General features: G+C 37.5%; 5 protein-coding genes and 2 pseudogenes across 6 annotated transcripts; 2 read left to right on the top strand and 5 right to left on the bottom strand.

Annotated features, from left to right (window-relative positions):
* The first annotated feature begins 291 nt into the window (after window positions 1–291).
* On the top strand, window positions 292–1,127 carry LOC143630557 (BRCA1-associated RING domain protein 1-like). Its single transcript, XM_077099543.1, has 3 exons — window positions 292–613; window positions 686–786; window positions 884–1,127. The coding sequence occupies exons 1-3, from the start codon at window positions 524–526 to the stop codon at window positions 1,092–1,094; spliced, it is 402 nt and encodes a 133-aa protein (XP_076955658.1). The 5' UTR covers window positions 292–523; the 3' UTR covers window positions 1,095–1,127.
* Window positions 1,128–1,174: 47 nt separating this feature from the next.
* On the top strand, window positions 1,175–2,478 carry LOC143630585 (BRCA1-associated RING domain protein 1-like). The gene is made up of 5 exons (XM_077099561.1): window positions 1,175–1,206; window positions 1,322–1,412; window positions 1,502–1,667; window positions 1,921–2,039; window positions 2,119–2,478. The coding sequence occupies exons 1-5, from the start codon at window positions 1,175–1,177 to the stop codon at window positions 2,476–2,478; spliced, it is 768 nt and encodes a 255-aa protein (XP_076955676.1).
* Window positions 2,479–2,795: 317 nt separating this feature from the next.
* On the bottom strand, window positions 2,796–4,132 carry LOC143630586 (cyclin-B1-2-like). Its single transcript, XM_077099562.1, has 4 exons — window positions 3,998–4,132; window positions 3,827–3,927; window positions 3,035–3,132; window positions 2,796–2,960 (listed from the first exon to the last, which is right to left on the bottom strand). The coding sequence occupies exons 1-4, from the start codon at window positions 4,130–4,132 to the stop codon at window positions 2,860–2,862; spliced, it is 435 nt and encodes a 144-aa protein (XP_076955677.1). The 3' UTR covers window positions 2,796–2,859.
* Window positions 4,133–5,217: 1,085 nt separating this feature from the next.
* On the bottom strand, window positions 5,218–9,544 carry LOC143630587 (alpha-mannosidase 2-like; annotated as a pseudogene). The gene is made up of 5 exons (XR_013153201.1): window positions 9,539–9,544; window positions 8,852–9,157; window positions 8,512–8,661; window positions 8,282–8,314; window positions 5,218–8,063 (listed from the first exon to the last, which is right to left on the bottom strand). The product of XR_013153201.1 is annotated as an alpha-mannosidase 2-like (transcript).
* Window positions 9,545–12,001: 2,457 nt separating this feature from the next.
* LOC143630599 (paired amphipathic helix protein Sin3-like 2) lies at window positions 12,002–22,716 on the bottom strand. The gene is made up of 22 exons (XM_077099572.1): window positions 22,632–22,716; window positions 21,044–21,271; window positions 20,784–20,967; window positions 20,593–20,691; window positions 20,347–20,517; window positions 20,006–20,270; window positions 19,648–19,784; window positions 19,476–19,551; window positions 19,365–19,394; window positions 19,096–19,280; window positions 18,845–18,999; window positions 18,629–18,756; window positions 18,280–18,534; window positions 17,627–18,186; window positions 17,055–17,534; window positions 16,858–16,958; window positions 16,636–16,774; window positions 16,332–16,488; window positions 16,086–16,242; window positions 15,846–15,957; window positions 12,482–12,619; window positions 12,002–12,405 (listed from the first exon to the last, which is right to left on the bottom strand). Exons 1-22 carry the CDS (start codon window positions 22,703–22,705, stop codon window positions 12,385–12,387), a joined length of 3,852 nt encoding a protein of 1,283 aa, XP_076955687.1. The 5' UTR covers window positions 22,706–22,716; the 3' UTR covers window positions 12,002–12,384.
* Window positions 22,717–25,143: 2,427 nt separating this feature from the next.
* LOC143630588 (ABC transporter B family member 15-like) lies at window positions 25,144–27,146 on the bottom strand (annotated as a pseudogene).
* A 25,981-nt stretch (window positions 27,147–53,127) lies between these two features.
* Window positions 53,128–59,252, bottom strand: LOC143630600 (ABC transporter B family member 15-like). The gene is made up of 7 exons (XM_077099573.1): window positions 59,031–59,252; window positions 58,879–58,933; window positions 58,264–58,442; window positions 56,355–56,815; window positions 55,721–56,261; window positions 54,761–55,651; window positions 53,128–54,663 (listed from the first exon to the last, which is right to left on the bottom strand). Exons 1-7 carry the CDS (start codon window positions 59,250–59,252, stop codon window positions 53,287–53,289), a joined length of 3,726 nt encoding a protein of 1,241 aa, XP_076955688.1. The 3' UTR covers window positions 53,128–53,286.
* Window positions 59,253–72,089: the final 12,837 nt, after the last annotated feature.

The following is a 72,089-nucleotide window of genomic DNA, read 5'->3' on the forward strand; positions in this document are numbered from 1 at the left end:
TTTCGGTTATCGGTGGCCTACTAATGCTATATTGTTAATACTGTTCAAGAGAATATCGTCTTTGCTATTCGGATTCATGCTAGATACATGCACTCTATGTTTCTAAAGTATACTATTCATGTCTATATATCGTTTTTGGAGTCGGGGGTCTCCGTGGATGCAACCTCTCTATTCTCTGGGATAGAGGTATGGTTTGTCTACCTCTCACCCTCGCCAGACCTTACCAATAGCTTTGTTATGCGGTGGGGTTTTATTAGCTATGGTTGTCTGTTGTTTTCTTCTTTTTTTTTCCTGCAAGTCATGAACTTGATTTGAAATATTTCATGTATATGCTCTTTTGCTTGGATAATTTATTTTTGTTTTATTATTTTGTGTGCTTTTCATAATATTTCAACAAACCTGAAAAAATTTCCAGAATTCAGTTAAATATTTATCAAAGAGACAAGATGCTCCTGGTGTTAAAAGTCGAGCCATTGATCGAAAAAGGCAAAAGAAAACAATTGAAGAACTAAATGATGCAAATATGGAAATAAATGCTCCTCCTGGTGGGAAATCATCTGTTGTTTTGGATCAGGCTCCTTGCGCCTTTTGCCATTCTTCTAAGCAGTCAGAGGTGAGGTTTAAAACCAAACTTTCTTGTATTTCTTAAATCTCAGATTGTGTTTGTTTTATCAATTTTCTGTAGGGAACCGGATCATTCAAGGCCTATGCTCAAGGGAAAGAAGTAACTGGAAATGTGGATAACTTCTCTAAAGTCATACATGTTCATTTAAAATGTTTAGCCTGGTATGCTTTTAACTTTTGTCAGAGAACACATGTATGGATTACTGTAAAACTCTTTGGTGTGGGAACACTAGAAGTGATGATATTTTTATATTTACAGGACTCCTAGGATATATTTTGAGGATGATTTGATCCAAAACCTAGAATCAGAAATTTTAAGGGCAAACAAGCTAAAATGCAGTAGGTGTGGTAAAAAGGGAGCTGGTCTTGGCTGCAGTATGAAAGCATGTCAAAAGACTTACCATGTGCCTTGTGCATATGATATCCCTGATTGCAGATGGGATGTAAGCAGCTTTTTATGCACATTTTAAGATTCTGCTGTTCTAATTATATTCATCATGTTTTAATTTTGTACCATTTTAGGATGGTTTTTTAATACTGTGTCCAAATCATGCACATCACAAGTTTCCAAGTGAACAGAATGCAGAATCTGAGAAAAAAGACACTCAAAAAAGGCGTCATATGTAAATTTTATTTTATATATTATTTATATGAGCTCTTCTGAGCTTTGAATAATTTTATTTGTTGGTTTTTGTAGAATATCTAAACATCTGAATCTAAGCTCACCATTGTCGAATCTTGGGAAGGATTTGGTGTTTTGTGGTTCAGGTCTTTCTGCAGGTGACAAGGTCGGTTATGTTTGAGTTTATTTATACGTATGAGTTATGTTCATCAATGTTTTCAGGTATCTTTTCTAATAATTAACATTAAATTGCAGTTTACTCTTGTAAATTTTGCAAGTAGCAGCGGGGCAATAGTGTTCAAAAACTGGAGAGATAATGTCACTCATGTGATTGCTGGCACAGATTCAAATGGTGCATGCACACGAACACTAAATGTGTTAATGGCTATTTTGCATGGGAGATGGATTCTTACAACAGAATGTAAGGTTTCTGTCTAATGGGCTGTTTGGCAACCTTGTGTTGGCTTGAGAGGCCTAACCGATTAATAGGTAGCCTCTGAAACGGTCAGCATGTTTCTAAAACCTACCCATTAAGAGGCTCCATGAACCATTAGGAGGTGTCTTTTTAAGTGAACTAAACAGTAAACACACTCTACCTCTGACCGATTCAGAGGCTACCAAACAGCACCTAGCCTAATTAGCCCTAGATGTTATTGAAAACATGTTGTTTTCAGGGGTAAAAGCTTGTGTGGAAGCCGGACATCTTGTGAAAGAAGAACCATACGAAGTTGCTCTTGATAACCATGGGTCTCGTGGTGGCCCTAAAGCAGGGAGGCTAAGAGTTCAAAATAAAGTAAGATTAATAATAATTTAGTGGATAATTACTTAATTAGTTTATTATGTTTAGAGCTCCTGATGTGATGCAAGTGCAGGCCCCAAAACTTTTCAACAACTTGAATTTTTACTTTATTGAGGAATATGCACAAGCTTATAAAGCTGATCTTGTGAACTTGGTTACAACCGGTGGAGGCACAATTACTGAGACCAAGGATCAATTATTATCATCAAGAAGTAATGATGCTGATACAAAAGTAAATCTGAAGCAAGTTACCTTGGTTGTTTACAATGCTGACTTTTCATATAATTCTGAGTTTGAGGATGAAAGTTCCATTGAAGCTTCAAGATTAGAAGCAGCAGAGGACGTGGCTCAAGAATTCGGGTGTCGGGTTGTTCCACATATTTGGATTTTGGAGTCAATTGCTTGTGGTTTACTGGTTTACAACCTGCTATAATCTGTACCAAGGCCCTAACTATATGTAAGCCCTGAGGTGTTAAAATACCTAACTGCTGCAAGTTACTAGCAAGTGTACGGGTTTTGGTTTATATTCAGTGTTGCATATCAAATTCCTTGGGTTTATTATGTTACATAAAGTTTGGGTCAGGTACTTAATAAAAACAAAATTGACACAGCATAATCTGGTTTTTATTGGTTTTTGGTTTCTCACATACATGAGTAGAACTGGTTGTTACTTTGTTATAACTTGTAATAGGAAAACTTCTTCCACATTAACTGTTGGAAGTAGTTGGTCACGAATAGCAGATAAAAACATGTTCAACATACAACTAAAAATGGTTCATTATCCAAATAAAATCACAAATGTCTGCAACATTGATCACATGAAACTAGGATGAACAGGTCCTTTTGAGAGCCCAACACGAACCTCCATTCCATGATGCAAGTCGGGGGCGCGCATTGTTTCAGTGTCATGGACGCCTAAAACAATCATCAACACAAATTAATACCGATAAAAGACTAATGTAAACTTGAAAATAATTTGACTTTCATACCTTGAAGGTAATCTTCAACACCAAAATCTTCCAAAGCTCCCGTCAATGACTCAAATCCAAGCATCGAAGACGGTATCAGCCCTGGAGGCCTTTGAAATCTGAAAGCTCAAATGTTAGAAAGATTGATATCTCTCACAAGGAAATCAAATCATCCACAAAAACAAAATGGAGAACCGTTGGATCAATTACATAGTCTAAATTAACAGCGTTTAACTAGTCAAATCCTTCAATTTTGAAGAAACGACTAACATAAATGCTGAATCTTTCTTCACATCTTGTGAGTTAATCTAGAGGGACTTACTAAAAGCCCAAGTAAACTGTGCCAAGATAGCCCCCCCCGATGGGTTGTCCGTTCAGGAATTCAAATCTTCTATTTCACCCAACAAATTGTTCGCCAAAGCAAATCGCGTCTTGGTGGGGAAGATTTCCACCCCTCAATAAGGAAAATTCCGTTGGGGGGGGGGGGGGTGGAAACCTTCTCCATGTTTCACCTAGGTGACCAGTTCGTCGGGTGAAAACAAAGGCCTGAGTTCCTGGATAGGCAATCCATCTTGGGCTTATCTTGGAACAATTTACTTGGGCAACTACGCATGCTACCATAAGTTCAAATAAACTACTTCTCGAATTCATTACATTAATGCACTTGATTAACAATTTAGCAAAACCCTAGGCTTCTACATTAATTTTGAAATAATGAAAATGCATCAGCTATCAAGAGCATAATTAGGTGAAACTAACTGTTACTGGTATCGAAAAACAAAATCTAAATAATAAACAAATAAAAGAAAATACCTAGAAAGAATTTTTCGATCAAATTCCTGCTTCAAAGGAAAGGCGGATCCGTAAGTGCTGGCAAGTATTTTCCTCTTCATCTGTTCTTCTCTCACAACCGCCTGAACCAACACAAATATTATTATTAACCATAATAAGATATATTATTATTATTATTGAAATATTAGGTACCGATTGAAAGGCGGATTCGAGGGGATGAGATCCGACGATGTCACTCTTGACGCCTTGGAGACCAAACCGAAGCGCATCGTTCTTCAGGCCTCCGATCTCGTGTTCGATTGTTGTCTTTGATGCCGATGCTTCCATTCTTATTCTTATGCTGCTGTTCCGGTGCTCTGTAATCTAAATACACCCAAAGAAAACTTTGGAAGCAAGACAACTCATGTCTATAAATATATTGGGCCTTTCATATGGGCCTAAACGCCTGATACCCAACGGCCCACCTAGGTGAACAAGTGTACACATGTAGATGTTTTATATAAATGAAAAAATATATAAAAGTTAAATGTAAATATATAAATATTAGTAAATAAATAGTAAACGTGCCGAGCCCGAACCAAGCTCGAGTTTTAGAAATGAAGATCGAAACAAGTCAGGTTCGAGCTTGAACTCTGTGTAAGCTAAACGGGCTGAGCTTGGCTTGTTACATATGGATATAGATTGTTCAAAATAAATTGCATGTGATAATTCTTCGCCTGTACTAATTTCTTGCATATATTGCTCTAAGCCCAGTTTGAATAATGTACATTCCCTTTATAGTTATACCCTAATTTATAGACGATGTGACCAATAAAGTATCTATTCCAAGTAAAGAATCATGCAAGTTTTACTAAAAGTTATGTTTAGTTTTCTATTAAAGAGATCCAAAAACGAGTTGATCTGGCCAATCAGCCCATCCGTGGTTGCTTGGTTTATCGTTTTCATAAAAAAAAAAGGTTAGTTAACTGTTCGGCCCAAAAAGTTGATCTGCCCATCTCCGTGTGGTGCGACTGGTGGTAGGCGATTATAGATTCTAATTCCTGATTGTGTTGCCAACACAACACACCGCCTCGCGATACACAATATCCTTTTACAAACCTTCAATTCCAAAATCAATTGTTTTATCAAACTCCAATTGCTTGAAAAAAATTCATGAAAGAAACGCACCCTTTGATAACAAACAATTGGCAAAACTGCTACAAAACTACAAAAGTAATCTACTTGCATCCGTAAACCAGAAGATCATCTAACCTTCCAATTGATTATCATTCGGTATGGTATCATTTGAAGTGTACAAAACACAACATTCATAATTTTCTGTAATACATAAAACAAAATCAACTAGATAACAAAAGGCAAAACTGTCTATCAGTCTATTATCATACCTATCATTTCTCAAGCTACAATCCTTCCAATAAACTAACCATGACTCGGAACGTTTAACCTCGTCACCAAAAAGGATATGCTTACCTATATCATTCGAGCCGGGCCAGTTGGCCCTCATTTTGACAGCTATCATCAAGGCCAAATGAACTTAACTGGGATTAACGGGCCGTAAATCAAACTTATAAGCATGCAATTCCATAGGCGACAAAACAAGCCGTCCTTGAGAAACAACTGCAGCTTGGTCACTATACCCAAGCATCTCTGTATCATCATGCAAAAGATTTAAAGAGGTAGCTTTTGTCGCCTCTGAAACATGTTCGACAGATTCAAATTCTCATTATCTATCCTTAAACAATCCGATTTCCCTTTCCGACAGTAAGATGAATCCCAATGTCTCCTCTGCAAAATCAAAACCGTCCTCGGTTCTACAACATTCTGCTGCGTGTATTTTAATGGTCTCGGGACCTTTAAACTCACAACATGCAACTCACATGGCAATGGAGCTGTTAAGGGTGAGAAAGATCTGGGGGGCGGTTGAACCGATATTTCTTGTGATTTTTTAGCTATGAACGCATGCAACGGGTGATTCAAGTGGGCCCCGACACGATGGGAGAAAAGAGACGGGCTTAAGGGACCAGCATGTGAAACCGAGTCAACAACCGAAGATATGTTGGATTCTAATGTGATGTGGAAAACTACATTCATTGGATGGTTGTCCAACACTCCTTGGCCGAGCCCGCGCCCATCGTCGCGTGACAGACGTCGATCAAGCATGATCTCGAACCACCCGTTTTTCGGGCTAGCCACATCCAACGATTGCCTTGTGTGTACTGAAAAACGTGTTCCTTTAGATTCTTGCATAAATGCAAGTGATGGCATCGGGTAGTAATTTCCCTGAATCGGGATTTTATCATATGTTTCTCTACGGCTCGTCTGAAACCCGTTCAAATCCGAATAAAATATCCTCTTATTATCAATATCCATTTTATACCTAACAACCAATTCCTTGTCATTAAACTCATGCCCAATAAGCTCCACATGATACTCGTTTTCAATCAAAAACTCCTGAACCAACCCTTCACAGATGTAAACACGGGTACTGTGAAGAACGGGCGATTTGGCCCCACACGTTTTTGGGATCGAAAAAACTTCTTGCACAAGAAAACCCTCAGAAACCACAATGTCACTACCGGTTTCAGTAATTGGTGTGGCGTCACCACTAGGTTTAAAAAGGTAGGCCCCACTCTCGGGACTCGTGTACATAGCCAGCTCTATGTCAATAACATTCAAGGACCCGCTTTTGGTTTCGGTTACTTTCTGTAACAACCCGGTTTTGGAATCAAAAGTAAGCGATAGATACCGGTTTCTAATCTGAACTGAATCGTCTTCAAGTTTTGAGCAACTATACGGGGCAAAACACGAATTTTTACCGGTTGATGAAACTTTTAACTTTGCGGGTTTGGCTTTTTCACATCCTACAAAACCGTTAGCAATGTAATACGTCTGTAACCCCATAGCAGGAACCGAGGCTTTAAAAAACACCCGATGCCTTCCAGTAAACATCTTCATCTTATTATGTTGCAATTCTGGAGATATTTGACTTTTAACACAAGTTCAATTCGAGTCAAGAACAGTTACATCGGGTTCTCAACAATAAACATCACAATTTCGTTTCGTGTTTGCTCAAGCGAATTAAAAACCACCAACGATTGCACGGTTCCTTGATTAGCACTAATTGGTTGGTGCACCGGTTGCGCATCGTATCGGGACCGAACCTGAGCCGACGCAAACAGTGATGGGTTCTGATCATTCTTATCATGATGGATACCGAGCAATACTTCAATAGCTTTAGACATAAATATTTGAAGATCTTGTAAGGAAGTGTGCATACGCATCCCGTAGTCTTGAACCACGTGATCTTTAGAGGTCCCGGTTACACCATCATGGTGCTGAAACAGAGCCAGGTTCCTTCTTGCAGCAGTTAACTTATGGGTGAAACCAGCTGGTAACTTTTCACACTGGGCCCGTTGGCAGAACCCGAGTAAAAACACCATTGTTCAGTAGCCCGCAGAGTGTGCTCGAGTACACGGTCAACCGATTTGAAAAACGGGCGTGAAACATAATACCCGCTCCAGTAATCTTGCTGTCTATCTGCATAAGTAAAGAAATCTCCCGATAAAGACGGAAACCCAGGAACTTGTACTGACCCGATTTCACCAGGACGTGAATAGTTTATCTTTTCCGCTTCTTCTCTCATGGTCCGAAAGTAATCTTCTAAAGTTCCAAACTTTGCCTCGGTGTTCAATTCAGGAGTTGAATTTATATAATCGAATAACATTTGATAATTCCTAAACTGAGCTTCTGCTTCTTCAATGCTGATGTAACGGAAATCGTCTCCAAGTGGGACCAGAAGCGTGTTGGTCCGGTAAAGGGTTGACTTTTTCTTGTACTGGTCAAGAAGTTTAATGGCCCGTTCCTTAACATTTTCTTGAGTTGTTTCTTCAGGATGTTGTCCCCATGGGCAACGCTCATACATAAAACCGTACATTCTTGCAAAGTCAAACTGGCAACATACCGCGGGCTCAGGCCCACAAGTATGTGGAATATCATAAGAGTAAAATGGCATCATATGTACAAAGATATCGGTTGTTTCATAAGTATCCCAACTTTGTCTCCATATATATTCCAAATTTTTATGTAAAGCTAATTCTTTCTTTAACTCGTAATGAGTTCTCTGTATAAGCATGTTTTCGAATCCCATACGTTTAAGAAGATATGCCATGGTGGACGAATAACCAAGCGGGTCTATTGCCCATGAGTTTTTTGGGATCACACCAATTGTTTCATTTAACCACATGTTTCCCTCCATCACCTGAAGTAAAAAAAACCAAATATGAACTCAAAGCTTCATGAAAATACAAAATCGTAAAACTCATCTATGAAAAGATTATCACATGAAAAATGATTTGTGGATTATTCAGTTGTTAAACTAGACTAATTTTAAGCTACAGAAAAGGAGTCATTTGTATCATATAAGATGCTTCAAACAGCTAAACAAACTAGCTGGTACAAATCAGAACGAGTAAATACCTGTTCAATGATAGCAAAATAATGTGAATTGGCCTGCAAAAGACATTAAAAAAGTATAGTTAATATATATTTTTGTTTATCTTTAGGTCATGAATGATTTTAGTCAATATCGTGATCCATTGCTATTTCCTTGTAGAATAACAAAACAACGTGTGCTGATTCTTAATTTAACGCGAACAAAACAAACGAAAGCAAGAACCAAAAACCAATACAGAATCAAAGATAATTACCTCATCATTCATCACCCAACCACCTCCGACAATTTCCAACTGCCCATTCTGCAATAACTTAATCAAAGCTTCCTTTTTTGCATCGGGCGCATCCCTCCACCACCTCTCCAAATACGACATCTCTTCCCAAATAAACTTCCTCCTTTCATCCTAAATGTATCATAATAATTTCATAACAAACCAATCAATTCAAGCAACCAAACGCAATACGTGTTTAATACCATTTGCATTATTTAATACTTTTGAGGCCGTGGAGCTAACTAGTCAAGCCAACAGATCATGCATAGCATAGTAATGTTATTATTAATAATATGAAATAGAAATGAGCCAATAGGCACACCTTGGAAAGGGTATCAACAATGGTGTCCAGAATATGCCTGGACTGGCGATCATAATACTCCTCAACAGTAAGCTTCCACCCGGGATCATTATGCGAATGCGGCACCACAAACACCTTCAATTTCTCCTTATTCCACTCGTCTCCTGCGTACGAAACCCTCCACCCCTGCGTCCACGGCCCACCGTCCACATCCGTGAACTCAATCCCATCGTACAAACCCTTGGTCGTCAGATCAACACTGGCAGCTGGTTCCAACAACAAATTAGACCGGTTGGCCGATGCAATTCCGGTCCTCCGATGAACCGGCTTCCGGTTCGGGATGACGGGTGGATGGGGTTAGGGATGCCGTAGAGGTAGAAGATGAGTCCGATGAAGAAGAGGTTGGTCAGGGCCGGACGTTTGCGGGGTTTGCGAATAAGGACGTTAGAAGTGGAGAAGGCCATGGGATCGGAGATGGTGGTGACTCAGTCGGGTGGGTGGGTGTGTGTTTTGAGTCAGTCAAGACACGAGTATTTGTGCGTCGTCGTCTGTTGTGTGGTTGCTTATTATTATTATTATTATTATAAACTCAATTTATAATTTTTATTAAAAATACTTCAGCTGGACTTGTTCTTCTTTTTAAGTTTTAAGTTTTAACACACTTGTGTAAATTAAACCGGTTTGGATTATGGCGGGATTCTGAATTACCTGCATACTAACGTTTCGGAGTTCATTACGCCAAACCCCTTTAAAGCACAAATCTACATTTCTCCTACTTGCCCCTTTTTGTTGGCTCTTTCTTTGGGTTGTTGTGTAAGGTGTGAATAACGTCCACCGGAACGCCCATGCATTTTATTGTTAACTTGATGAATTAATTTGCTTTCCTATTGTAACAGGTCGCCCCATCTATCCTCCTAAGGAGAAGTTTGATTTCCAACCCCGGTTTAAACAGGAGGAGTGCTCACACCTCATAACAAGAAAAAGGAAAGGAATCATTTCCTTTCTTTCTTTTTTTTTTCTTTTCATTTTCACTTCTTTCATCTTTTTCTTCCCTTTTCGGCTTTTCTTTTCATCCAATTTGAAAAGAAAACAAACTCACCCATTTTTTACTACATATTTTCCGTATTTTTTATTGCCTTTCTTTTATTTTTCTTTCCTTTAATGAAACTTGGGAACACACGTTTCATTATTTCGTTTCCTTTATTTCCTTTAATAAAAACTCGACAACTCAACACTCCTTTCTTTCTTTTCATTTCCTTTAATGAGACTCGGAAACATGCTAGAAAGGAAAGAAAAGGAAAGCATTTACTTCCAATTCTTTCAAAATTAAATATCTTTTTTCCTTTTTTTCTTTAAGTAGAACTTAAGAACATATTTTCTTCCTTTTTTTTCTCATAAAAAAAACTCTACACGACCCACTATTTCTTTATCTCCCTTTCCTTTCTTTCTTTCATAGTTGAACTCGGAATGAAGATAGGGAATGGATTGTGAATGCTCCATCGATATGTAGACCATTGTTTTACTAATCGTACGGAGACCATCCAAACATGTTAACATATAATAGGTATTGATACAAATCTGTATTATTATATGTTAGACGCATTTAAATAAATAAAAATTAAAAAAACAAACACAAGAAGGTAAGAGAGAACACAGGAAATGTATTTGTATTTGTACTTGTACTTGTACGTATATGTACGGGCTCAAAATCATGTTTTGTACGCTTGCAAGTTGCATAAATTGTATCTTTTAGGATACATGAGTTATAGCCTATAATAAATTGAATGTAAACCAGGCTGTAAATACATGAGCTTTAGTTTTGAGTTTAAATTTAGCATGTAATTTAGAACAGACGTGACACGTAGTGGTAATTTTGGCATGCAAAATGTGTGGCACGTAGTTTATGAACATATGTATTAGTAGTCCGTGTTACATGATTTGAGTGGGTCATAATGCTCTTTTTAACAAAGCACATCTCTCTTCTAAGTATAATAAAATTCTTACAGTAATGGGATGTTTGGTAAACCTCAAAATGGAATCATAAAGAGGCTACATGTCTACCTATGAATCGGTCAGAGGTAAAGTGTGTTAGGTTGGACCTTTAAATGGTTCATGTAGTTTTTTAATGAAAGTTTCAGAAGCACGTTGAATCATTCAGATGTACCTCATCGATCAGAACTCTTTATGATTCAACACTAGATTGTTAAACAACCACTAAGGCAACAATCCTACGATCCTATGTAGTTAAAAGCGCCAAAGGCATGCATCCAGGGGAGAGACAAAACTGCCTTGAGTGCAACAAAGTCCAAAGACGCACCGAATCAGTAAAAAGCTAATAAACCAGCCAAAGTAGTTTCAAATTGTATTGACTCTGAACCAGTCAAGAACCAACTACAATGGCATCGACCGTAGATACGTGTCTCGTGTATGCACCTTTTAAGCCAATTAGCAATACTGAAGCCACACCCCATACCCTAACTATCCAAATTTCCGAAATCAGGTAAAACAATCTTTGGCTTAGTTTAACTAATTAAAATATCATTTAGGAATTCTTTGGTTGCGCAACAAACGCCATTAATATGCGAGTCTGCAATTCATAGTGACAACAATCTATTTCGGACCAAATTGATTCTGATTCAGTCTTTCCAAGGCGCAAACTATTCAGGTTTACAGAGGTACTAGTTGAAAGGAAATCCATACACAAACTACCCCTCATAGATGCACAGCAATATTCATTTATTTATTTAAAATATGGATGAGTTCAATTAAAGATAAACATAGCATTTGCCCCGAAATCATGACAAACAATATCTGTAAGAACGTAACTCAACGTTTGATGAACTGCTCAGCAGAGTATTCTTTGTTTTATCAAGATAAACCAAGCAAATGAGTACACGTCTCATTCGTTTATATTCCTGAGCATTCATTTAAAGCAAACTACTACATTTCTTTAACAAACAAGCGGAATAAGTTCATTTGTGTTCATCTACCTTTGTTCAGTTACATACAAACGAATAGACACAGACAAAGCCCTGTATGAGTTTTGCCTAAAGCCCTATCTAGATCAAAACTTTAGCCCGTCACCAAAACGATTAAAAATCCGTCGTAAAAAGACCAAAAAACATATGTTTTCTTTTCTGAGTAAACAGATTTAGCATATATAAAAAAAAAAGTTATTGCCATTAAATGCCAGAGCACCATTAATGTAAGCAGCATCTACAGTTGGAAGTAAGGTCTGTCTATACAAAGCCCACAACACCCTTTTTTCGAGAAGTGAGAGCTTCCTAATTCACAGACAACAAAAACCCTTCTTCCAACTTTGAAACAACATAACTCTGACATTAAAAATTCATCGGCTAGCCACAAAACATAAAAAAAGAAAAATAAATAGAAAAAAAAGGATCACAAAAGGCTAGTTTGTGTCGCAGCACAACAAAAACAAAAGCAATTAGATGAGCAAAAACCTCAGCTGTAACATGAAGCCTATTTACAAAACTGATGCTTCATATACCATTGTTTGTATTGTATCAACTTCACAAGCCACTTGTTCCTAGTTAACTTATGCCACCAAGATTCTACAAAAAAACAACCAATAATATGTTTAATTCTTGGTGTCTTGTTATTTTAGATATTTGAGCATATTAAACATACCTTCGGGTTCACAGACGCTTCTAAGAATTTGTGAAACCGTTGAACTTTTGCTTGCCGAAATGATGACTTTTTGCATACGGAGACCTTTTTTCCTTTTCTTCTCTTGAAGAAATCCTCTGTATCAAGGACGTAGGAGATCTGTAACCACTCAACTGATTAGAATGCAGTTAAGATAATAATACATGGAACAATTATTTCATGAGGATGCATTTCATCAAGCAAACAAAGCAAGTTCAAACAGAAGATTATAATCCGCTTGGCGAATAAAAGTATGGAATTTATAACATATGATTATGCACAATTAACTGTATATTTCTTACTCTCTTTGCAAATCAATCGTGTGATAATGGTAATTTATAACTTAAATGATGGTGTTGCAATAACTCAGTAACAGGAAAAGACAACACCGTACTCGTAGAGAACTGCAGTCGGTTTTAATAGTTAGGATTTAGTAGGGAACCGCGGTCGGTTTTAGTAGTGGGCCTAGGCCCATTTAGCTTCTATCAAATAAATTTGACTTGCTTCTAAAGCTGAGAAATAACCAGTTATTTTCAATAAATTTTCTTTAAAAAACCAAAAACAGATCACCCTGACATTCATGAAAGAAACCTATCTCATTTAAGAGGAAATTATAACTATCAAAATAAACTGAACTTATGACTAGATTTAGTTAGCAATTCATGCAATTAGTAGTGTTTCATAGCTGAATTCAAAAATTAACTACCAGTCCCACTGTAATATTTGGTCTCTCGCACCACCAATATTGCCCATTTTGTCCACAAGGTCACCCATCCTAATACTACTCCCACTTCAGCAAGCTTAACAGTGGAGTTCTCTCAATAATCTCTCATCCATAACCAATTAACCATTGTGCCCGCCCAAAACGCCTAGGTGATATACGGATATTAGGGGGGCGGGCATTCCTAATGAGCTCATCATCTATCTTGTCCACAACCGATGTGGGATTTGCCTAGGGTGTTGCAACCACACTCCCACTATTTGTCCCTATATATGTTCACCGCTGTTCAAAAATGGCGTGCAGGTACCATTGTCTAAAAAACTAGGCCCTACTGGTCAAGTTGGACTTCCACGAAACGTCACCTGCTAAACCTATAAAGCACCAAATATTTCCACATTGTTCTTCTACCACTATTCTTATATGTGATCATTCTTGGTTTCCTAAATTTCAAGACTGTTATGTTGTATGAGGACTTGATAAAGTATTTATGATATCATTATACAAAATATCTTTTATGGTATTATAACCTCAAGAGTAAATTTATCTTACATCAAATGTTTCTTTGTTTCTTACCTATTTTGGGTCGACAATCGATTAGGTATCACAAATTGTGATTCATAAGATATGGCTGTTCCTTCTTTAGTGCCAATTGATTGCTTCTTTGTTTTGTTTTTTTTTGTTTTCTTTCTAATTTGAAGAACGATTTGATTTTACAAATATCGTCATTCATAAGATAAGAAGGATTCTTCTATATCTTCCATTAATTAACAAGATTGCATAGCTTAGCATGGAAGTCGATTAAAATCAAGACATAGAATGCAAGAGTTAGATAACTACTAAAATTGAAACAAAGGTGTAAATGTGTAATCATGACCAGCCTAGTATAGCACTAAACCTATATTGAATTCAAGGAAGTTGGATTTCATAGTTAGATATAGACACTTATCAATAAGAAGTAACACTACATTAATCGTTGAATCAACATAAAACTATAAGGTCCTGTTCGTTTCAAGGATTTGGAAGGAATTCTAAGGAATGGAATTTTAAATCCCATGAATTGATATGTTCGTTTCATTAAATGAAAGAATCGGAATGGAAACTAAATCCCATCAAATCCCACATTTCATAGGATTTAAAATCCCGCCTATTTTATAAGGATTGTCATGGAAAATAAAGGATTGTTTTATTAACCCTAATCAGTCTAGGGGTGGCAAATGGTTGGGTTGGGTCGAAACGGGTCATGGGTCGGAACAGGTTAGGGTCAGAATAACTAAAAAAAGGGTTGTTTTGGTTCGGTCGGAAGGGGTAGGGTCAAAAGGTTCAGGTCAAAACAGGTTTCAAGTCGGTTTTTTTTTTGAAGAACAAGAGCAACGAAGGAAACGTTTTAGTTTTTTTACATTTTTCGTTTTCGATTTTGAGTTATGATTTTTTTATTAATTTTTTTGAATTTTTTTAGGGGTTTTTTATTAAAAACCCCTAAAAAAATTCAAAAAAATTAATAAAAAAATCATAACTCAAAATATAAATCGAAAACGAAAAATGTAAAAAAACTATAAAAAACCCCTAAAAAAATTCAAAAAAATTAATAAAAAAATCATAACTCAAAATATAAATCGAAAACAAAAAATGTAAAAAAACTAAAACGTTTCCTTCGTTGCCCTCGTTCTTAAAAAAAAAACCGAGAATGAAGAAGATTCCAATTCCAATACATATTAACCAACCAAACTGCCTCTCTATCCCTATGGGATAGAGGTAAGGCTGTCTACATCTTACCCTCCTCAGACCCTACCATAGCATTGCTATTGGTGGGATATACTGAGTACGATGATGATGATGATGATGATGATTAACCAACCAAACACATGAAAGGGATTCTCAAACATTCCATTCCATTCCAATTCCAATTCCAATTCCAATTCCAATTCCAATTCCAAATCCTTTAAAAAAGTCCGTGAAACAAATGGGCCCTAAAAGTAAATCCGAAACCAACATAATCCATGTTGAGATCAAACAAAGATAGTGAACCAAAGGGTTGTGACCATGTGGCGTGTGCAACATTGAACATTCATACAGCTAGGCGGGTATAACTTTAAAACGAGAAGCGAATTTATAAGCCCATAAACACTAATTCATAACAAGGTCGACCAGGGTCTGTCTTTAGGTAAAAAAATAAAGGTATTTTCCTATTTTGTGAAGATTTGCACATAATTGTTCTCTATCTGGTGAATCTTCTAGAAAATTTAAAAGAAATATACAATATCTCCAAAGATTCTATTATAATTTTAACAGGCAAGACACCGTGAAACAGCAATGAATGAAAATCCGGTTTTCAAAGCGTCAAAGAAACGCGTTGCAAAGTTTCTTGAAAGAATGACAGGGTTCATGAAGAAGGAAAAAAAGTAAAGTAGAGAAATCCACTTCATCAAATAATAGTTTTAAGCCCACGCATGAGATAAAAATCTCTTATTGGTGTTTCCATAATATAAATCATTACTTTGAGTAGTAACAACATATAGATAGACGATATATTTAAGGAAAAGGGTGAAAACAAGGAAACAGAGTATTTACATTTATGAGCTGCAAGACATCTTACACAAGCAACGGAAAAAAAAAACTAGCGAGTACCTTTGATGAGCTGCAGGACATCTTATACTCCAACCCATTGACCTCATGAATGCCTTCCATAGCAGCTGACATGGCAGAAGATTCATCCATGCCCAAGTATTGGCTTTTATTTCTACACATGAATAGAATATTGATGTAACTAGAAAACAAATTAATGTTTAAATCCTGACAAAACTGAAAATGGTCAGTTAGAAGTGTTAAACCATGTTCCATGATAAAAAGTTTACTTGTCTTTTATACCTCTGCAACATAATGCCAGATTCCTTTATTCCAGGCACAACAGAAAGAAAATCATTGTGCAGATAAGCTGCAAAATTAGGATCCACAGAAACTGCAACTTCAGTCTTTTCACTCCCATCATCCATTAGCTGGATAGTTAAACAAGATGGGGAGATGACTGCAAAACATAGAAAATAATAAACTAAAAACCCATTCATTTCAAATAAGGAAAAGAATTAACTGAAGACAAAGCAAGAAAAAGAAAGCTTACACACTGAAATCTGAATTTGTTTTCATCATGAAGGATATTATGTACATTCTCATAGTATACAGAATCAGCAAACTTCTCCGACTTTCGAGATTTTTCATACTCGTATAGTTGAAGTAGCTTGCTGTCCACCTCATCTCCTGCCATGTTTTGAAGCTGCATTTATAAAAGAGTTAATCAGAACCTTTCCCCAATAGATGGAAGAAATTTCATAAATCCTCAAAACTTACAAAATAGCATACACACATGTGCATACATAAATACATAGTGAGCACGCGCGCGCATATACATATGGGTGCATACCTGTTTCACAAGCTTATAAATTAGCTTATCCAAAGTAAATAGCACATAAGATTGATTTCCAAGAATGGTCCGACAATCATCTTCAAATTTAGCATTATCAGCAGATCCATCAAGTAGATTATACAAAGCACTCATAAATCTGCATAGTACAACAATAATATAGTGAGGAAAAATACTTGTTATAAAATTCTGAGTAATATATATATAGTGAAACTGAATTACCTGGAATATAAATCAGGTGGAGAAGTGTCCTTAGCAGCTCTCCACTTCGTTTCGCCAGATGCCGAATTAGTTCTAGCAAATAATAGTCTTTCATATAATACCTGACAAACATAAAACAGTATTTTTTAAAATATATAATAATACCATGAATTTAGAAATAAAACAGACTGAAAAAAAAAAGAGAAATGTGTTCTTACTTGATGAAGCCTAAAAAGCACATAAAAGGATTCGTTTCCATAGAATACGCAACAATCTTTTTTGCCACCGTCATGTAATGGAGAAGCCACGCGTTTTGCAAGTGGTTTTGCAGTAAGCAACAAATGATCTGAAGATAGCGATGAGGTGGCATCTCCACCACCAAAGTTTGCACCTTCTACACCCTCAGCCTCACCTTCACTTTCTGCCTTATCATCATGGTCTCCATCTTCTTCTTCGTGTTCTTCTCTTGACATATCATCAGCAGCAGACTCACTTCCTGACACATCATCACCACCTTCTGGAACATTTCCACTATCCTCATCATCAGCATCTGGGTAAATCTCTACATTATGCTTTGCTTTCGCATGTGATCCGTTATTATCTCCATACACACCATAATCAACATCATTGTCATCACCATTTGGTGATAACTCTCCCTCTTCTTTCTCAAATTTAGCAAAACTTTCATTTGCCACATGCTGTAAAACAGATAAGATGTATAAGATATTCAGATACGAGAGAATTGGAAAAGTGAAACGAGTGACAAAAGAAATTAAAAATAAAGTAAAACCTGTGATGACGGAACTTCATTTTTGTTTGACTTCACTTCAAGACCATCCTTATGAACATTATTTGGTTTAGAAAGAATGGTATCATTTACAACACCTGTGTTCTTAGATCCATCTTCTTTAGGCAAAGTACCACCATTTACCACCTTGCTTAAATCTACTCTTTTTGGTGAAATACTATCATCTCCTTGTTTAACAGTCAAGTTGCCATTATCGCTGACCGGACTTCCATCAATCCCACCTTCATTTTTGGTGGGACCACGTGTAGATGTCTCAACATCTTCAATGTTATCAGAATTATTGGGCCGAGAAGGTACACCAAGAAATGACTCCAAGAATGTAGTCCAAAGTTCCATCACGTTGTTTAGTTGTTCATCTGTTGCGCAAATCTCTTCACATGAAAATTTAATAACTTTAAATAAGTGTTCATGAATATCCTTGTCAGCAAACTCAAACTCAAGATTCGGCACAACAGAGTGTCGGTTTCCAGCAGCAATACTAAGGAGCACCTCATCATCCTTCTGATTCTTTTCTTTTATTTCTTTGATTTCTGCCACTAAGCCTAAACATACAGAAAGCAAAAAAAAAAGGATTTTAATAAGGAAAAAAAAAACCCACCAATCTTACAATAAGTAAATGCCAAACGTTCACTTACATTTCATGCTCAAATTCTTCGAATCTTGTTGCTTGAAATAGAAACTCCGGTGATCAAGTGATTTGTAATGATTCTTTGCATAAACATCAGCCCAAACCTTGTTAAAATCTGATCTACATTTTGACCATTCCTCCTGTTTCTGTTTTAGGCGAACTAATATTATAGGCAACGACATGGACGGGTTTTTGCGCAGTGTGTCCATCACTTCAAGACCATGATCGCCATATAAACGTTCAATGCATCGTAAATTCAAAGCTACAAGTATTGATAACCAGAAAAAAACAATATGAGAGCAAAAATACGTAACTGAACTGCAAGTATTCATAATAAAGATAAACAATTTAATTACCAGTGAAATGGTCTTCCATACGAATGGGGCCATCTGAACTAATAGAGCAGTTGTTAATGCTGTTTAGTAGTTCCTCCGCATGTTTAATAGTTGAACTCACAGACTCTAACAGCATGTCTAGCTCAAACCTAGAAAAACATGATTAAAAAATGCAGTTATTAGATTTAAGTCTATATGTGTTTCTTGATATTTAAGACTGTTAATATAATAAACAACCTGTCATCTTCACATCTAAAAAGGCTCTCTTCATACTGGTTTCTGCGCATATGCTTGAATGAATAATTCTCACTACCAGAAGTCACAGACACCCAAAGATCATTCAGCACTTGAGTACCAAGGTCTGATCTTTGACTTACTGATGGAATTGGGTACTACAGATGACAATATACCAAAAATATAAAGTGTCAAAACATTAAAGCAAGTTACTTTATAACAGTAAAAAAGGTCAAAGGACGTAATTGACTTACATCATCAGGAAGAAGTCTATAACTTGGAGTGCATCTTTGACAATCAGAGAGGTCAAGTTCTTGTATAGATTTCCCCCAATACTTCTCTTTGAACCTGTCCTTCTCTTTATTAGCTTCAATGTCCCGCCTACTTTCACGTTCTTTCTCTTCTGCTCTTGTAGACTTAGAAACATTCCATAAAGATTCTGCAATGAAGAAAATGTGAAAAAGCGAATTTAAATTGCATTACTTGGCAAAAAATAGAAAGCATAAGAAGTAGCGGCGCATACTTTTATCCATAACTCCAGCTAGGAACCCATCTGCAAACGGTATACATTAGTGAGAATGAAAATGAGTTCTCAAAAGAGAAAAAGTATAACAAAGAATAACCAAAAAGCCACCTATATTTTCGCAACGTTCTAAAAATGCATTGAACCCTTCCATAAGATCTGTGTGTTTCCCAAGTAAATCAGCTACCTGAAAAAATAAAATAAAAAAAATATATATCAGCTTTACATTGGCTAATCTAAAAAACAAAACAAGAAAAAAGTTAGCGCATGCTACTTAGCTTACCAAGCTCTGTAATTCCTTCCTTGTGATTATTTCTGTGCTGTATATATGAAGGCATTTCAAAAATGCTTGATAATCTTCTGAACTACTTAGCCTACTCTTCACATTCTCACAGAAAGTAAATTCATGGCTGTGCAGACCTATAAAGTACAAAAATGACATAACATCAGATAACTTTAAAGATAAAAATTGAATTCAATATGACTAAGTTGAGTACTTGAGTGTAAGCAACTTCCATAAAAACTCAAGAACCAAAATAACAGTATTGATAAATTTCAGGGTCACTCAGAAACATGCAACAACTCATAGAAAGAAAGCATATTTACGGGATCAGCAGCTGAAAAGACAAGGTTTTACTCACTTTTGATAGCATCTTTATCATCATACGTGGCTGAACCTGAATGTACTCCAAAATCTTCAACTTTACGTGCAGATTTTCGCTTTTCAAGACGATCCCTGTTGCTATCAAGATCAAGATCTTTATAATCCTGATCATTACTTCTCCTATCCTTTTCAGCACGCTTCCTGTGCTCCTTGTGAAGTTTCATCATTGTTTTATCGTCCATATCAGAACCATCAACGCCCAGGTCCCGTTCAGCATTTATCCTGTCTCTCTTGCCTCGTTGCTAATACAAAAGGATAATTAATCCATTTGAATAATAAAAGAAAAGCAAAATAAAGGTTAATAATTAGCCAAAATACCTTATCATGCTGGCCCGGTCTAGTGGAGACCACCATTGAACTCCGTTCATCATATCGCTGATATGATTGACGTAATGAAGCACAGTGTGCAGACGCAGCAGCCGAAGCATCTGGCAGAAATCTTGTGAAGTCATCAAGAAGATCGGGATGATCAACAAAAAGTGAAGCAACCTGAAGCAGTGAAATCAAATGTAACGTTATATAATATAATCAAAAACATTTTTATATATTTTTACAAATATTCACCTCGCTGTAAACTTCAGTAATACCCTTGTGTTCCTTTCTGTACATGTTCAAGATGTCCAAAAATGATTTGTAAACTTGATCATCGTTTTGAAAGCGTTTCTGCAACCAAAAAAGGTAGAACAATTATATTCATTTATATCAAAAGTTTAAAAATAATGTTGTTCTATCACCAGATAAGAAAATCAGGTCACCTTTATTTTGTTTACAAAACGTATAGCCTCATCAAACTCCACAGTTCTCTTTGGTGGAGCCTCGTCATCCTCAATGACAGTTATTTCATAACCCTTGGGCAAAAAAGTATTAAACCCAAAAATTAAATTATTGTGACCTTTAAACAACTCTTTCACCCTTGCTATAACACCAGCAGTATCAATTCTGCATCAGAAGTGTTCTCAATTAGGTCAAACTAAAGTCGATATAGCAGCAATCATTCCAACATAATATTAATTACCTTTGAGCTTTAAAATCTTTCATCACATCAAGAAACATGTCATATTTCTCTCGCTGGTCTTGAAACATGTTTTTGACCTCCTTCAAATAACTCAAAGCGTCATTGGTTGTCAGTGTCTGTGCACTGCTACCACCACTGACGCCACCACCACCAACTCCCCCGGCTACACCCGCCCCTGCCCTGCCTGCTGCTTCACCACCTCCTCCCAGGGCTTGCGGTTGGCCATATCTTCAATTTAAAGAACAAAAGTAAAACATTTAATAGTTCAATTTGATAAACGTGTTATAAATTATAAACTGCATATCCAATTGAGCAATATGGTGATTTAAATGTGTTCTAGAATCATTTTAATAGTGGGCCCTTGTGTAATTTCCCGGAGTTTGTTTCAAGTCAAGTGATATTTTACGCCATGCATATTTAGGGTTTTAATTCTCCTTTCCTAATAAGATCTGGTCAAGCTACCCGTTGGAAGCATAAATTAAAACAAATGATCTTTTCAATATATTTTTGCCTATTCCATCTAACCCTAAAAGGCAGCAAAAAAATACCTACTTGGTTTGCAAAGTTTACAATAACAATCTTTACCAGCAGATAATAATAACAGCGGCCGTGCTTTTGACCACAAATTCAATTAAATCGCGCAATTCATTTCACAAAAGCAAAAACACATAACGTCACCATCCATCAATTTCAAAACTAAACCCTAAAAAATTTCAATCAAATTCCACGTCACAAGTAACAATAATTATAAATACAAAAATAATTCCTTGTAACACAAACAAATAAAAAATAAAATAAAATAAAAACTAACCCTACCTCAAATCAACATACATCAACACATAACCAGAGCACAAAATTAAAAATACAAAAATAATAGAACAATTAATCATATTTTCCTGACATCATAAAACAATTTCAAAACTAAACCCTAATAAGTTTCAATCAGATTCAGTATCACAAGCAATTATTAGAAAATACAAAAATAAGTCTTTGAAACATAAAAAATAAACTCTACCTCAAATCGACATACATAAACACATACTTAGAGCACATAATTAAAAATATAAAAATAATGTAGCAATTTATTATATTTTCCTGACATCATATAACAATTTCAAAACTAAACCCTAATTAGTTTTAATCAGATTCACCACCACAAGCAATAATAACCATAAACACAAAAACAATGCCTTGCAACACAAACAAACAAATAAACAAAAAACCCTAGCTCAAATCAACACATATAAACACATAATTAGAGCACAAAATCAAAAATAACAAAAAAAAAAACAAATCTATATTTTCCTAACATCATATGTCAATTTCAAAACTAAACCCTAATTAATGTCAATCAGATTCAACACCACAAGCAATAATATATATATATATAATAATAGTAATAATAATAAAACAATTAATTATATTTTTCCTAACATCACATAGCAATTTCAAAACTAAACCCTAATTAATTAAAAACAAGTAATATAATAATTACAAATATCAAATAAAAATAATTCCTTGAAAGAGAAAGAAATAAAAAAGCTCAAATCAACAGACAATCAAAGCACATAATGAGGCAATAACTTACGACTCCCCTCGGGAAGAAGCAAATGGGCGCTTGAATTGAGAATTAGCAAACGCATCGTCTCGTAATCGTTTCATCCCTGCATACAACAACTTTGACGTCAATCAATTTGATGCAAATAATAATAATAAATGAGGCGAACCTGAACAGGGGGAATTGATGCAGATCTAAACGCGCAGCAGCAGAATGACTGACTTCGGATCGAAGATTGATTATTATTATTATTAGTCGTTGTTGAGCATAAATTAAGCGGTAGAAACAGAACAAAGAAAGAATAGAGGTGAAGAAATAATAATATTATTATTATTTGTATTGAGCGAGTGATGATGATAATAAGGACTATCGGTTTTTATTGGTGTATTTCATTTTTGCCGGCACTGGTCTCAGCTATCACTTTAACTGCCAACGGTCCCAACTTTCACACATGTGTCTGCCACCAGTCCACGACTAACCGAGTACTAACTCCGTTATGTTTTAGATGACATGTCCATCCTACGTGTTAAAAAACCTTGACGTGGCTGCCCGCGTGTATATTAATAACAAAAAACCCTTCTCCTCCTTGAATATATAATAATATCAGCAGATGACAATCGATCGATATCTCCAATCGATCGGGAACCCAATCGATCAAGAACAACCCAATCAATCGTCTACCGCTCACGCTCCGGCGGCTTACTCGACGTCCAAGACGACATCGAAGCGTTAAAAGCCTTCGACGGATCCTACTGGAAGTCTTTATTCGATTCACGCATCGGCAAGACCACTTGGCCATACGGGTCGGGTGTCTGGTCCAAAAAAGAATGGGTCTTGCCCGAGATCGATTCCGACGATATCGTATCGGCTTTCGAAGGTAATTCGAATATGTTCTGGGTCGAAAGGTTTGGGAAACAGCATTTGGGTATGAATGATTTGTGGGTTAAGCATTGCGGGATTAGTCACACAGGTAGTTTTAAGGATTTGGGTATGACTGTGTTAGTTAGTCAGGTTAATCGTTTGCGTAAAATGAACCGGCCCGTTGTCGGGGTGGGCTGCGCGTCGACCGGGGACACGTCGGCCGCGTTGTCGGCCTACTGCTCGTCCGCAGGTATTCCGAGTATTGTTTTCTTGCCTGCGAACAAGATTTCCATGGCGCAGTTGGTTCAGCCGATTGCGAATGGGGCGTTTGTGTTGAGTCTTGATACGGATTTCGATGGGTGTATGCAGTTGGTTAGGGAGGTTAAATAAATCGATCGATTGAAGATATCGATTTGGGGATTTGTATTAAATTGTCATCTGCTGATATTATTATATATTCAAGGAGGAGAAGGGTTTTTTGTTATTAATATACACGCAGGCAGCCACGTCAAGGTTTTTTAACACGTAGGATGGACACGTCATCTAAAACATAACGGATTTAGTACTCGGTTAGTCGTGGACTGGTGGCAGACACATGTGTGAAAGTTGGGAACGTTGGCAGTTAAAGTGATAGTTGAGACCAGCGCCGGCAAAAATGAAATACTTGGGACCAATAAAAACCAATAGTCCTTTTTCATAACATAATTTTGTTCTAAAAGTAATTTTGTTAATTACGAAACCCTAATTAGAGCTCTGCAATTTCAACCGATTGATGATTCTATAACCTCCAACACATCAATTCGATTGATTAAATCATCAACTTTTTAATTGATTTGAAGATTCTTGATATTCAACGACGTTCGATTTGGATTCTGGTTTTGATTTTTGAGATTTCGTAGTTGAGCTATGATTAAGGTTCTAAAATTGGATGAATTAGATCACAAAGTTCAATAAGAAAGAAACTGGATTACTCTAGATGAACTAGTCAATCCATAATCAATGAATTTGATAATGAAATTAGTTTTGGATTATATACAAATATTGAACCGCGTGATTGATTTTTAAATTGAAATCGATGCTTAGTATTCTCGCATACGTAATGCACGATAACGGATTATTGGTCAATTAGTCACTTTTGTATGTGTGTGTAACATATGAATGTGTATGTAAACGATAAAAAAGATTGAAAAGTTATGAAGAAACGAATTTGATAATCCTTAATACTATGCATCTTTATGATATCAAAGTAATCGAAAGTCATGATTCGTGAGTTTTAAGACACCACACGTTTCCTTTTTGATTAATTAACTTATCAAGAAGGATCTCTGATCCAAACTATCCGGAGATGCGATTGTGAGGAACTAAGATATAATTGCAAAGAGTTTCTTATTACTCCCTCCGTCCCATTAAAAGTGTTCATATTCTTTTTTTTATTTGTCCCATTGCAGATGTCCACTTTCAAAATTTATTAGTCAATTTCCAAGTTTACCCTTAAGCACACACAACTAGCATTAATAAACAATATGATGGACCCATTTTTCAAGGACATTATTGTCATTTGGTTAGCAAAAAAGGTAATCATTCAATCCACCTTAAACTTTGTGTTTTTCAAACAAAGACACTTTGACCAAGACGGAGGGACTATATTATTAACATATATTCTTTTTTCATTTTTGATATTTTAGGATCTAGATGGAAAAAGAACCTGGGTGTCATAGGCTTGAGGCAACTGAGATATGAAGTTATGGGCATTTGAAGCTTTTGCAGCTTCAATGACTTCTTCCATGGTGGCGTCCTCCTTTGTGAAAAGTATGTTTTCTTTAATGGTGGTGGCAAATAAAGCCGGCTCTTGGCTCACCAACCCCATTTGTGATCTCATCCATTTTAGTTGAAGCTTATCGACCCTCACCCCATCGACCCAAATCTCTCCTCCCTGAGGATCATAAAACCTCAGCAACAATGCAATCACCGTTGATTTACCAGACCCACTCCCACCCACCAATGCCACTGTCATCCCTGCCGGAACTTTTAAGTTAAACGCTTCAAATATCAATGATTCTGGCCTTGACGGGTATGTAAACTTAACGTTCTTAAACTCAACTTCCCCATAGACTTGTTGTAATATCTCCCCTTCCACGTTGTCTGAATCAATCGCTGGAACTCTTTTGATCACTTCCCTTATGCGTTTGCTGGCAGCCAATGCATCCGATAAGTACTTCACGTTGGACATTCCGGAACCAAATGACCTGTCAATATTTATTTCATTTTTAACATGCATTCTGGCATCCATATGCAAAAAAGCGGCCAACAAGTTTGAAGAAGTTGAATTCTTTTGAATTTGAGGTAGTTCATGACTCGGCTGATTATTTCTGTGCTTTTTTATTGGGAATTTCATGTACTTCTAAGCAGTTTGCTACGGTTGCAAACTGCCTAAAAGAACACAAACTTTCTAAAAACGTCACAAGGTAATTAGCTGACTAACTAAAAAACTCGATGAAATGTCAAAATTAATGTAACAGAAAAGAACTTACATCCCGCCAATGGCGATTCCTGCACCAACCGACCACACAGTTCCTCCTCTAGCTCCATGGTCAATCACCAATCCACTACCGTACCAACACAAGAAGGCCCATACAGCAAAAATGACACCGTTGCTGCCAATCGCGAGTCCTTTAGCCAGCCCTTGCTTTAAACACAACTTCAGTGTACCTTGCAAAGCATTAGAGTACTCTTTAATGGTCTTATTTTCACCCACAAAAGAATAAACAGTCCTCACTGAAGAAATCGCCTGCTCTGCCACCGCATCCGCCTTATTATACTCCTCCCTGATTTTTCTTGATAACCTCATCAGAACCCTTCCAGAGATTAAACCAGGTATAACCAAAATTAAGATAAACGGAAGCCCTACAATTGCTAATCTCCATAGCAAAATGAATGCCACAATATACGACCCAATAAAAGTTGTCACATTCACCACAAACATCGGCATCTGCATTTTTTAAAAAATTAAATTACGAATACAATTCGCCACAGCCTTCAAAAAATTAAAAACTAGCGGCCACATACCTTTTCACTGATGAATTCTTGTATGATGAGGCCGTCACTGGAAACACTTGTAATGATATCCGCTGTGCTTGTAACATTCAAGTCAAAATAGGCCACTTCTTGCCTTAAAACTGCTTTTAAATAAGTCAACCTCAATCTTGATGCCTGCCTTTCTGCTGTTCTTGACCAGCAATACCCCTCTACAACAAAACCCGTTAGACAATGTATATGGATACAAATTTTAGATCCATTTTAATGAAAAGCAATAATCGAGCAAAACCTACCGAGAAAACACACAACCCACTTAGCTACAGACATGTAACAAAGATATACAGCATTCTGTAAACAAGAAGTTAATTGCAAACCCATAAATAATCGGTATTAATTAGGATAATTTGTTTACATTTATTAATGTTAACCTTGTTGATTTTGTGAGTGTAGACATCGGTGGATACAGAAGAACTGCCCCCCAATGCTTTTCATGATAGTGCCGGTGAAGAACAACATAATCGGCAGCCCCATTCCATCGGCAATGGAACCTATAACTCCAACACCCATCAGAAACATGTCAGCTCTATCAGCATGCATGAAAAGCGACCGGAATGACCCATCATTTGTCTCTTTCCTGTGCTTACACATGTTTACAGATCACAGGTACGAGGTTGTCAAATGAGTCGGAGTTTATGGCAAATGGGAGACTATGGACCATGTGCATTTATAAATCTAGCTATTAGGGAGTACTGTTCTATAGTTTATGATGAATTAGATGCAGATTGAAGATATTTTTTAATAGATTTAAAATATTATTTTGACGTTTTACTAATAATTTAAATGACTCCATAGTCCAGTTTATTCTGTTATCAATGTCAGGATGATTGAGTTTGATTTTTAACTTGTATTTTACTTATAAATAATTAATAACCTCGAAATGCAGTGTAAACACTTGACTTTGAGTTAGATGGCACGTTTAAGAAGTCATAATATAATATTATATTATAATATAACACTAGATTCATGTTACATATGCTAGTTTTTAAATTGTAGTTGATCTGTCTCGTTGAATTTTTGGAAATGCTTATCTTAAGGTTGGCTGCAAACAAACTACAATGCTTGCCATGTAAACAGTGTGACATTAAGTCATTAACTAACTAACCCATAAATCATGTCTAGGCGTTAATTAAAGTTTATAATCATTTTGATTTATATAAATATATTGGCTGGATTAAAAAGGTTTGTTCTCATTGATTGGATTTGATTGAGGACGGGTTTGGTGCTAATTACTGCACTAGTGCTCCAAAGGAATTGAGGATGGGTTTGGCACTCGTACATTTTGGATGAATGGCTTTAAAACTTTAAAGAAGGTGAGGTGGCAAGGAGTGGCTTCCCCACCTCAACGCAACATATAGTCTAATGCAAGGCCTTGACAATCATATTTCTTCATGGGCTCTTGGCTTGGGCTCATAATTGACTTACAGCTAGAGGTGCACACAGAAACCGGTTAACCGGTTCGTACTCGAAAGTCTAACCGATTACTAACCGATCCTAACTGCGAGTTGGTAACCGGTTATATTATTGATTTCAAAACTTGTTACAAACCGGTTAACCGATTCTTTTAATTATTGTTTAATTAAAAACTGGTTTTTAACCGTTATTCGCCGACCGGTTAACCGATTTTTTTTATTTTATCAAAACCAGTTAGTACCCGACCCGATTAACCGGTTATTTCCCGTAAAAAAAACCAGTTAGAAAATTAACCGGTTATTGGTTAACCAATTTGTGCACCTCTACTTACAGTTGTCGTTCGGACTTAGGTTCATAATCCTTGGGCAGTCTACTCTAATCATTCTAGCTCTGCATAAACATACTTATATGCATATGCATATACACATAATAAACATATTCGGCCGGCAAAGGGATCTAGTGGCGGCAAAGGATGATTGGCGGCGTTGTTTATGTTGGAAAATTAGAATATGATGAATGGAGATTAATTAGAATAATTAATATTAAACTATTCATAATGGTCATGAAACTTGAGTAGAGCCTTTTAATGACAATTGATTAGTTTTATTAGATTATTAAATTTCTAATTAAGTGAGACTTTACTCACTCTTAACTTTTGTATACATAATAGGCTATGTGCCTCATTTGAAAGATGCTAGAAAGAATACAAGCTAGAAAATTCAAGGAAAAATGCATGCATGCGTGAAGAGTTATTGGTTGAGAAAAGCTTTGAAAACTCATATGTTGAACCTATAGAGACGAGTTTCTCTACTTGATTCATTTACTTCTTTATTCTATTATTTTTCCATAAGTTCTAACACTACACTTTAATTACCCCGATGTAACCTCGGGCGCGTGGACATTTCCGGCAGTACTAACTGCTTCGGCTGTTGTACCCTGGGAGACAGACGCGTTGTCTTATGTAGAGGCGTGAAATCTGTTTTAAGGGAAACGTGTTGAACACGTGCCTCAGCCTCAACCGTCAACTTTTGTTTCGTTCATTCTTGCAGCCAAAGAGACTACTAGAAGTCGTTGATGTGGTAAAAGTTGGAAATTTTATTTTTTAAGTTCGTGTCAAGAAGATTACAAGAAAATGTTGCTGAATAACAAGTTAAAGACTTGATCATTTGAAGATCTTGAGTTGAATCATTTAACATATTTGTTATGTTATTTCATTGTTTCTTTTATTTTATATTACGGTATTTGTACTACTTATTTTCTCATGTTAATAACGAGAGTATCGTTATTATTTGTATTAAATTTAATATAAAAAGTGTCCCATATTCCTACAATCTTAAAACAGATTTCCGAGAGATTGTTAAGGTAATCTTAAACCTTTTTACTAAGGATATTGGGTTCAGAGAAAATATTAAAATTATTTCGTGATTGTTGTGACAATCTTGTATATGTGTTTTTGAAAATATGCATGTAGTACAAATTGTTGTGTATGGATTTATAGAGATGTGATACAATCTTAAATCCTGTACCATGATACAAGACGAATGATTTATGATTCAATCGTTCGATTTAAGCGATTTTTCAATCGTTATTTTTTCTAACTTATGTGTTAGATTGGGGTTTATTGGTGTAAACCTATGTTCTTTGTGAACATTAAATTCTCAAACGTGCATGTTAGATCGGATGTATTTTATAAACAATACATTTTGTAAATGTGATGTGTTGTAAAACACTCGTATTTTCCACACGTTTTATCTACATAATTATATTATATTTTATATGTTTTAACTCGATTTAGATAGGTTTTACATACATTTATTAATCTTGTAGGTTTTGGGTGAAAGAAAGAAGAAAACCGGGACTTTTCGAGCATTCTACGAGCCTTTTTACGCATACAAGTTCAAGACAAAGCTCAAGGCCCGACCCGTATGCATCATGGAGGCCCAAGACCATATTATATTATAACATAAAAAAAAATTAAAAAACCCTAAAGCTGCTACAGTAGCCGCGATCGGCCAGAATCAGCAAGGAAGGGAAAGGAATAAAAAAGGTTTTTCAAGCTAGGTTTTGGAAGTGTTGGCTGCTAGGGAAGGAAGAGGAAGGCAAGGACAAGTCTCGGGATCGTTCACCATCGGTTTTGGCAGCAAGGAACAGCCCCAATTCATCTATATATCCTTTCATTCATTACTTTGTTCATCAAACTTTATTTTCTTGATCAATTGTTAATTTGTTTTGCAATTGTGTTAGAGATTGAAGTGTTTATGATTGTTATTGATCGTTTAATGATTATTATGATGATTGGTATGGGTTTAATGATGTTCTTAATTAGTATTAATAGCTGTCCAAATATGATTATTGGCTAAACTTGTTAGTTCTACCTAGGAATGATGATTATTGTTAGTGTTTGATAGGTTTTATGGATTGTTTGATTGATAGACTTGAATTGCTATTGTAAAGTTTGATTTAGACATGAAATAGGTTGTGTTTAATGGCTGGAAATTTTGGTGATTCATTGCATAAACCCCGTGTGTTGATTGATTAGTTTTGTATTGATTGATCGGTGCATTGTTTGATTCTAGACTTTGTGTTTGGGGTTTGTTTGCGGTAGGTACAACCGTAGGGTTTTGTTGCGTGGTTATTTGGATTAAGTACAACGGTTAAACACCTTCCTTGAGACCGAGAGGTGATAGGAAGTTAGGGTTGTCTCATTGCCTTTGCATGCTAGAATAAGGATTGCGCGAGAGCGAGTTCGTTTCTTGTCAGGTTTAGGTGTTTTGAGCGACTAGTTGATCTATTTTAGTTTAAGTTGAATTGTTCCTTTATCCTTGGTTGTGTAGTATTCATCGCCATTAGGGTCGAGTGTTGGTGAGACCGAGAGGTGATCCTTCATTAGAACACGTTAGCAATTATTTCCCGGTTTGGTTGTTTTAGGCGATTTTGAGTAGTTTAGGCTTGTTGAGTGAGACCGAGAGGTAATCCAGTGAGCTCGAGCGATCCTTAGTCGTGTCATCTTTAGGGACCGGTGTCTATATATCATTCAATCCATTAGCTTGTTAGGCCTACAATTTGAATCAGACCTAGGTAGACGTTTTCTCCATCCTAAGTTAACACAGTTCGTTTTCCATTAAGTTTTCTATTTTTGGTAAGTTTTGTCAGTCAGTCTAGTTAGTTCAGTTAAGTATTTAGAAATCAAAAATCAATATAATTATTATTCTAAGGTAGGTCTTGTCTAGGGTTAGTGATCTTTAGCGTTCTGACATGTCCACGTGTTCGATACTCGGACTTCCTAAGTCTATACTACTTGCGATCGGTACACTTGCCGGTTGTGTGTGGTTTTAGGATTTTCGTTTTAATATTAAAGCTTAGTTGTGAGGGTCATAATTATAGGGTTATTATACACACATCAAAATGTTTAATTTCCTAGCATGCGTGCGAGAAATTCTTACAAGTTATAAATATTACGGCTTAGAACGTTTGTCCAAATGTCTCGTTTCTTAAACCTAGTGTGAGAAGTAGTTTATTTTTTATAAACTAATAATAAGCCTCATAATGATTTTTGTAATCATTTAATTCTTAATAATTTGTTTTATTTTTATGAACCAATAAGTTTTATAACGGTTTATGTAATCGTTTATTTCTAACGAGTATGTTAGAAAATAGTGCACAAAGACATCCATTGGGTGCATTTTAGTGAAATACAAATATAGACTTCCATGCTTGGGTTATAGTGAACTAGTACATATGAGACTTTCATGTTTGTCTATTAAGATTCCTCTCTTTAAGTCACCAATAATCATAGCCTTAATTAAAAGTTAATAGAAGACTTAACTAAGTGTTAATGAAAGCTTTAACTATGTGTTAATGAAGTGACTCTCGGGCTATTAAGGTTTTATGAACTAAAGGTTTCATGATATACTATAGAAAAACAAATAGTTTAAAAAAAGTTGTCTCAATGTTTAATTTTTCTAATAATAAGTGTGTTAGAAAGAGTTATTTTATAACTTTAAACAATGCTTGTCTAAACATTTTAATAGTCTAACGTGTGTGTTAGATATGATTTCCTTTGTGAAACCAACGGTTTTAACCCTTTTCAAAAGAAGCAAATTATTTTATAGAATAAACGATGAAATAGAAACTTGGTGTTCTTATGAACATAACTTCTGTTAAAATTTACAACGTGCTTTTGGTTAACACCTTGTTGTTGTTTTGGACAAATTTTGATTGTTTAAGTATATAGTTTCAAGATGAAACGAGGATCTTATACTTATGAGTTCATAGAGAACTATTGAGGGAGTACCTCAAGTCATGACATAAAAGGATATCATTGAAATGATTTCGGTCGGATGATGAAAGTGTTGAAGATAATAATAACACTTTGAGATTTGATGTCTAGATGCCGTCTATTTATCCGTTTGAATTACTTTATAAGTGATTTACACTTTATGTTGTAGTTTGGGATGTATTATTATTTTTATGTTCAATATCTTCGGATAGCACTTGCAGTTTTACAACCAAATACAACAATATTTATTGTAACGTATTAAATTATTTTATAGGATTTTTAAAATTTCTAACGGATTATTTTTAAATGGATAATTTTAAAAGAATAGTGCAAAAGAATTTTGCATACAAAACAACTTATGAGTTGTTGTGTTGACTAAAGTCTAACATGACACATCAAATGTATAACCACATCATGAGAGAGTCATGGAATGACGTGGTAAGTGTATTAAAATGAAATACACAAGAATATTATATTTAAATTATTGAAATTCACTAAGTGTGAATTATAACATATATATGAACTAATATATGTTCATAAGAAATAAAACTTCTTGGAAGTTTAATAAGTATGAATTATAATATATGAATTAAGATGAATTAATATATCCTGATGAGGTATTTAAATTCTTAAAAATTCATGAAAGATTATATCTTTGGAAATTCACCGAATGTGAATCATAAACACGTTGATCATATATAAAGAAATATGTGTTACTATTGTAAACGAATATATATATAAAAAAATCTTAAGAGATCATTAAAATATTCTTACAATATTGATGGATATGTAGATTTTCTACCACTATCCATGTTGTTTAACTATGTGAGAGTGTTGTTTTTCATATTGGGAGAGTATCTCAATAAATGGCTTTAAGAAGCAAATGTGAATTCCAAGAATTTAAGTGTCAATCCAATTGACTTTATCTCAACATTATAGTGACTATAGACAAGTAGCATTCATCTTGTTGGTGATGAATGTATTCACCATAATTATCTGGATTAACACTTGTGTTTAATGATCATATAAGTCAATGGTGAAGTCTTGAAGATCAAAGGCAAAAGAGTTGTTTTCCTTAAATGAATGATGAAGTTATTTATGTGCTACATACACTAACTTACGAGACTTTTCAAAAGACTAGCATTTTGGGGTTGTGAACAAGTCTCATAACTTTGTCTAAGTAAAGGAGTGAATGTTTCAAAGTGATATTGTAATAATATTATGGCTGTGAAGAATCAGAATGATGCATCTTCTGTTCACATGCTAAAGTATTGTAGTCTAAAGCATGCTAGACTAGTACTTGTTAATTATGGTGCTTTGCGAAGACTAGTTAACATGAAACATTCAAAAGATACACAAACATGTGAATGAGTTTCTGTATAGACAAATTTGAAGTGGGTTTTCATTTAATATAAAGAAATAATATAACTTATGAGGATCTTAAAAAGACCTTAACTTTCTAGGTTTGCCTTAGAGGGTGATTTAGAATCTTTCTAAGTTGGTGATGTTTGATAATAAACTTATGAAAAGTGTTACTTTATTAGTAAACATTGATTAACTCATTGATACAAATACATGATCTTGTTCAAATCATGAGTTTCGAGTTGTTTTCATAAGTAAAGTTAAACAAACCATATCAAAATGCAAGAAATGTGGGGGGAAGCCATATAAGAAACTACTCTTTAGAAGTATATAGAAATGGTAATTGATATGATTTATCAAACTTATGTAAAAAGGAAGAACCTTTATTTACCTCATTCAAAAGTTGGACGATATCTGTTATCCAATATCACTTAAATGTGGAGGTGTCTTGCATTTAAACTTGGAAGGTTTAGCAATGAGGATTATTGCAATCAAATCTAAGATTGCAAACGCACGACTAAGTGGAGGACAAAAAGGTCGTAGTGCATAATGGAGATGTGTTTGCCTTAATAATAAGAGTATTTAGAAAGAAAAATATTATAACCAGATTTAGGTAGCCACTGAGGTTATAGTCTTAGAAAGTTGATGTTAGGCAAATTAACTTATAAGTTAAGAACACAACTGATCTCAACTACACAAATTATCTTATCTGTAGTGACTAGACAAAGTCAAAGATAATGTTATGGATCCAACAACCTGAGGGTTTAGTAGAGATCATGTTATGGAATGAGACTAAAGCCCATGAAAAAGGGTATATGAAGGAAACCTAACTTAGTTGACTGGAGATCCCAAGATCTAAGTTTAATAGGACAACCTAATTATATATCTACGGGTGGTCACTGTGGGGGCGTAGCTCATGTATAAGTTAACAAAAAAGCTAATATATATATCCTCCTAAATTATAAAGGGAGTCTAATTACTTCCTAGTCCATTCCTATAACAACAGTGACATGCTGTGAGGTTAAGCATAATATATGGTTAATGATTTGTGTAAATCATTATAACCTTAATGCTTTTAATGATTTAAGGATAATCACCTATGTGAAAGAGAAGTGAGGTCGCTTCGAATGAAATTGTGGGGCGCACAATTCCTAGAGCTTTCACAAAACCAGGCTAGTGTTCCAGGACCATAATGAACACGACAATGAGGGGATGTGCCCGGCTAGGGAGAGTATTGTGTGAAGTGTATTGTCGTCTACACAATGGGGGTTTGTTCAAGGACATCACGTCTACTAACCACTAGGAGACTAAGTATGCTTCACAAAGGAAGGTTCAAAGCTAACACCTACCTATCCTGCAATACTCGACTGTCGAGGTTCTATTGGACATTTTGATGTATTTTGATCAATCTCCATTCATGTGGGCGATTGTTGGAAAATTAGAATATGATGAATGGAGATTAATTAGAATAATTAATATTAAACTATTCATAATGGTCATGAAACTCTTGAGTAGAGCCTTTTAATGACAATTGATTAGTTTTATTAGATTATTAAATTTCTAATTAAGTGAGACTTTACTCACTCTTAACTCTTGTATACATAATAGGCTATGTGCCTCATTTGAAAGATGCTAGGAAGAATACAAGCTAGAAAATTCAAGGAAAAATGCATGCATGCGTGAAGAGTTATTGGTTGATAAAAGCTTTGAAAACTCATATATTGAACTTATAGAGATGAGTTTCTCTACTTGATTCATTTACTTCTTTATTCTATTATTTTTCCATAAGTTCTAACACTACACTTTAATTACCCCGATGTAACCTCGGGCGCGTGGACATTTCCGGCAGTACTAACTGCTTCGGCTGTTGTACCCTGGGAGACAGACGCGTTGTCTTATGTAGAGGCGCAAAATCTGTTTTAAGGGAAGCGTGTTGAACACGTGCCTCAGCCTCAACCGTCAAATTTTTTTTCGTTCATTCTTGCAGCCAAAGAGACTACTAGAAGTCGTTGACGTGGTAAAAGTTGGAAATTTTATTTTTTAAGTTCGTGTCAAGAAGATTACAAGAAAATGTTGCTGAATAACAAGTTGAAGACTTGATCATTTGAAGATCTTGAGTTGAATCATTTAACATATTTGTTATGTTATTTCATTGTTTCTTTTATTTTATATTACGGTATTTGTACTACTTATTTTCTCATGTTAATAACGAGAGTATCGTTATTATTAGTTGAAGACTTGATCATTTGAAGATCTTGAGTTTATCGCTACTCACTATTCTTTTTCTTTGCAACTGCTGCTGAACTATTACTTTTTTAATAAGGCCTAATGGAAAAAGACATAAGCCTATGGTTATTGGGTTACTAAGTTTTAAACCAATTTGGACCTAAGTCACAATAGTTTAACATATTGATTATTCGTGTTTATTCTAAAGATTAGTTTTATATGTACCCTTTCAAACATTATAAATATCATATATATACGAGAAAACTTAAAATATCATATATACCCTTATATATATGCCCTTACAAAATAATTAAAGCATCATATATACCCCCATTCATTCATAGCAATGACCATTTTACCATTAGTTTTCAAAAATTTTAACTTGCATATATGTGTTTGGGGGGGGGGGGGGGTCGCTTCTTTCCCACTAAACTAGGTACGCCCTTGTCGTCATTTTAGAAATTGTACGGGAAAATTCCCAAAATATCCATTTTAAAGATTGATTTTTCAACATTGTCCTACCTTTCCAAACAATACCAGAAATATCCATAACGAAACGAGCGGACCAAGTAGAAAAGAAATTAAGACGGGTAATTCGTATAGCCAATAAAAATCGAACACCCGTCACTGAAGCTGGCGGGCCGACTATTACGTACGTTAAACAATACACTCGCCACCCAATATCAAAAACTAGGTGCCAACAAAGCAGTCGATCGGACGAATGCGTTAATGTTATTGTCGGGGCGAGTAGATCATGAAACAAAAAACCATGCGGGGTAGATCATGAAAAACGAGCAGATCATGAACCACGAGTAGTAAAGGTTATAAAAAAAACTAGGCCAAATAATATGTTAAATAAAATGCACGAGTCAAGTAGATCATGAACCACGAGTAGATCATGAAAGGGGCTGCATTGCAAATCAAAGGATGAGTTTCATTTAGACATTATAAGGGGCTACACTGCAAATCAAAATTTGTTTGTTTACACACCTCGATGGTGGATTATGAGTTTTGGAAGGTTTTAATCTGTGAAGACAATGGGGGGGTTGGCTTTGGACCGAGGTAAAATATTTAAATATTTTTGTAATGTCTTATGATCATAAAAATGGAGTTAGTTTTTATACCTTTATTATTACGGGGTTGCTTTGCATTATTCGTTTATAATATTTATATGTTTTTTAGATTTTAATTTTATTTATTGTAAGTAAGTTAATAATATACTTAGGATTTGATGATGAAAGGATTTCATAAATAAATGAGATGTTATAACCCGATTTAAAAACTATATGGGTTTGGTGAGACCCATGACCTGCTTATTTTTTTTACTATAAAATTGCATTTTAATTATAAATAATATCTTTTAAAAATATCAGATAATAATTTTTAGTATATCCCTATGTTATAGGATTTTCATATCAAATATTTAGTGAGATTAATTTTTAATTCAATGAGATTTATAACCCGTTTAAGGGCTATCTGGGTTTGGTGAGATCCATACCCGTGAATTCGGGTCAAAAACATGAGAAACCTTCATTTATAAATAAAACAATCTGATGGCTTGAGAGAATGTAGGAAGCAACCAGAAAGCTTTTAGAGGTTTTATTTATATATATTTATTATTAAGTTTAAGATTTTATTTTCTATTGCATATGAAACCGTGGATAGATATTTTGTTACTCCAAAGACCTGTAGACGCCGACTGGCCACAATCTTGCCATGTGATTACTTAAAAACCTTGATGACTGGCAACCAAAATATCTTGCACTGGTGACGAACAAATAACCTTTTCATCGTTGCGTCGGTGGAGGGATTTCATTTGAAAACCTCGATGTTGTGATTTATATTGTTTGAATGTGTAACCTCGACATTGTGATTTATGTTGTTAGAATGTGTAAGGGGATAATCCGGTAAAGGAAATAGTTAAGGCTTATGGTTTCAAATGGGAGCGTGCAATATGACTGGCCCGAGTAATAGGAAAATATCATGTGTAAGGGGGTAATCCCGAGAAACCGTACTGTCAGCTGCCACTTGATAGTCGTGCCGCCACAGAGTAGAAACCTCTAGCGTAACACATGGTGGGACGAAATCCCGGGTGGGCTCGGGATTCGAACAGACAGCCTTGAACAAGGCCTAACTCAAATATTTTGTTGCCTTAATCTACCAAAAGTGACAAGAGTGAGAATCGAACTTGGGTTTCAATGCAAATGCTTAATAATTTTTTTTAGTTAATTGGCAACTTGTTTGTGATGGATTAGTCCTTTGACTGATTAGCATGAAATCATAAGAACTATGTTCGACGTTTACCCTGAAAGAAGATCAAATTGTACGGAGGAAGTTTGATAAACTTACATTTTAAAGATTTCAATGAAAGAGAAATATGACAAACCCCCCTAAACCACCCCCCCCCCCAAACACCCCAACCCACCTACCCAACCCATCTAAACCACAAAAAACTAACCTTACATAATGTCCGGAGTAAACTTGCAAAAAAACTGTCTAAAAAAGTAACATGAAAAAAAAAAAAAACTCACAAAATTTTGGGCTAAGTTTGTATTTTTAAAATCTTGGGGACCAAACTTTCAAAATGCTAAAATCACATTAACCATCTTTACATTTTTCTTTTGTCTACATGTAATTTTCAAACTTAAAATATAATTGATGGATATAAGTAAGGTTTGGAGAATATTTACGGTCCTGACAATATGATATGGTAGTAAGGTATCTCCCTTCTATCTATAATGTACGTGGAGACTTCAAATCCTGCATGTACAACTATAAGTGGTTTTATAGTAGTGTTTAAGAGTAGTTTGTTTGTCGTTAGAAAAAAAGAAAGAGGGTACTTAGGAGTTCTAAACTTCTAATTGAGGGTGAGCATGAAGAGATTGAAATCTGTCATCGTGGTTGTCACCACTTTCCTTATGTTGTAGCCACACTCTTAGCAATCGGTTCTCCTATATTATTATACTAGATTTTATTCCCCGTATTACGGAGGTTGTTTTATATTATTCGTTTTTAATATTTATGTATGTATATTTGGATTTTAATTTTATTTATTGTAAGAAAGTGAATAATTAATATACTTGAGGTTTGATGATGAAATGTGTAGGACCTCTAGATGGATCTCAAGACTTGACTCGGATCAATCCGTGTTGTTGGTTAACGGAAATTACCAACGACACTCGGATCTCGGATCTTAGTTTGTTTGGTTTATTTGCTTGAAGATAAGAGAGAAGAAGATGGAGAGAGAGAGAAAACTTTATTTACTTTAAAGTTGTGAAGAGTTGTGAGTGTTCAAGAGTTGGAGAAATGGGTTAAGTGGCCCTTTTATAGGGTCCCCATTTTTCCAATACTTACAAAATAAACGTACCGAGTACGCACTATACCGACTAAAGCAAAATAAAACGACATATACAATCCTAAAAACAATAAAGTGACCACACACAAAACAACACTTTCTCCTAGGAGTGCCATATGACTCATCTGAACTATAATGTGGTTGGTGTGGTGGGAAAGGTGATCCTTGGAAAGGAACATGATTATAAAACACATTTGTATAATATGGATCAACAAATAATGACCATAGTAGTTGTTGTCACAGAAGTTGTATGGCTGAGGATTTCTAAATTGATTGGTTGTTTGAGAAAATGATCGTTTATTTGGTGGAACATATTTACAAGAAGTACTTGCCTTTTCATTTTCAAAAACTTTGCTTTTACTTGAATTATCCTCAATCTCACAACTTGATGATGAACAACTTGATATGTTCACCTCAACAGGCCTACTTTCGTTGACACATTCTTCAACAAAAGTTTCATCACAAATGGTTTCATAATCTGAGTCAGCGGAAGAACATTCATTTTCATTGCAAACGTTTGTACAACTATCATCACTTGAATTTTCACAAAATACGTAATTTGACCCTGACTTTAAATTTCCCAACATGGATTCACAAACTTTATTACAAACTGGATTGTTTATAGTTTTGGTTAGATCCACACATGATTCAAAATGTGGTTCTAACTTTCTTTTTAGCTTACAACCCAGGTTAACAGTCCCACATTCACCACCATTTACATCACCTGCTACACAAGACACATTGATGTCAAATTTATCAGATTATGGGACTGGAGCAGCAGTTTGAGAGGCAGCAGGAACAAATTTCATAGGCGTTGGTATTCTACGAACTCCGTATTCCATTTCTTCCTCTGGAAAAGTATTATAACTAAAGTGGGGCAAACTGGTGTAGTTATCATTGAATGGTGGTGGTACGGCAGTGTAATCGTACCCCAACCCCGCTTTAACTTTAGCGCTTCTCTGGGCTCCAATAAGATCATCTAATTTTTCAGATGATCCCTCAAATCTTTCAACTTGTTTTTCTTTTTCTTTCTTATCAGAAACTTCAAGTTTTAATTTCTCAATCTCTTCTTTTAAATTATTAATTATGTCTTTATAATAAATGACATTATGCTCTTCTTGAAAAATTTTAAGTTTAAGATTTGCTATATCATCGTGATGAGTTTTAATTTTTTCAACGTAGATCTTGTCAGCCTTTACATATTCAGCATTTAATTGACGAAGTTTTGCATTTTCTTTCAAAACTTCGTCCTGAAGATATCTATAATATGTAACCTTATTTATGCAAGCTTGAGTGCACAGATTGTGATTTACCTCATCGATTGGTGATGTGTCGGGAATGATAGGACATGCGTGACTGCTTTTACCGGTAGCACTTGTCCAAACTTTATTACTTGTCCCAACTTTATTTTCTTTGGACTGATTGTTCATTTGGAGCTTATCTTCCATTATTTCAAAAGACTTGATGGTAGAAGCCAACTCTAAGAGTGTCATGGTATACAGATTTGTGGTTCTTTTAATGGTAACCACATTGATGTTCCATGTGTAAGGCAGTGAATTCAACAACTTCTTGTTGATCTCAAACAAGCCAATGATGATACTACTCATTTTGGTGATGAGTGACTCAAATCTATTGATGAGAGAGGCAACCGATTCTCCTTTAATGTGTGTAAACATGTCGAATTCTCCTTTTAACATTTTTCGGCTTTCTCCCATATCCAAATTTCCTCCAAGTTTAGGTTCGTGAGACATTTTTTTTAACTCGATAGATTTTTTATTTTTTATTTTTTTGGAAAGAGAAAAAAAATTTAAGTTTTTTTTTTTGCTACAGTACCGAGTTGCTACAGTTCCGAGTCGCTACAGTGTTTCACATGAGTTGCTACAGTACCGAGTTTGCTACAGTGTTTCGCATGAGTTGCTACAGTGTTTCGCGTGAGTTGCTACAATGTTTCGCGTGAGTTGCTACAGTACCCCCCCGATGCGAAGCGATTGCTACAGTACCCGTGCGAAGCGAAGCGGTTGCTACAGTACCCCCTGTGCGAAGTGAAACGATTTGCTATAGTACACATGCGAAGCGATTGCTACAGTACCTCGGCGATGCGATTGCTACAGTACCCCCCCCCCCCCCCCCCGCGCGATTGCTACAGTACCTCGGAAATCGACTTGATGTGTGTCTAATAACCCTATAAAAATGACCCCCACAACTAAGCTTTAATATAAAACGAAAATCCTAAAACCACACACAACCGGCAAGTGTACCGATCGCAAGTAGTATAGACCTAGAAAGTCCGAGTATCGAACACATGGACACGTAAGAACGCTAAAGATCACTAACCCTAGACGAGACCTACCTTAGAATAATAATTAATTGATTTTTGAATTCTTTTAACTTAATTAGAACGAACTGGATTAACTAATAAAACTTACCAAAAATAGAAAACTTAACGGAAAACTAACTGAGTTGACTTTGGGTGGAGAAAAACGTCTACCTAGGTCTGAATCAAATTGTAGGCCTAACAAGCTAATGAATTGAATGATATATAGACACCGATCCCTAAAGATGACACGACTAAGAATCGCTCGGGCTTACTGGATTACCTCTCGGTCTCACAAAACAAACCCTAACTACTCAAAATCGGCTAAAACGACCAAACCGGGAAACAATTGCTAACGTGTTCTAATGCTAGATCACCTCTCGGTCTCACCAACACTCGACCCTAATGGCAATGAATACTACACAACCAAGGATAGAGTAACAATTCAACTTAAACTAAAATAGATCAACTAGTCGCTTAAAACACCTAAACCAGACAAGAAACGAACTCGCTCTCGCGCAATCCTTATTCTAGCATGCAAAGGCAATGAAACAACCCTAACTTCCTATCACATCTCGGTCTCAAGGAAGGTGTTTAACTGTTGTACTTAATCCAATTAATCCCGCAACAAAACCCTACGGTTGTTCCTACCGCAAACAAACCCTAAACACAAAGTCTAGAATCAAACAATGCACCGATCAATCAATACAAAACTAATCAATCAACACACGGGGTTTATGCAATGAATCACCAAAATTTCCAGCCCTTAAACACAACCTATTTCATGTCTAAATCAAACTTTACAATAGCAATTCAAGTCTATCAATCAAACAATCCATAAAACCTATCAAACACTAACAAGAATCATCATTCCTAGGTAGAACTAACAAGTTTAGCCAAGAATCATTTTTGGACAGCAGCAAACAATTAATAAACACATCATTAATCCCATACCAAACATCTTAACAATCATCCAATGATAAACAATAATCAATAACAATTCAATCTCTCAAGTAATTGCAAAACAAATCAACAATTAAACAAGAAAATCAAAGTGTATGAACAATGAAAAAGATGTAAGGATATGGATGTTTCCGGGGCTGTTCTTGCTGTCAAAAACGATGGGGATTCAATCCCGAGGCTTGGTTCTTGTGTCTTCTTCCTTCCCTAGCCGACAAAACCTTCAAACCCTAAGCCGAAAAAAGATTTTTGCTCCTCCCTTGTTGCTTTGTTTCCTGCGATCGGCTGCTGTCCAGCAGCTAAGGTTTTTATTTTTTTTATATAATATAATATAATATGGTCTTGGGCCTCCATGATGCATACGGGTCGGGCGTTGAGCTTTGTCTTGAACTTGTATGCGTAAAAGGGCTCGTAAAATGCTCAAAAAGTCCCGGTTTCTTCCTTTCTTTCACCCAAAACCTACAAGGTTATTAAACTTACATAAAACCTATATAAAACGAGTAAAAACACATAAAATATAATATATTACGTAGATAAAAGGTGCGGAAAATAAGTATGTTTTACAACACATCAAATATCCCCACACTTAAGACTTTTTCGTCCCTGAAAAAGAATACTACACAGGATCATATCCGAGTTCAACCGACAACTCTTGGTTTTATTTATTTATTATTATTGTTAATATTTTTTTTCTTTTTAAAGTTTTAGAACAAGTGACCCGTTACCCCTTCCAACTTTCACCTAATAAGCCAGATCAGGTCGATTGCCGGTATTGCTGTCCACTTTAAACCCATGCCCCTAATACTTAACGAGGCAAATAAGGCATGACAATTTCATTAATTGGTATGACTAAGTGGAACCCACACCTAAAAGCCTTGCTGCCACTTTACCAATTCCATTATGGTTTTACCGGGCAGAGCCACCCCAACTTGACTTAAACCTATTGCCACATGATTAAAACATTTCGACTCATATACAACCTATAAACTCTAGCTTGGTCAAGATCGACCGACAGTAGTTTCCTTCATGGTGGGTTTGATTTAAAATATTCTTTTTTTTAATATATACACCATATTGGACGAAACTACAGAAATGCATCAAGGCTCAGGTCTGCGCCACTGTGCAACAAAGGGCCGAGCAAAACTGTCTTCTGCTAGCATCAACGTTCAGGTCTGCGCCACCGCGCAACAAAGTACGGAGCTTCACAAGAATAGACACATATACAAAAAATTATACAAATAATATACAAACGATCATGTGACTCAAGGCTTGAGTATGACCTGGCTTTTCATTCCAGTCCTGTCACGAGCTTAGTTAAACAAACAAAACCCCTAAGATGTTTCCCACTATAGTCAGGCCATTTAAGAGGTTCAATTAGGTCTACAACCAAACCGCCCTTTCATTCTCAAAGGCTGAGCCTACCGACATACGATTACTGAGTCTAAACCGTTCGGTTACCATACATTACGTGCGGGTCTAATGGGCACTGTTCTTATTTATTATCTATATTTTTGAAACCACCAAGAATTTATAAAATAACCACTACTCGGTAATAATATCATCTCCTGTTTAACGTAGAGAAAACAAATTTCAAGGGACTATTTTTTAAAATTATTATTTTTATTTATTTATTTATTTATTTATTTTTATTTTTTTTTCAAAAATTTTCCTACAACTAAGTATAATAAACCCCATCCCCACACTTAGAACGAAATCGTCCTCGATGAGTATAAGGAAGTGAAATAAAATAAAATAGAAAAATAAAAATAAAGTATACAAGACTAAAACAAAGAACGGGTTACTCCCCTGGTTTGTGTGCAGAATCCTCAACAGCTGAGTAGTATCCAAACGACCGTATAGCATTTCATTCGCGGCCGCAACCTCGGGAGAACCTGTTCCACAACGCCATCGTAACTACCATGCGCATAATATAACCTGCAAAACTCAAAATCGCTCGCATGTAGCGGCGTACAATACGGAAAACAAAAACATAAAGAAATAAACATTTTTTTATATAGGATACTCCTTAAATCGACCGACTCGAATGGAGATTGAGTACGAGCGGTTTCATCTTGGAACATCCTGAAATAGAAAAAACAAGGAAAACAGATAGCATTACACAAATACATAGATACAAACTCTACAACTCGGGCAGTCTCCTGAGTGTGCATCCATCGCGCCTAAGTCTCGGAGAGCGCGTCAAGGTAGAATACCTCGACCGTCTGATCAGTCACCGGCTCGCTAATGTGGTGCTTCAGTCTATGACCGTTCACCTTAAACTTCCCGCCTTAATCCTCTATCTCAATAGTGCCGTACGGGAAGACCTCAGTGACCGCGAACGGTCCCGACCATCGGGATCTCAACTTTCCCGGGAATAACCTCAACCGGGAGTTATACAATAAAACCCAATCCCCACACTTGAACTGCTTGTTACCCTTTAACTTCCTATCGTGCAGTTCCTTCGTCCGCTCCTTATACCTAAATGACTGCGCGTAAGCATGATCTCTCAGCTCCTCTAACTCGTGCAACTTGTGGAAACGAGTGCTCTCTGCGGCAGACATATCGAAGTTGACCCTCTGTAGGGCCCAAGAAACGCGGTGCTCTAACTCAACAGGCGGGTGGCAGACCTTCCCATAAATCATCCGAAACGGTGTGGAACCGGTCGGAGTCTTGTAGGCTGTACGGAAGGCCCACAACGAGTCATCCAGCTTGTCGGACCAATGCCGACGATTCGAACCAACAGTTTTCTCAAGAATACGTTTGATCCCCCGGTTACTCACTTCTACCTGCCCACTAGTCTGTGGGTGGTAGGCGGTTGCAAGCCGAAGGGTGACCCCATAGCGACGCAACGCCTTCTCCATCTGCGCATTGCAGAAGTGAGTTCCTCTATCACCGATCAACGCCTTCGGGACACCAAAACGAGCAAAAAGGCTCTTGAGAAAACGGAGTACAACTCGGGCATCATTAGTGGGTAAGGCCTTGGCCTCAACCCACTTTGAGACATAATCAACCGCCACGAGTATATACTTGTTCCCACGCGAAGATGGAAACGGTCCCATGAAATCAATGCCCCACACATCGAAAACCTCACAAACTTGAATAGCATTCTGGGGCATTTCATTTCACGACGAGATGTTGCCAACACGCTGGCAACGATCACAACTCTTCACAAACGCGTGCGCATCTTTAAAAATCGAAGGCCAATAGAATCCACAATCAAACACATTCTTCACCGTCAAACTCGCACCATGGTGACCTCCTGTCGGTCCAACATGGCAATGGCTCAGAATCTGCCATCCCTCCTTAACGTCAACACACCTCTTGATCAACTGGTCAGCACCTATACAAAAAAGATACGGGTCGTCCAACAGGTAAAACTTGACATCAGCAAAGAATTTCTTCTTTTGCTGGTATGACATCTTCGGGTAGTACCCGTCAGCAAGATAGTTCGCAAAGTCGGCGAACCATGGGAAACCCTCATCCTGAGCCGAAACAAACATAAGACTCTCTGTCGGAAAGTGGTCATTAATCCTGACCCCCGGCTCTCCTAACTCAGCTCCCTAAAGACGCGAAAGATGATCGGCCGCCACATTCTCGGCCCCCTTCTTATCACGGATTTCTATATCAAACTCTTGAAGCAACAAGATCCAACGGATAAGACGTGGCTTAGCATCCTGTTAGCTAAAGAGATAACGAATGGCAGAATGATCCGTGTACACAATCGTCTTGGACAGAACAAGACAGGACCTGAATTTGTCGAATGCAAACACCACAGCTAAAAGCTCTTTCTCGGTGGTGGTGTAACTCTCCTGTGCACCATTCAGGGTCCGGATAGCATAGTAAATCGGATGGAAGTGTTTATCCTTCCGCTGTCCAAGAACCGCTTCGACTGCGAAGTCGCTCGCATCACACATCAACTCAAAAGGAAGCGACCAGTCGGGAGCAATCAAAAGGTAAACATGGTTTTCTCCTGGTCATCGGGAGCAATAGGAATCTGAAAGTACCCGAAGAAACCATCTAAGAAGCAGTAGTACTGCTGACCTGCCAAACGCTCCAACATCTGATCAATGAAAGGTAGAGGAAAGTGGTCTTTCCTCGTGGCATCATTCAGTCTGCGGTAATCGACGCAGACTCTCCAACCGGTCACAGTCCTAGTGGGAATGAGCTCGTTCCTCTCATTGGTGACGACAGTCATGCCACCCTTTTTAGGAACCACTTGGACTGGACTAACCCACAAACTATTAGAAATGGGGAAAATGATCCCCGCATCAAGGAGTTTGATGATCTCCTTCTTCACGACCTCCTGCATCTTCGGATTAAGCCGCCGCTGCGGCTGAACGACAGTCCTATAATTATCCTCCATGAGGATTTTATGCGTGCAAAACGAAGGGTTGATACCCTTGATGTCGATAATCTTCCATGCAATGGCCTCCTTGTGCTCTCGAAGCACACTCAACAGTCTCTCTCTCTTGACCTCTGTCAAAGCAGATGCGACAATAACCGGCAACTTCGTCTCTTCATCCAAAAACGCGTACTCCAGATGGGCAGGTAATTCCTTAAGCTCTAAGGAAGGAGGGGGGCTCTCGACAGAAGGTCGGTCCATCGGATCGTCACGTACGATCTCAGCAGCCACTTCAGACTCAGGGTGATGTGACTCGGCGTCATCTTCCGTTGACTGATCGGTCATGGCAACCATCTCAATCTCCGGAATGTCCCTATCGAGAATCTGAGTGTCAGAGGAAGATCCTCCACAGATCTCGCTGAAAAACTCACCAACATGCTCTATGATGGTATCAATAAAGTACAGGGAGTCATCAGCAGACTTGGGGTGTTTCAGTGACTGTCGAATGTCAAAGGTGACGTTCTCATCCCCAACTCTCAAAATCAACTTACCCTCGCAGACGTCGATCAACGCCTGTGCAGTGGCAAGGAATGGTCGGCCTAAAATTAGTGGTACGCTATCATCGTCGTTCATGTCCAGAATGACAAAGTCCACCGGGAAGATGAACTTGTCGACACGAACCAGCATGTTCTCGACCACCCCTCGAGGGTATTTCACAGAACGATCAGCAAGCTGGATACTCATCCTAGTAGGCCTCGGTTCGCCTAGACCCAGCTTGCGATACACAAAATACGGCATGAGATTAATGCTGGCACCGAGATCGGCCAGCGCATGAATAACCATATCATCACTCAAGATGCAGGGAATCGTGAAACTCCCTGGATCGGCCATCTTTTCCAGTAATTTCCGTTGTAAGACAGCAGAACAGCTAGCACTCAATGGGATGGAAGCGACCTCAGCAAGCTTCTCCTTATTCGAAAGGATATCCTTGAGGAACTTCGCGTGTTTAGGCATCTAAGTCAATGCCTCAAGGAATGGAATGTTAAGGTGAAGCTGCTTCAAAAGATCAAGAAATTTGGAACTCTGCTCCTCATCTCTGTCTCGGCGGAGTCTTCCGGGGTATGGTACTCTGGGCTTGTAGACTCTCAGCGGCTCGTTCGGTAGCTGCTGTCTCTCTGCCTGTGCTGAACTCCCTGGGCTGCTTCTCCGATGCACCTGGGCCGGTGGAGACTCCATCTGAATCTCCTCATCTACCTGCTCCTCTACAACTACTGCAGGCTCCTCTACGACTCCTCTCTGCTGAATCCCGGGCTCTTCTCGTACCCCTGCACCGCTCCTCGTTGTCACAGCTTTAGCGAATCCCTTTGGATTTTGCTCAGTGTTACTTGGTAGTGAACCCTGCAGCCTCTCGTTCAACCTACTCGCTATCTCTCCCATCTGCCGCTCGAGACTCTGAATTGACGCTCCCTGATTCCTCATGAACTGCTCGTGCTTGCGAAACTTCTCCTGCGTCTCCTTGTGTCGGGAATCCTCTCGTGACATAAGCTGTGACAGCATCTGTGTTTGTTGCACCATCATCTCCTCCAAAGTGGGCTTCTTCTCCCTACTGCTCGCTCCCTCGCCGGCATCCTGAAATAGGCTCTGACACTGCTGAAAACCGGACTGGCCGCCGCTCCTCCAGTTGGAGTTCTGATTGTCTCTCCATCCCGAATTATAAGAATTGAAAGAATTTGGATTTCGGTTTGGATTTCCTACGAAGTCTACGGCCTCCTCTTGGGAACTGACTGGGCATTGAACGGTATCATGCCCACCTCTTCAAATCTCACACAACTTACTCTTCGTCTGCATGTCCTTTACCATCTTCGCCAACGCCTCGACCTGTGCCGTCAGTGCGGTGGTGGTGTCCACCGAATGCATGCCTCGTGTGATGGAATCGACGGTCTTGCCTCCTCTGGCGGGTGGTCTCTGGTACCCACTCATAGCTAGCCCATTGAATAAAGCGATACACTCATCGGGGTCCTTGGTTGTCAACAGATTTCCTCCCGCCGCCGTGTCGAGCATACTCTGCGTCGCGTACGTCACTCCATTATAAAATTTCTCGACGACCGCCCAATCTTGCAAGCCGTGGTTCGGGCACAACGCTAATAGATTCTTGAATCGCCCCCAGGTCTCGTAAAAACTCTCGGTGTCCTCCATCTGAAAAGAATGTATCTGGTTACGCAAACGAGCGGCCTTAGCCGGAGGATCATATTTTTCAAGAAATTGGGTCTGCATGGCAGCCCAAGTAGCTATAGAGCCCTGTGGGAGGGACTCGAGCCATAGACTCGCTTGATCAGCGAGAGAAAACGGAAAGACGCAGAGCTTAACGACGTCTTCGGAAACGCCCGCAAGATGGAAAGTGTCGCAGATACGCACGATGCGGGTGAGATGAAAGTGCGGGTTCTCATGAAGCAACCCGTGAAACTGAGCAGAATGAGCAATGGTATTTAGAATGTTTGACGGGATCTGCCAGTTCGTCGCAACTCCAATGGTGGGTGGTGCGATGCTGGATCTCGCGCCAGCATTGGCCGGTCGGGCCCGGTCCGCAACTGTCCTCCTCGGTGGTGGAATGTCGCCCATGATCCTATCCCTATCGTGGGAGTCAACGGATGAAGAAGTGGACGAGGGTGAAACGGGACGATGTCTCTCACGTAACTCTCTCTCTGGCTCGGGAAATGCTTCAATGTCGGGTGGTCAACGAGATCGAGTCTGTCGCATAAATACTATAATTAGAAATAAGATTATCTAAACTATTCTAACAAATAAGCAAAATAAAACAAAAAATAATTACAAGTAGCACAAAAGATAAGTCTTAACACGGATTGCTCTCAAAACGCCTAAAACCGTGTCCCCGACAACGGCGCCAAAAACTTGATGTGTGTCTAATAACCCTATAAAAATGACCTTCACAACTAAGCTTTAACATAAAACGAAAATCCTAAAACCACACACAACCGGCAAGTGTACCGATCGCAAGTAGTATAGACCTAGAAAGTCCGAGTATCGAACACATGGACACGTAAGAACGCTAAAGATCACTAACCCTAGACGAGACCTACCTTAGAATAATAATTAATTGATTTTTGAATTCTTTTAACTTAATTAGAACGAACTGGATTAACTAATAAAACTTACCAAAAATAGAAAACTTAACGGAAAACTAACTGAGTTGACTTTGGGTGGAGAAAAACGTCTACCTAGGTCTGAATCAAATTGTAGGCCTAACAAGCTAATGGATTGAATGATATATAGACACCGGTCCCTAAAGATGACACGACTAAGGATTGCTTGGGCTTACTGGATTACCTCTCGGTCTCACACAACAAACCCTAACTACTCAAAATCGGCTAAAACGACCAAACCGGGAAACAATTGCCAACGTGTTCTAATGCTAGATCACCTCTCGGTCTCACCAACACTAGACCCTAATGGAAATGAATACTACATAACCAAGGATAAAGGAACAATTCAACTTAAACTAAAATAGATCAACTAGTCGCTCAAAACACCTAAACCTGACAAGAAACGAACTCGCTCTCGCGCAATCCTTATTCTAGCATGCAAAGGCAATGAAACAACCCTAACTTTCTATCACCTTTCGGTCTCAAGGAAGGTGTTTAACCGCTGTAATTAATCCAATTAATCCCGCAACAAAACCCTACGGTTGTTCCTACCGCAAACAAACTCTAAACACAAAGTCTAGAATCAAACAATGCACCGATCAATCAATACAAAACTAATCAATCAACACACGAGGTTTATGCAATGAATCACCAAAATTTTCAGCCTTTAAACACAACCTATTTCATGTCTAAATCAAACTTTACAATAGTAATTAAAGTCTATCAATCAAACAATCCATAAAACCTATCAAACACTAACAAGAATCATCATTCCTAGGTAGAACTAACAAGTTTAGCCGAGAATCATTTTTGGACAGCAGCAAACAATTAATAAACACATCATTAATCCCATACCAAACATCTTAACAATCATCCAATGATCAACAATAATCAATAACAATTCAATCTCTCAAGTAATTGCAAAACAAATCAACAATTAAACAAGAAAATCAAAGAGTATGAACAATGAAAAAGATGTAAGGATATGGATGTTTCCGGGGCTGTTCTTGCTGTCAAAAACGATGGGGATTCAATCCCGAGGCTTGGTTCTTGTGTCTTTTTCCTTCCATAGCCGACAAAACCTTCAAACCCTAAGCCGAAAAAAGATTTTTGCTCCTCCCTTGCTGCTTTGTTTCCAGCGATCGGCTGCTATCCAGCAGCTAGGGTTTTTATTTTTTTTATATAATATAATATAATATGGTCTTGGGCCTCCATGATACATACGGGTCGGGCGTTGAGCTTTGTCTTGAACTTGTATGCGTAAAAGGGCTCGTAAAATGCTCGAAAAGTCCCGGTTTCTTCCTTTCTTTCACCTAAAACCTACAAGGTTATTAAACTTACGTAAAACCTATATAAAACGAGTAAAAACACATAAAATATAATATATTACATAGATAAAAGGTGCGGAAAATACGTATGTTTTACAACACATCACGACTGCTACCCGATGCGAATATTTTTTTTTTGAGAATATAGCACCCAAACTTCCAAAAAGTCAAAAAGACTTTAGTATAAAAATCAATAAATCGGCCTAGATCTGAGTTTTAAGCCGAATTTGAGCTCGGACACAAACTTAAAACACTAAAAACATAGATTTGGTGATTCTCGTGTGTTTCTAAGGTGTAAGCGACTCCAAAAGAGATGAGTAACACGAAATCAACCTCAAATCCAACAAAAACTAAGATCAAAATCCGAAAAGTTTGACCCAAAAACCACAAAAAGTCGAGCCGAAAGCTCTGATACCACTTGTAGGTCCTCTAGATGGATCTCAAGACTTGACTCGGATCAATCCGTGTTGTTGATTAACGGAAATTACCAATGACACTCGGATCTCGGTTCTTAGTTTGTTTGGTTTATTTGCTTGAAGATAAGAGAGAAGAAGACGGAGAGAGAGAGAACTTTATTTACTTTAAAGTTGTGAAGAGTTGTGAGTGTTCAAGAGTTGGAGAAATGGGTTAACTAGCCCTTTTATAGGGTCCCCATTTCTCCAATACTTACAAAATAAACGTACCGAGTACGCACTACACCGACTAAAGCAAAATAAAACGACATATAAAATCCTAAAAACAATATAGAATATTGGCCCTTGGCCCTACAAAATGGTTTCACAAATAAATGATATGTTATCATCCGGTTTAACAACTATCTGGGTTTGGTGATACCCATTAACCGTTTATTTTCTTTATTATAAAATTATAAATAATATCTTTTTCTAAAACAAAATAGGATATTAATTTTTTAGTATATTTCTATTTTATAGGATTTTCATATCAAATATTTTTATGAGATTTTTTTTAATATAATGAGTTGTTATAACCCGTTTAAGAGTTATCTGGGTTTGGTGAGACCTTTACCTGTGAATTCGGGTCAAATGCGTGAGAAGCCTTTATTTCCAAATAAAGTAATTTGATGGCTTGAGAGAATAGTTGTTTTAAATTTTTCGTTTTTTAATATTTATTTATTGGATTTTAATTTTCTTTATTGTAAGAAAGTTAATAATATACTTAGGGTTTGATGATGAAAGGGTTTCATAAAATAAATGATATGTTATAACACGTTTAAAAGCTATATGGTTTTGGTGACTCATGACCCGCTTATGTTTTTTACTATAAAATTGTTTATTAATTATAAATAATATATTTTTCTTTTTAAATTAGATATTAAATTTTAGTATAGTCCTATTTTGTAGGATTTTCATATCAAATAATTGATAAGATTAATTTTTAATTTAACGAGATATATAACCCGTTTAAGAGCTATCTGATTTTGGTAAGACCCATACCCATGAATTTGGGTTAAATTAATGAGAGGCCTCCATTTAAAAATCAAGAAATCTGGTGGCTTCCCTAAAAGGGGGGAGCGACCACATCGCGATAAATATGATTTTTGGGTTTTCGTTTATATTAAAAATCAAGAAATCTGGTGGCTTTCATAAAAGGGGGGAACGACCATATCGCGACCCAAATATGATTTTTGGGTTTTCGTTTATATATATTATAGATTAAGATTAGAAGAACAAATTTCTATTTTATTTATTTTTAGTAACATTAAACAATTATTGTTCGTATCATCATGAGAACCATTTTTTATGAAGGTTAACTTTAAAATTAATTAAGGCATGAAAATTGTCGAAATCAGTAGTTATATATATTAGATCCAGGGATAGTGATTAGTGACCAACAATTAAGGCCTCAAACCAACCATCCCATGCTTGTATACAACTATTCAGGTCTCTCTCCTCTCATTTTTTTCAACTATATATATATCAAAATGTTATATTTCTGTTTTACCAAATGGTCTATTTAAACAAAATGCTAATTTAGTCCACCCTTGGATCAGCCTTTTGAAGGCTAACCAAGGAGTAGTAAGCTCCAGCCGATCCTTTCGCCATCAACGAACCATGGTTCCCTTTCTCTACCACCTTACCTTTCTCCAACACCGCGATCACGTCACAGTTTTGTATGCTACTCAACCGGTGCGCCACCACGACACTAGTCCTCCCAACCTTCATTCTCTCTAGTGCCTCTTGGACTAACTTCTCTGACTGACTATCTAGTGCACTAGTCGCTTCATCTAGCAACAAAACCACCGGGTTTTTTAATATGGCGCGTGCGATGGCAACACGTTGTTTTTGTCCCCCAGAGAGCTGCTCCCCTCGGTCGCCACACCATGTATCGTACCCGTCTTTCAAAACCGTTATAAAATCATGAGCATTGGCTGCTTTTGCAGCCTCCACAATCTCCGATTCACTAACTTTATCGGATGCCCCATATACTATGTTTTCACGTATTGTACCGGCGAATAATGCTGGCTCTTGGCTCACGAGAGCGATATATTTCCTTAGAGTTTTTAAATGGTATGACCTTATATCCCTACCATCGAATTTTATAACGCCTTTTATCGGGTTATAAAAACGCTCGATCAACCCTATTATGGTCGACTTCCCAGATCCGCTTTGACCAACCAACGCAGTTGACTTTCGAGCTTCAATATTAATGGAGAACCCTTTAAAGATCATGATATTAGGCCGAGCAGGGTACGCGAAGTCCACATCACGTATCTCTACATGGCCTGTAATAATATCGGGCTTGCTGCCATTGGGGTCCTTGGGTTCTATCAAAGTGTGGTGGTCCAACACCGCAAACACAGACTGTAATGCATAAGACCCTTTGGCTAGATCATTTGTCATGGTTCCAGCTTCTGCAATGACTCTGCCAGTGCTTACTAATACTAAAAAAGTTTGGAAAAGCCTTTTAGCTACAAGATGACCTTCACCAATCAATTTCCCACCATACCAAAAAGATAGAGCCCAAGTACAAGCCATAAGACTTTGAGAAAATCCGAGCCCGAATCCAGCATACCAAGCTTGTCGAATACTTTCTCGCCTTGGTGCCTTTTGGGTCTCTTCAAGCATTTTCAGGATCCGGTTTTGAGATGAAAATGCAGTGATGGTGCGCAAATTGGAGACCGCTTCGGCTGCTAGCTTGCTGCTTTCATCTTGTGATTTTATGGCTTTTTGTGACATTTTCTGTAGCAAAACTATTTTGCAATAGAAGCACATGATTATTATAGGTTGAACCGCTATCATAACTAACGCCAATCTCCAGGCGATTACCAACCCCATCGTACACGCGATCGCCACCGCAGAAAGCGTTTGAATTATAAGCGAGCATCGGTCACCTACCAATGACCGCACCTGTAAAAAACATTATTTTCTTACTCTCATTTATAAACCAAGGACAATTAATCTTACACAAACTGTAATAATTTAAAAATGATCCATTGTTCCATACCATATTGGCATCGGTACCAATCCTCGAACAAATGGCTCCACTTGAATTTTCATCCATGTCAAACCACCCGATTTCAAAGGTGAGTATCTTTGTCAGCATTCTTTCTCGGACCCTCTTTGTTAAGAACTCACCCATGGCTGCAAAGTTGTAATGCTGAGTGATATTGCTGATCATCGAAACGACTGCTAATACAGAGAAAGTCAATGCATAAAGCATTGTTTTTCGCCTGATCTCGTCACGATCTGAGAAATATACGGATATCATGGAACCCATTATAAAAGAATACATGGGATGAATTGCACCAACTATAACCGCGCTTAAACTCCCGTACAATGCTTGCTTCCATTCAGGAGCATTCATTGCTAAAAGCCTCTTAAAGGGTGTTACTTGAAAATTTTGGTTGGCCTGTGAGGTAAAGTCGTCTCCTCCACTCATGTTAACCGAGTTGGCAGAGTTGGACCGGCCAACCATGGACTGCTGACTGCTGCTCATGCTGTGGATATCAAATGTGGATGAGATGGATGACGGTCCGGGTGGGTAAGGATCTGGTGGTTCAACTTGATTTGCTTCTTGAATGTGAACGAGTGATGTGTAGAAACCATTTTCAAGTTGAATGAGGTCATCATGAGATCCTGACTCGACCACCTGGCCATTTTGGACCACGGAAATCACGTCCACATTTCTAACGGTGGAAAGACGGTGAGCTATGACGATGGTGGTTCGACCAACAGCCGCTTGATCAAGAGCCTTCTGCACAACTTGTTCGGATTTTGAGTCAAGCGCACTTGTGGCCTCGTCTAATAGAAGGATACGTGGTGACTTGATTATTGAACGGGCGATTGCAATTCTTTGCTTTTGTCCGCCCGACATTTGAACTCCTCCTTCACCAACCTGTCATCAACAACAAAAGTAAGCTTAAACTACAATAAATTATATTAATAACGAATATCGTGTTAAGACCTGGGTGTCATAGGCCTGAGGCAACCGGGAAATGAAGTTATGAGCATCTGAAGCTTTTGCAGCTTCAATGACTTCTTCCATGGTGGCATCTTCCTTGCCAAAAAGTATGTTTTCTTTTATGGTGGTGGCAAATAAAGCAGGCTCCTGGCTCACCAAACCGATTTGTGATCTCAGCCATTTTAGTTTAAGCTTATCAATCCTCACTCCATCCACACAAATCTCACCTTCATGAGGATCATAAAACCTCATCAACAAAGCAATGACAGTTGATTTACCGGAACCACTTCCACCCACCAATGCCACTGTCTTCCCTGCTGGAACCTTTAAGTTGAAGTCTGTGAATATTATTGATTCCAGTCTTGACGGGTATGCAAACTTTACATTCTTGAATTCAACTTCCCCACAAACTTCTTGTAATATCTCCCCTTCCATGTTGTCTGAGTCAATCTCCGGGACTCTTGCAATCACTTCCCTTATACATTCGCTGACAGCCATTGCATCGAAGAAATACTTCAAATGAGACAATCCAAAACCTAATGCCCTGCCATTGGATTTATTAAGATTTCTTACAAAATTGTAGTATATGCAGCCAATTCGATGAAATGTCATAACGAGAAAATGAAAAGGAGCTTACAATCCACCAAGGGTGACACAAGATGCTACAGCATACGCTGTTCCTCCTCTAGCTCCATGGTACATCACCAATCTACCACCATACCAACACAATGAAGACATCACGACATAAACAACGACACTATTGCTACCAATCGCCAGCCCTTTAGCCAAGCCCTGCCTTAAACCTAGCTTCAAGGTGCCTTGCAGAGCATTAGAATACTCTGTTACCGTCTTGTTTTCACCCACAAAAGAATAAACCGTCCTAACCGAAGAAATTGCCTGCTGTGCCACAGTATCGGCTTTATTATACTCCTCCTTGATCTTTCTTGACAAATCCATCAGAACCCTTCCGTAAATCAAACCGGGTATAACTAAAATTATAATAAATGGTAGCCCAACAATTGCTAGTCTCCATAGTAACATAAGCGACACAATATAAGCCCCACCAAAAGTTGCCATATTCATCACGAACACTGGCACCTGCATTTTTCCAATATTAAACTACGACGAAAACTCGTCCGATAAGCATTTTTTTCCAATAATAAACTACAATGAATAAAACTCGTCTGATAAGCATTTTTTCGATATTAAACTACAATGAAGAAAACTCGTCCCATAAGCGTTTTTTGTGATACTAAACTACAATGAAGAAAACTACAAAGAAGAAAATTCGTCCCATAAGCATTTTTTCTGATATATATTTTTTGAATGATTAATTTGGATCACTGACAGACCACTGGAGTATCATCGTGCCACCGGTGGTACCATGCGATCATATCCACCACCAAGCCACCAATTCAGAAGGAAACTCAATATTTGAGAAAAATCCCCTCTTGTGAGATTCGAACACAGAACCTTATGGTCACTAAGTCTTAGCCTACCACCAAAATATCATTGGACTAGAAGTCCTTTGAATATTTTTTCTGATATTAAACTACAATGAAGAAAACTGGTCCGATAATTTATTATTTCCTAATTTTGTTTTCAATTTTGGAAATACCATAATACCCACATCAACAAGTTGACTCTTCAAAAGATGTAATAATGTCGTTTCCCTTCAAGATACTTAATGCGAATGCAACTGTAGAAAGCAAAGAGAGAATTAAATTAATGCCCGCCATTCTACTTTTTTCTAATGGCATTTTTTATTTTCAGTCCATCAACCGGGTTTGAACCTTGCCAAATTTAGAAGACAAGTTTTTATCTAATAAAGAGTTTGAAACTACCCCTAATACCTTAATGACCATCAAAGAGAAAGCTCATCATAAATGATAGATTCAAGGTTTCAAGACCATAAAAATCCAAGAGCCTTAATAACCACGTCATTAGATTAGAAGACCAATTACAAAGTCTTATCTAATTACTTCATATCATTAACCAATGCCTTTGACATTTAATGCCCAACACTCAACAATTTCTTTTATTTTAATATAAGCAACATTTATTAATAAACTATTTATTGTTTCTAATAATTTAATATGCTTATAAAATATATAAATATTTTATGTTTAATATTTGTTAAAAGAAATAAATGTACAAGAAACTATTTATCTTATCAATTAAATATAAACATTTATTTTAGATGACGTTCACCCCATCCCTCTTCTCTCTCTGTCCAAAGCCTCCATACCATTTACTAATTCCTATGATCCAATTTGAGTATTACTTCTTTCCTCATCCCAAGATCATTTGCTTGTTTGACTAGTTATAGGAATTCTAATTGATTACTTATTATATAAGCAAAATGAAAGAAAATATATAACAAAATCAAGGTGGGAAGGGGAGAAAAGATCAAAAGAACATCCCGCGCACGATGCCATTATGAGCGGGGACACCCCCAGCGACACTACCATTTGCAACGTGTGTATCCACCCCGCAAAGAGTGTGTGCGGGGTGGATAAATCTTATGGTCTAAGGGTCTAAGTTACCTTTTCACTTATGACTTCCTGAATGATGAGGCTGTCACCGGAAACACTCTTGATAACATCCACGGTGCTCCTAACATGCATGTCAAAATAGCCGACTTCTTGCCTTAAAATAGCTTTTAAATATGCTGACCTCATTCTTGACGCCTGCCTCTGTGCTGTTCTTGACCAACAATACCCTTCTGCAACAAACCTCACTAATTCATCTTTATGAAATATTATTTTCTTGTGTTGCAAACCTCAGCCTAGGCGGCCCAGTACTCAACGAGTAATCCCCGACATCTTGGCTGACTACTCGGCGAGTAATTCAGCTGAGTGCTCGCAACCAGAGCCAGCTTTGAGGGGGCGGGGAGTGTGATGACTCTCGTCCCATTAACCAATTCATTAAACTTATTTTCATATAAACATTTTTTGCACAACTCAGCCATAGCCCGATATATGTTCATTTAAAAATCTAATTGTTTAAACCCAAAATAAAAAAACTCTTTTAATTAAGTTCCAATTTTTTTCTCGTCTTCTGCCCAAAATTTTTTAGCAGTTATCCCTGCTCGCAATTCCCAGTCGACCAACAACTCATGCAATCATATATTTTTTAGAAGGGAAATTAAAGAAAATTACCAAGAAAACATACAACCCATATCACAATAGCCAAGTAACAAAGGCTTAACGCATTCTGTGAACAAGAAATTAAAATACAATTAGATTTAATTTGTTTAACATAACTAATGGAAACTTGATGCATGTACGTATTTAATTATAAGATTGATCACCTGGTTGATTTTGTCGGTGAAAACATCGGATGATAAAGAAGAGGACTCTCCGATGTTGTTCATGATGGTGCTAGTATATAACATCATCGTTGGCAACCCGATTCCTTCACCGATGGCACCGAAAAGTCCCACGGTCATCAGCAACACGTCGGCACGGTCAGCATGCATAAAAAGTGACCGGAATGGTCCGTTTTTGATCGTCTTGCCGGTCTGCTTACTCATGCTAGCAGAGTAATATATACGAGGTTGTTAACAAACAATTGTTTATGAAAAGCAGTTGGGACTTGGGACTGTGTACGCATTTATATACGTGTCAGATGTATCTAGATGAACCAAAAAAATGATGGCTAACTGCGGTTGGTTTGTGGTAACTCGGGTGTGTGGTTTGATCGAAATCCATCAAAATAAATAAATAATTAATTATGTGTATATAAACATATGAAAACAAAGTTTTGAGTTTTCACAAACTAATAATAAATATGTACTAAATTGACTAGAAAACGAGATAATAATATCGACTAAATTGACTATTTAGAAAATGATATTCTAAGACCATTATTAGAAAAAAAGCGTTTAATGACATACCTTGTATTGCGTGTCATTAAATGGTACAGATGAAACGTAAACACATGTCAAGGAAACCTCAGTCATAAATAATATGACATGCATTCGCATGTCATGTTTTAATAACATGCATTAATGACTAGCATTTATGACACATATATACGACATGCACTAATGCGTGTCATGGTTCAGGCGTTTATACATATATATAGTTTTTTATATTTACTCGTTTACACATTAATAACAATTAAATTCTAATAACGCAAACAATATAACAAAACTATCCATTTCATAAATTAGATTCCTCAGTAAAATAGTACAAATATTGTTTGTCAATACAATATATCACCAAAAAACAAACGATGCCACTAAGCTTGATCGTTATTCACGAATTCCATCAATATCCACATCCGCGTAATCATCTTTGCCTTCCCAACCTGAGAAGATTTAAGGCCCCGTTCCCGGCGCCCTACATTTGGCGTTGAATTTACTCATAAACACAGTTCTAAAATTAGAGTTAATTAAAACTTTCGCGGAATACTTAAAACGTCAACCGGTATATTACAAAACGCAATTCTTGTCCTAACATAAGTTAACTATTCTTAAACATAACATAATAATTCTTAAAGTTTCTTTCCAAGATGCCAGTCTTCCAGTCCCTACCATGTGTCATCCTCAAACCAGCTCCTTTAATCTATTTACCTGCGTGCATACTAAAAGTCAGATACGCTGAGTGAGTTCTAGTTAATCAATTAACATATAATACTTCCACGTCCATACTTATACGCGTCCGGAGATACGTATTTCATACTTTACTTGCTATTTCTCATTCATATATACTTTACGTACATACATACGTATTTACACACTTTCTTTTCTACTTTCCTATTTTATACCGTAAACTATCCTACTTCTTCTATCTCGGATATTGTTAGGATCTGGTCCCTCTATCTCAAATATTTGCAGGGTCTGGTCCCTTCTATCCCATATATTAATAGGGTACGGTCCCTCCAATCTCACATATTATTAGGGTCTGGTACCTCCAATCTCAGATATTATTAGGGTCTGGTCTCTCCTGCCTCGATCTCAGATATTAATACGGTCTGGTCCCTTCAATCTAAGATATTAATAGGGTCTGATCCCTTAAATCTCAGATATTAATAAGATCTGGTCCCTTTGTCTCGCTTAACCATACAACCACACATGTCCCATCCATCGTCCATACGTTTACTTCATACGTTTCCTATCATACGTGCATACTTTACACATCTTTCAATTGCATATATAATAATTATATTTATATACGCACATGTATACAATATTCAATACTAACATTCAATACATAATCATACACATATCATACACTTATCACTTAGGATAAGTGTACTAACTATCACAGAGGAGTATGCACACAGCCCTGAAAAACGCCACAGAGAAAGGGGTTAGAACTCACGTGGGTCCTATTTCCTTCGGAATTGATCGTAACACCTTTCCTTTGCTGGGCACGGCTAACTGTTTAACAGGTATATGTATTAATTACTACTTTTCTGTCTAAGTCTTACTACCTAAGTTAGAAACTAAGCTAACTTAGCCGATGGGGCTACTATCTTAATCGCACCGCATATATGAAACCAATCGTATCACATAAGGAAACAATTCGCATCGCATGGATGCAAAACGAATCGCATCGCATGGAGACCATTCGCATGGAAAACCATCCGCATGGAACCATTCGCATCGCATGGCTGTGCGATGCGATTTTGTTTCATGCGATCAGAATTGCCTTCTCTTCATTTTTACCATTTTAAAGCCATTTTCCTCCGTGACTCTTCCTTATGGCCCGATTTTCCTCTTTTTATAGGTTTTGGGTCGTACCAATTTTGTCTACCCGTCTTTTTAACGAACCAGACACTACTCGCTTTACCCGAACCGAACCAACTAACCCATTTACTAACAAGTTCCTTACTTTATCCCTAATCGTGGCCCGATCTATCATCCTATCAAGTTTCGTGCAAATCCGTACATGAAAGTTAAGACTTTTTAATAAAAACGTACATTTGAGGTTTATGTTCAAAATCACTCAAATAGACCAAAACCATATCGAACGAACTCGGAATTGAGTGATTCAAGCGGCCACGGAACCGTCTCGCCACGATCTACGAACCCATCAGTTCGTCATCGCCAGAAAACCCAAACAGTCGCCGGAAATCTTCATTTTCCACAGTTACGGTTTTGCTGATAAAAATCAGGCTTCCCGTCCTCTGATCGAAGATCCGTCTAGTGGAAATCTTCATTTATATTGTATGAACACTCAATTAAAATTTGAAACCGATCCGACGGTTAGATCTCTAGGAATTATCGGATCTTTGCGGGTAACTCTCACAAAAAGGGGATTTTGGATAAAGAAGGAGTTAGAGGTGAAGATGATTATAAAATGAGATGGTGGTTATATTTATAGGAAGGGGGTAGGGTTTCATGTTTAACTTTTCATCTAATGATACTTAATCCCCTCATACTTTAGATAATTACTCTTATCTTTCATAATTCATTTAAACTCGATTCTTTTAAATACCTCGTGAAACTTGGGATGTTACAAGTCTATCCACCTTATAAGAGGTTTCGTCCTCGAAACCTGCTTAGTCCTTATAAAGGAATACTTTCAGTATTCACATCCTTTCTTGAATCGTCTTAGCTTTCTGGCTTACCGGTTTATCCTTTGTCTCACAAACATCGAGTGATGCTCGTGAGTTTTAGCAGTCTTTGGTAGCTTGTCCATGAAGTCCTTGATGGTATACTTCCTTATCCAGACTTTAGCAAGTCTGCATCATTTTCTTAAGCATGCTTTTATTTCTTGTCCTTCATATAAAAACATTGCACTTACTATCACGACACTTGGCACTGAATGATCCTTCTGTCCAATCACAACCTTTAGCAAATATACTGATTTGCAACACATTCAAAAAGTATTAGTTCCATACGAGGAAACCTTTCTAGTTTCTCCTTAAGGATTTCTCCCTGAAATCCTTTTGTCTATTCCTTAAGATAGAATGCCTCATACAATCCTTGAGCACAATCGTGACATAACTTGGCGGAGAACTTGCTTAAATCACCATTTAATTCTCCTTCCATTTGTAGCTCATTACTGACACATAGGGTTCATGATTTGTAGCTTTCCAAGGTAGCTTGATCATGAAGTCCATGTTGATGCATCTTTCATTTCTTGACTAATCAAGTCTCGTGTTGTCCTATGAACCAATTGTTGTCTGCTGCTGCATATCAGGTTTTCCTGATATATCATAACTATTCTTCTTAACCAACTTCCTTTCTAGGCATGTCATGACCTTTATAATACTATTTTATCGTTACCGTCTAGATGACTTCCCTCTCATGATCACATGATTATCATAGCACTAGTCATTCGTTTTAAGACTCAATTCAACTAAACATAAGTCTAAACCATCTCTACACCTTCCTTACATGTCTTTCCATCTTCTGTCCTTAGTTTGTTGCATCCTCTTACCCGTTCCACCTTCATAACACTTGCGGTTGTTCTTATCTGTGTAGGCAAGGTATCTTTTCCTCCCATAGTGTCACATACCATGAACTCATCTTACTTGACTTCTACTTAGGGTTTTACCTTCAGCGGTATCTGCCTTCATTGTAATTAGCATCTTTCCTTTCGAAGCCTCGATATAAACTGAGTATCTTCATCTGACACAATTGACAACGATACTCCATGCCTCACCACAACCTTGCTGATGAATACCTTAACTAACATTTCTGACAAGATGGCTTCTCGTATTGGTATAAAGTGAGTACCTTCCTTCAAACGATCCACAACAACTAAGATGGTATCATGGTTTCTAGTGGTACGCGGTAGCTTAGTTATGAATTCCACGGTGATGTGTTCCCATCTCCATTCTGGTGTTTCTAATGGTTGTATCTTTTCGTATGGCTTCTGCTATTCTGCCTTCACTTGTAAGCAAGTCAACACTTACTAACATATCCTATCACTTTGTTCTTCGTACCCGACCACCAGTAGTCTTTCTACAAATCTTGGTACATTATGGTTGACCGCAGATGAATCGAGTATCTATACTTATGAGCTTCATCTAAGATTCGGCCTCGGAAGATTTCCGTGGCGTGGAATCCACATACAACCAAATCTGATTTTCTCATCACAAGTATTATCTTCCCAATCTCGGTGTAGCTCGAAATTTCATTCATTTTTCATCTTGCTCTCACCCTTTATAACTTCTATTGCGCCCGCAGATCTCGCTCATGAATCCGAAGTGCTAACTAATTTATACGACTTCATTGTCGCGATAACTTCTTCACTTTTACGGCTTACTGCGTCAGCGACCACATTGGCCTCACCAAGGTACTACTTGATTTCACAGTCAAAATCCTTTATCAGCCCTAACCATCTTCTCTGCCTCCTATTCAGTTATTTCTGTTTGAGGAAATACTTCAAACTCTTATGATCTGTATAGATGGTACACTTTGAAAACTTAGCATACAGTTTCTCTTTCTTCAGCGTGTCCAAAACTTTTCTCAGGTGTTCAGCATGGTCGGACTTATTCCTTGAATAAATCAAAATTATCGTCAATGAAGGCAACACCAGATTTGCCCGACATCAGACGACATACCCTATCCATCATAACCATAAATGCTGCTAGAGCATTCGTCAATCTAAACGACATCATGGAAAACTTGTATGTCCATATCACGTCCAAAATGCTGTCTTAGGGATGTCTGTCTCTTTCATTTTAATGTGATGATCACCGGATCTTGAGATCCATTCGGGAGAACCAATTAGCATCTTGCAACACATCAAACAGATCGTCAATCTGTGGCAACGGATATCTATTCTTCACCGTAAGATTATCCACTCGTGGTTATCTATAGACATCCTCATACTTCCGTCTTCCTTCTTCACGAACATCACCGATGCACCCCGCTGGGAAAACACTCGGTCTTATAAAACCCTTGTTGAGAAGTTCTTGCAGTTGGGACATTAATTCCTTCATCTCGGATGACGCCAGGTAAGGCGCTTTCGCGACGGGTTGTGATCTTGGTATTAATTCTATCTGGAATTCTACGTCTTGTTTCGGTGGTAACGCCGGAAGGTCCTCTAGGAACACTTCTGGGTAGTTACACACCACATGAACATCTTTCACTTTTCTCATCTCGTTCTTAGCTTTGACAACATACGCCAGGCAAGCACGACACCCTCGTCTTATCAGACCTTCGGCTTTTATCATTGAAATGACATTAAGCCCTGAACTTTCTTTATTACCATAAGCCGTCACCGTACCACATCCAAATATTTTAACCTTATCAACCTACTCTTACATACTATCTGAGCCTCGAACTCAGACATCCATTTCACTCCCACAACCACATCGAACTCTCCTAAGGTTATTATGGAAAGAGTAGAAGGGAAATCACGCCCCTAGTTCTATCTTATAATTCTTAACCATTCTCATCATTTTAGATAAAGCATAGCTAGCGGTCTCTTCATAGCAGTCCTAGGTACCCAACTCATTCTTCCTAGTGTTCATCTTTCACATTCATTACACCATGTATCCTCATCCTTTCATGTCTTTTTCAATTAGGATACCTTGACAATCACCCGTTCTTCTCGATCATCCCTACTTTCTCAACATTCACTTAGTCACTCACGATCCCAGCAAGTTCCCTTATGGAACTAACTATTGCAGGCACACTACATGTTTTAGCTCATTTCAATTGACATGTCTTCGTTTCTTTCATGTTTCTTCCACTTGGATTCCTAATCTAGGTAGCCTTTAATGCTTTAGTGACCTTTGTTGGCGTTGAAATGCGAAACAGCTGAGCAACTCCCTTAGTGTATTTGACTACAAGATCCAAGTGTGATCTTCATTACTTTTTGCACTTGTAATCCTACTGCTTTCGTATATCGTTATGTCACACATTCCTTCAAAAGGTTCCTGGTTGGCACGTGTCCTACCATAGCATCCAGTACGACGTCCTCGTGCTCATCTCTTTGCAATATCCGTCCTATCTTTTCTCTAAGGAAACACAAACGTTATCACTCCAATAATTATTTAGCACATGATTTGTGAGGTAAGTAGTTAATGGCAGTGGCCAAGTGTTATTGGCTCTTTACATTACTCCTCAAGTCCTACATACTTCCCTTTATGATTTCACTTGTGCTAGTTTCTACTACTAAATCATGCAAAGTTACAAATAACCTACATTCTTATCCCTAGCAATTAAGCTAGCATCCACTCCTTCTTCTCTAACAATTAAGCTAACATATTCTTTACTAGCAGTTAAAGCTAGCATTTATACATTCTTTTACTTTCATTTAACATGCATATATATATACATACATATATATATGAACGCAATCATGTACTTTACCGTTCTCGAGCTTGCTTGAGAGACACATGGCTTTCTTGAACAGGCATCTTCTTTCTTTTCTTTTTTAAGTCCCATTCTCTGTTCGAGTCTAAGCATATAGGATGCTTATTTCTCTCGAACTTATGCTCTGATACCAATTTGTAAGGCCCCGTTCCCGGTGCCCTACATTTGGCGTCGGATTTACTCATAAACGCAGTTCTAAAATTAGAGTTAATTAAAACTTTCGCAGAATACTTAAAACGCCAACCAATATATTACCAAACACAATTCTTGTGCTAACATAAGTTAACTTGCCTTAAACATAACATAATAATTCATAACGTTTCTTTCCAAGATGCCAGTCTTCCAGTCCCTACCATGTGCCATCCTCAAGCCAGCTCCTTTAATCTATTTACCTGCATGCATACTAAAAGTCAGCTGAGTGAGTTCTAGTTAATCAATTAACATACAATACTTCCACCTTCATACTTATACGCGTCCGGAGATACACATTTCATACTTTACTTGCTACTGCTCATTCATATATACTTTGCGTTCATACATACGTATTTACACACTTTCTTTTCTACTTTCCTATCGTATACTGTAAACTATCCTACTTCTTCTATCTCGGATATTGTTAGGGTCTGGTCTCTCTATCTCAGATATTTGCAAGGTCTGATCCCTTCTATCCTAGATATTAATAGGGTCCGGTCCCTCCAATCTCATATATTATTAGGGTCTGGTCCCTCAAATCTCAAATATTATTTGGGTCTGGTCCCTCCTGCCTCGATCTCATATATTAATAGGGTCTGGTCCCTTCAATCTCATATAATTTATAGAGTTCAATCCCTTCAATCTCAAATATTAATAGGGTCTGATCCCTTTGTCTCGCTTAACCATACAACCATACATGTCCCCTCCATCTTCCATACGTTTACTTCATACGTATCCTATCATGCATGCATACTTTACTCATCTTTCAATTGCATATATAATAATTATATTTATATATACGCACATGCACACAACATTCAATACTAACATTCAATACATAATGATACACATATCATACACTTATCACTTAGGATAAGTGTATTAACTATCACACAGGAGTATGCACACTGCCCCGAAAAACGTCATAGAGAAAGGAGATAGAACTCACCTGGTCCTGTTTCCTTCGGAATTGATCGTAACACCTTTCCTTTGCTGGGCACGGCTAACTGTTTAACATGTATAGGTATTTATTACTACTTTTCTGTCTGAGTCTTACTACCTAAGTGTCTAAGTTATAAACTAAGCTAACTTAGCCGATGTGGCTACCATCTCAATCTCATTGCATATATTAAACCAATCGCATCGCATAAGGAAACAATTCGCATCGCAAGGATGCAAAACAAATCGCATCGCATGGAGACCATTCGCATGGAAATCCAATCGCATGGAAAATCATCCGCATGGAAACCATTCGCATGGAACCATTTGCATCGCATGGCTGTGCGATGCGATTTTGTTTCATGCGATTAGAATTGCCATATCTTCATTTTTACCATTTTAAAGCCATTTTCCTCCTTGAATCTTCCTTATGGCCCGATTTTACTCTTTTTATGGGTTTTGGGTCGTACCAACTTTGTCTATCAGTCTTTTTAACAAACCGGACCCTACTCGCTTTACCCGAACCGAACGAACTAACCCATTTACTAACAAGATCCTTATTTTATCCCTAATCGTAGCCCGATCTATCATCCTACCAAGTTTCATGCAGATCTGTACACGAAAGGTAAGACTTTTTAATAAAAAGGTACCTTTGAGGTTTGTGTTCGAAATCACTCGAATAGACCAAAACCATATCGAACGAACTCAGAATTGAGTGATTCAAGCGGCCACGGAACCGTCTCGCCACGATCTATGAACCCATCAGTTCGCCGTCGCCGGAAACCGCTGCTACAGTCACCAGAAATCTTCATTTTCCACTGTTACGGTTTTGCTGATAAAAATTGGGCTTCCCGTCCTCTTATCGAAGATCCGTCTGGTGGATATCTTCATTTATATTCTATGAACACTCAGTTAAAATTTGAGACCGATCCGACGGTTAGATCTCCGGGAATCATAGTAACCAAGCACAACCCAAGTCATCCCCTCGTTTCTGCCAGAATTTATCGACGTCGTTTAATATGGTTTTAGTTGCAAATCCAAAGTATAAACAAATAGCATGATGAATCGAGCTTGTAGGATACCGAGAATAGAGTGAATTAAACCTGTATACGCGAATATAGTCAGAGACGATTAGGTCTTCACGAGAGGATGAAGAATCTTTTGTCTTAGGTTTTGAATCAGTCGATGATCAGTAATTAGTTTGTCAAACCCTAAAGAACTTCGAAGAAGAGGGGCACAATGTCTGGATTTAAAAGAACTAGAATTTTCAAATAAAGATAAGGTACTAAAATTTCATATGAAAGTGATACATAATTAGATATGAAAAATAATAATATTTAAGTTGACACTCAAAGATGACATGCATAAATAAAAAGGGTACTCCATATTCTTATTGTTCTAGTTATGACACTTAATCAATAACACAAAAATATATGTGTCGTAAATCTTTTAATTTTTTAGAAATATAACGTTTTTTTAATGACACACACACATTTGCATGTCATAAATAATCGCGTGTTACAGAGCGCATGTCATTAAAGGCTTTTTTTCTAATAGTGGACTTATGGGCAAAGTGTATCCTACGCCTGGCCCAATTAACAAATTGAAGCATGCAACTTAAAATCTCTAGGTGTTATATGCACTATTATTGAATAATACCAAGTGAAATGTTCTGGTTGTCCATATGCCCGGCCGCATAAGGTGTATTCTGTGCCTAAAGATTCTACGTGTGTGCCTTAGGGCAATGTTTATTAGTAAAAGTGTAAAAACAATGTTTATTTTGGTACGTTAGTCTTGTCGAATCTAAATTTTTAAAAATTTTCCTTCAAAATTTGCATTTGACTCTTTCGTTTTTCAAATAGTAGTTTTTAATTCAAATATTAACAACTCCCAAGTAAGTATATAATCAAAAACTTTTCTTTATATATCATAACTTTTGAATAGTTACTGGAAAACTCTTCAAATCTCTCTCTCTCTCTCTCTCTCTCTATATATATATATATATATATATATATCTTAAAACAATATGTTTTGCTCTTTTTTTATTGGTTCATTTGATTAGTTTTCATAAATACAAAGCATTCTTAGAATTTCTTAGTAATATAATAATTCAAAAATAAATTAAAAATCACTGTAGGTTCCCTGGATGGATCTGCACGGGATATCTCGATCTACGTAGGTGCGGAATCCCTGCGTAGGTCGTTACGAGTGTAGAAGACACGAATAGATCAAACACGATACGATAAACAAACACGTTATATTATAACCAAAACACGTGATACAATATCACTATTACAGACACGAACTCTCGTCCTCACGTTACAGCTCTCGTAACTTCGATAATGATCACACGAACTCTTTTTCTAAGCTAAGCCGTAACCTATATAAATACATGACAACTTCGCCTGGCATGTTCAGGCGAAGTTGTCCATAACTTCGCTTGACTAACAAGTTCGCCTAAACAGCGAACTTGTTTGTAACTTCGCTTAAGACATATAAAACATAATTAATCATTACAGACTCGATTACAGACACTAGACTATGAACTACTGACATTATGCACCAACAGACTCCCCCTTGGCAGTAGCTTCATGTCTTGATCTTCAAGCACGTGTCTTGTAATCTTCAAACTCTTGGTCTTCATGCATGTACTCATTCTCTCACGCATACCGTGACTACACGCTGATATTTCCTCGCTTCGTCTTTCCAAGCAGGAATATAAAATATCTTCTTTTCATTTAACACCTGCAGATAAGCTTTCGATAAATTAACAAGATGCATCGGATCATACACTCTTAGCATTTCTTGTTCGTCTTCGTCTTCCATCACGGCTTCAGCAGTCTGGCAATCAACATACCACCATTTAAGATCTTTCAACACATCTTGAGGCATAGTCTTCATTGGAACCTCTTTCATGCATCGAATCGGTTTGTACTTCATTACCATCCATGGCTTGCCATCTGCTCTCATTCCTCTTTCCTTATCTACCACTAGCTTTCCCTTCTGTGGCTTTAATAACTCAAACTTCTTTTCTTTAATACTTTCTTTCCACACGATCTTCTTAATAACTCTGGCCATGTTGTCGTCGCTTCTATTAATCAACCCCAATCTAGCCAAATCCTTCACCTCACATTCAGGAAATGTATTGAGAGATCTCAACGTCCTCTTAAAGTATTGGATCCCATCATATCTTTTCACCACGAACACTTTTAACTGTTCATCATATAGCCAACAGATAATTCCTTTCTTTGATTCAGCATAGCCTTTGATATTATAACTTTTCTTGAACATGGTTGGAACAGCAGGCTTCTTAGTTTTGATAAACCAATGAGCATAGCCTTCCTTCCATCTAGGCTGCTCCTCCCATTCTGTATCATCAACTACTGTATCTTCACATACATTCGACTTTTCAACTTCAGGGATCTCGTGTTCAACATTCTCCTCAACTATTTCACCTTCTTCAACATCATCTTCTATCACAATTTCTGCACCAATCTTTTCAATCTCTTCGACTGGTAGAACATCATCTTCACACACATCATCAACATCTAACATATCATCATCCAACTCCTTCAAGGCATCGATCACATCATCTCCCATCTCCTCGTCATCTACCATCACCACCTCATCACCACCAGAACCGCCAGCTGTACCTGCAGACTCCCCCTGAGCTGTGGAAGTCCCAAGAGCTTGAGTAGTTCTTGGCAACTCACCACCTGCACCTTTCGATGCATTGGGATCATCGTCTCTGTCATTCTTCTTCTTTGTCCTGAGCTCGTCGCCTTTACAGCTCGTCTCCCCCTGAGATGCCAAGAACTCCTTCATAGCATCTATAATTTTTCCATGTTCAACCAGTAGGGACGACTGCAGCTGATTCTCTGTTACTAGGCGCTGAATAGCCTGGGTCTGGATAAGATTCACCCTTGATTGTTCTGCCACGACCCGTTCAAGTGCAGCTATTCTTTCCGAGTCTGATAGGGTTGCATCGAAATCGAACCTCATATGTGATATATCTTGAGTGTACTGAGGAGGGATTTCAAATGTAACCGGGACATCAGAAGCAGGCGTAACCGCAGGTGGTATCATACCTGATAACCCTGCAGTTGCAGCGACTGTCGACTCAACAAATTGAGCAACCACCTCTGAAGGAGTAAGAGTTGGAGGTGGTAAAGACACAATCTCCGGAGTCGTCAGCTGGAAGGTAGTGAGTGGGATGCCGAAAGAAGATGATGTAGCCACCACGGGAACATCCGCGGCGCTTAAACTTGTAACTTGTACTGATGTAGGGACAATCGACATACCGGACAGTGCGGGTGGAGCGAAACGTACTACTCTTGAACTCTCACCTGCTCCCATACCTGCACCTGTCCTGTCCATTCTTGAACGTCTGATCAACTTATGAATGTCTTCTTCTTCTTCTTCTGACTCACTGTCGTCATCTGTCCTCTTTCTCTTCCCATACGTCCTCTCTTGAGTCACCATCATACGTCTTGCCTCATCCATTACAACATCAAAATCTGAGTCAGCCACCGTCGTAGCTGCTCTAGTAACATATACTCCCGTACTCTGTGGAACCGAGACCTGTATATTTTCTTGAAGATCAACTTGGTCCATGTCAAAAAATCCTTGGCCGCCAAAAGCAGCGTCAAGGTCTACTTCTTCTTCAGCTGACACAACAGGCGCAGCAGGTACAGCTTGAGGTGCTCCTGCCTGTTGTGGTGCCGGGTCCCTAAACTCATCCCCTCGAGCAGGCACATACTCCGGGTTGATTAAGTACCCAAAGAGTGGAGTATGTCGAGGACGAAGTTCAGGCTTGCTCCTAGCACTCGAAGTTCTGCATTGGGCGAAGATACGTTTGTTCACACTTTCCACGTATCTGATAGGGCGACGTTGAGGCAACGTGGGAGCCACATGATTCAAGATCATTTGAAGAAATCTTGGATACATGAGGAA

Source organism: Bidens hawaiensis, unplaced genomic scaffold, assembly GCF_021521415.1.
Source record: "Bidens hawaiensis isolate Kalapana, Puna unplaced genomic scaffold, B.hawaiensis_p1.1 tig00005770_1, whole genome shotgun sequence".
In the NCBI taxonomy this organism is placed as follows: Eukaryota; Viridiplantae; Streptophyta; class Magnoliopsida; order Asterales; family Asteraceae; genus Bidens; species Bidens hawaiensis.

What these genes read in the sequence shown, in the direction of transcription:
- LOC143630557 (XM_077099543.1), top strand. Translation starts at nt 524, where the DNA reads ATGGAAATAAATGCTCCTCCTGGTGGGAAATCATCTGTTGTTTTGGAT. An exon ending in ATTCTTCTAAGCAGTCAGAG is followed by an intron (nt 614 to 685) that starts GTGAGGTTTAAA and finishes AATTTTCTGTAG; the next exon opens with GGAACCGGATCATTCAAGGC. An exon ending in CATTTAAAATGTTTAGCCTG is followed by an intron (nt 787 to 883) that starts GTATGCTTTTAA and finishes TTATATTTACAG; the next exon opens with GACTCCTAGGATATATTTTG.
- LOC143630585 (XM_077099561.1), top strand. Translation starts at nt 1,175, where the DNA reads ATGCACATCACAAGTTTCCAAGTGAACAGAAT. An exon ending in ATGGATTCTTACAACAGAAT is followed by an intron (nt 1,668 to 1,920) that starts GTAAGGTTTCTG and finishes TGTTGTTTTCAG; the next exon opens with GGGTAAAAGCTTGTGTGGAA. An exon ending in GGCTAAGAGTTCAAAATAAA is followed by an intron (nt 2,040 to 2,118) that starts GTAAGATTAATA and finishes ATGCAAGTGCAG; the next exon opens with GCCCCAAAACTTTTCAACAA.
- LOC143630586 (XM_077099562.1), bottom strand. Translation starts at nt 4,132, where the DNA reads ATGGAAGCATCGGCATCAAAGACAACAATCGAACACGAGATCGGAGGC. An exon ending in TCGAATCCGCCTTTCAATCG is followed by an intron (nt 3,928 to 3,997) that starts GTACCTAATATT and finishes GTGTTGGTTCAG; the next exon opens with GCGGTTGTGAGAGAAGAACA. An exon ending in GATCGAAAAATTCTTTCTAG is followed by an intron (nt 3,133 to 3,826) that starts GTATTTTCTTTT and finishes TTGAGCTTTCAG; the next exon opens with ATTTCAAAGGCCTCCAGGGC.
- LOC143630599 (XM_077099572.1), bottom strand. Translation starts at nt 22,705, where the DNA reads ATGAAACGATTACGAGACGATGCGTTTGCTAATTCTCAATTCAAGCGC. An exon ending in GCTTCTTCCCGAGGGGAGTC is followed by an intron (nt 21,272 to 22,631) that starts GTAAGTTATTGC and finishes TTTAAATTGAAG; the next exon opens with ATATGGCCAACCGCAAGCCC. An exon ending in TTACTGAAGTTTACAGCGAG is followed by an intron (nt 20,518 to 20,592) that starts GTGAATATTTGT and finishes TCACTGCTTCAG; the next exon opens with GTTGCTTCACTTTTTGTTGA.
- LOC143630600 (XM_077099573.1), bottom strand. Translation starts at nt 59,252, where the DNA reads ATGAGTAAGCAGACCGGCAAGACGATCAAAAACGGACCATTCCGGTCA. An exon ending in ATGGGTTGTATGTTTTCTTG is followed by an intron (nt 58,443 to 58,878) that starts GTAATTTTCTTT and finishes GGTTTGTTGCAG; the next exon opens with AAGGGTATTGTTGGTCAAGA. An exon ending in CTCAGGCCTATGACACCCAG is followed by an intron (nt 55,652 to 55,720) that starts GTCTTAACACGA and finishes TGTTGATGACAG; the next exon opens with GTTGGTGAAGGAGGAGTTCA.